This window comes from Castor canadensis, chromosome 18 (assembly GCF_047511655.1).
Source record: "Castor canadensis chromosome 18, mCasCan1.hap1v2, whole genome shotgun sequence".
In the NCBI taxonomy this organism is placed as follows: Eukaryota; Metazoa; Chordata; class Mammalia; order Rodentia; family Castoridae; genus Castor; species Castor canadensis.
In genome coordinates, this window is record NC_133403.1 from 16241945 (window position 1) to 16314033 (window position 72089).

The 72089-nt window shown below is 40.4% G+C and overlaps 1 pseudogene; it reads left to right on the forward strand.

Annotated features, from left to right (window-relative positions):
• The first annotated feature begins 10341 nt into the window (after positions 1–10341).
• LOC109680945 (chromodomain-helicase-DNA-binding protein 1-like) lies at positions 10342–48595 on the forward strand (annotated as a pseudogene).
• Positions 48596–72089: the final 23494 nt, after the last annotated feature.

A 72089-nucleotide genomic window follows, 5' to 3' on the forward strand; every position in this document is an offset into this window, starting at 1 on the left:
ACTGATACCAACCCTCCTTAAACTGTTCCATGAAATAGAAAGGGAAGGAAAACTGCCAAACACATTTTATGAAGCCAGTATTACACTTATCCCAAAACCAGGCAAAGACACCTCCAAAAAGGAGAACTATACGCCAATCTCCTTAATGAACATTGATGCAAAAATCCTCAACAAAATAATGGCAAACCGAATTCAGCAACACATCAAAAAGATTATTCACCACAACCAAGTCTTCATCCCAGGGATGCACGGGTGGTTCAACATATGAAAATCAATAAACGTAATAAACCACATTAACAGAAGCAAAGACAAAAACCACTTGATCATCTCAATAGATGCAGAAAAAGCCTTTGATAAGATCCAACATCATTTCATGATAAAAGCTCTAAGAAAACTAGTAATAGAAGGAAAGTTCCTCAACATTATAAAAGCTATATATGACAAACTTACAGCCAGCATTATACTTAATGTAGAAAAACTAAAACCATTCCCTCTAAAATCAGGAACCAGACAAGGATGCCCACTATCGTCACTCCTATTCAACATAGTACTGGAATTCCTAGCCAGAGCAATTAGGCAAGAAGAAGGAATAAAAGGAATACAAATAGGTAAAGAAACTGTCAAAATATCCCTATTTGCAGACGACATGATCCTATACCTTAAAGACCCAAAAAACTCTACTCAGAAGCTTCTAGACATCATCAATAGCTATAGCAAGGTATCAGGATATAAAATCAACATAGAAAAATCATTAGCATTTCTATACACTAATAATGAGCAAACTGAAAAAGAATGTATGAATCCAATTCCATTTACAATAGCCTCAAAAAAAATCAAATACCTAGGTGTAAACCTAACAAAAGATGTGAGAAACCTCTACAAGGATAAGTATACACTTCTGAAGAAAGAGATTGAGGAAGACTATACAAAGTGGAGAGATCTCCCATGCTCATGGATTGGTAGAATCAACATAGTAAAAATGTCGATACTCCCTAAAGTAATTTACATGTTTAATGCAATTCCCATCAAAATTCCAATGAAATTCATTAAAGAGATTGAAAAATCTACTGTTAAATTTATATGGAAACACAAGAGGCCACGAATAGCCAAGGCAATACTCAGTCAAAAGAACAATGCAGGAGGTATCACAATACCTGACTTCAAACTATATTACAAAGCAATAACAATAAAAACAGCATGGTACTGGCACAAAAACAGACATGAAGACCAGTGGAACAGAATAGAGGATCCAGATATGAAGCCACACTACTATAACCAACTTATCTTTGACAAAGGAGCTAAAAATATACGATGAAGAAATAGCAGCCTCTTCAACAAAAACTGCTGGGACAACTGGTTAGCAGTCTGCAAAAAACTGAAACTAGATCCATGTATATCACCCTATACCAAGATTAACTCAAAATGGATCAAGGATCTTAATATCAGACCCCAAACTCTTAAGTTGATACAAGAAAGAGTAGGAAATACTCTGGAGTTAGTAGATATAGGTAAGAACTTTCTCAACGAAACCCCAGCAGCACAGCAACTAAGAGATAGCGTAGATAAATGGGACCTCATAAAACTAAAAAGCTTCTGTTCATCAAAAGAAATGGTCTCTAAACTGAAGAGAACACCCACAGAGTGGGAGAAAATATTTGCCAACTATACATCAGACAAAGGACTGATAACCAAAATATACAGGGAACTTAAAAAACTAAATTCTCACAAAACTAATGAACCAATAAAGAAATGGGCACGTGAACTAAACAGAACTTTCTCAAAAGAAGAAATTCAAATGGCCAGAAAACACATGAAAAAATGCTCGACATCTTTAGCAATAAAGGAAATGCAAATTAAAACCACGCTAAGATTCCACCTCACCCCTGTTAGAATAGCCATCATCAGCAACACCACCAACAACAGGTGTTGGCGAGGATGCGGGAAAAAGGAACCCTCTTACACTGTTGGTGGGAATGTAGACTAGTACAACCACTCTGGAAAAAAATTTGGAGGCTTCTTAAAAAGCTGGACATCGATCTACCATTTGATCCAGCAATACCACTCTTGGGGATATACCCAAACGACTGTTACTCCAGAGGCACCTGCACATCCATGTTTATTGCGGCACTATTCACAATAGCCAAGTTATGGAAACAGCCAAGATGCCCCACCACTGACGAATGGATTAAGAAAATGTGGTATCTATACACAATGGAATTTTATGCAGCCATGAAGAAGAACGAAATGTTATCATTCGCTGGTAAATGGATGGAATTGGAGAACATCATTCTGAGTGAGGTTAGCCTGGCCCAAAAGACCAAAAATCGTATGTTCTCCCTTATATGTGGACATTAGATCATGGGCAAACACAACAATGGGATTGGACTATGAGCACATGATAAAAGCAAGAGCACACAAGGGAGGTGTGAGGATAGGTAAGACTCCTAAAAAACTAGCTAGCATTTGTTGCCCTTAACGCAGAGAAACTAAAGCAGGTACCTTAAAGCAACTGAGGCCAATAGGAAAAGGGGAACAGGTACTAGAGAAAAGGTTAGATCAAAAAGAATTAACCTAGAAGGTAACACCCACTCACAGGAAATCAATGTGAGTCAATGCCCTGTATAGCTATCCTTATCTCAACCAGCAAAAACCCTTGTTCCTTCCTATTATTGCTTATACTCTCTCTACAACAAAATTAGAAATAAGGGCAAAATAGTTTCTGCTGGGTATTGAGGGGGGGAGAGGGAGGGGGCGGAGTGGGTGGTAAGGGAGGGGGTGGGGGCAGGGGGGAGAAATGAACCAAGCCTTGTATGCACATATGAATAATAAAAGAAAAATGAAAAAAAAAAAAGCTTAGGCAAGAAGTTGAAATTCCCTCTCTAATCCCTCTGACCTGTGTGCACATGAGGACGAGGCTGTGGGTCCATAATCCTAACCGCGTGGTTTCTTGGCCAGGAGAGCAAATGGCTGGCACATGGTTGCTGCCTGTAGTGATGTGGAGATGACATGTTTCCTCTTCTGGTCCTGACATGTCTGTGATTGGAAATTGCCATTATTATTAGACAGATCAGACAAAATAAGAGATTAGAATTAATTGAGAACAATCCAGGAAAGACGTGGCCCCAAACTTTAGTCACATGACATTTAGATTGGTTTCACCCACCTTAGACCACTTTTTACTTTCAGTGTTTCCCATCTTGGTCTACCTGGTTGGTGAGAATGATCAGTAGATGCTCAACTTCACCTCCCTAACTTCCAGGAGGTTTCTTACACACTACCCCAGGCCCTTCATCCATCTCCAATGATTCCCTCACAGGACAATATCCAGTTGGTGGGACTACTTAGAAATAAGCACACCAGTATAAGCCCCAAAGTATGTCACTATGGACTGCCATTAAGCCATATATTATTACCTGGTTATCTACAGAACGGTGGATTGGGCTCCACACTCACCCCATGTCTCAGATACATTTCATTCACTCTCACACAACCTCCAAGATCCTCCTTGACCCCCCAAGTAATACATTGTCAGTCAATTGCATTTCTTACCGTCCTTCATCCGTGCAGAGTTTCTTGATCACTACAGTGCTTGCTAAGGCCCCTTTTCCATGGGTTATCAAGAAATTCAGTCCTGGAATGGATTTCCAGTCCTAGGAGACCACAAGTCACATCTCCCTTCAAGGAAGGGGCTTCTGAGATCCTCTTCTAGATGAGATTATCCTAGATGAGCACCAAAATTGTTAAAAATAAGATCCCTGAAGACCACTGGAATCACAATTGAAGTCACAGAAATGGAGAATTGTCTTGGCAAGAGAATTGTCTTCTTCAGAAGTGTTCAAGGGCACTTGGGCACAGCATGCAAATTGGGGCAGGTCAATCTGTCCCTACTTATATTCCTGATACAACTGACCCTGCCTCTTAACCTGGATTGGGCCAGATTAAAAGTTCACAGTCTTCTCGATTGGCTGAAATTCTATACTAACTTTGGGGAAGGGTTATGATACACAGCATAGAAGTCAATGTTTGCAGGCAAAGGGGGTTAGCAAGAATGTAGAAGGAGAACCCGAAACTACACACAATGCAGGTAATTAAAATCAGGACCCACACTTTGACAGAAAAGACTGCTTTTGCAAAAGCCTCCAGACCACAACTTAGATAATACCTCACTTGCAGACTTGGAGTCTCTCAGCTACCTTTCTTACTTGTATTTTAGATTCTGGACTCAATATACCACCAGTGTCCTTAGCTTTAAGTTAAAAAATATTAAAAACCCTTTTGTTTAAATGACAACAGGTGATTGACACTGTTGTATTAGCTGATATGTTTAACAGATTAGAATCTGGAAGGAACGAAATAAGTCAAACATGGAAACCAGGTGTCCAAAACTCTCACAAGCAGTGAAACAGGGTGGAGGGTTTCTAGAGAAGCCACCAAAGGCTAAATATCTGAGAAAAAGGTTTGAGAAAATACTGAAGTCAGGAACCTGCTACATGAAATCAATGTGGCCTCATCATGTGACACTGTTTTACTTTTGTCTGAGTTTTGATTTTTGCCTGGAGATTATCTCCAGTGAACATGACCAAGGCTTGACACAGAGTAACTGGTTCCACCTGTACTCACAGAATTCACAGAATTACTTAAGACAAAAAACAAGCTTCACAAAGCAATGCCTAGAGTTTTTTGTTTTGTTTCTTAATGAATAAACCAACCTGAGATTACCTCTTTTGTGACTCAGAGTGAATTTATTTCAGTGGGTACTCAGAACGGAGATCATACATGTTTAAAATGGATTTGTGGAAGAGGGAAGCACAGGGTGAGTAAATGAAAATATCAATCTGATGACATCACAAGAGCTAACATAGCTCCTGTTGCGGCTTTACCATTGACTATTCCAAGTGGCAGTAAATAGGACCTATTTATAGGGTTGTTCTGAGTGTTAAATATAACAGTGTACAAAAAAGTCCTCATGGCAGAAACTGCATTTATCTGCAGTTATTTTGTTCTTATGATAATAATTATATTAGTATTATATCACAAATCCATTCAAAGATGATATTAAGTCTGAGTGACCCATAACTTCAATCTGTTATCCATACATAACAGTTATGTATGTTATCCATACATAACTCACAGGAGATACCCACTGCAAAATGACATCTTTGGTGATCTTTATTTACTGCCATTCAGAGGCTTCCCACTTTGACCTAGAGCTAACTGAGAATTAGTAAGGGGATTTTAGGGCCTAAAACTACTTATTCCTAGCATAAACCCAACTGAGCAGTGTTCCTTACAGGCTTGCTGTGTTGGCTGGATGATAGGGACTAGGTTATGAACTTTTTATCCCCCAGAGCCCAGCAGAAATCTGGCACATGAACATCAATAACAAATGACTAGCACACTGCCCATGCCAAATCCTTGGTGAGCATCCAGGCTATCATGCCTTGCACTTGCAGAAGCAGGTTGAGAAGTGTTCCCAGAAGTCTCAGAGGCTTAGACCAGAGGGTGTCTCAACTTCCTGGAGTACCAGCCAAACTAAAACCCACTTGTCTTCCCAAAACAATGGTGAAGAAAAAGCAATGGAGAGGAAAGGAATTTATTCAATATAGGTATATCAGAAAAACAAGAGGGACCAAGTGACCCCAGCCCTGAGTCAAGGGTTCTGACATGAGGTACAGTTTTCACTAGGGGCAGAATTGGATCTGTGGGGAGTCTTGATGTGGTAGATCATGATCTCAGGTATGACTCTGTGAGAACTGGAGAAGTCCTTGTGCCTAGAGGTTAATTCTTCCCTGAGATGAGATGATTGCTCCTAGCATGGGGCAGCCTCAATTTCTGGCAAATTCCTGCTTAGGAGACTGTTCTTTGAATTTTTTTACTCTCTTATTTCTTATCTTGGTGCTTTCAGTCTTGAAGTGTGACAAGAGAGGTTAGGTAAATTTAGGGACACTCAAGCTTCTATTACTGTTTTTTTCCCTTTTTTTTCATAAGTGATTAATGCACATGTGCAGAGCTGCTCAGGATTCAGACACAAAGTTTTAGGGAATAAAAAAGTGTCAAAAGGGAAATGCAGGCAGAGATGCTAAGCTTTTGTTCTGCTGTTAGTTACCCTTGGGGCATCAGCAGCCCCTAGAGGTGATTCCATACTTCCAGCAACAGCAGCCTCTGAGTTCTCTTTACAGAACCACCTGTAGATGAGACAGAGTCCCAACCAGTACCCACAATGAAAACAGACAACACACCCGCATAACTCTCGAGTTCTTGCTGGGTGTAGCAACCAAGCCATGCTTCCCCCTGGATGGCCACACCTGGAAGGGAAAGAATAGCAGGGCTGGGCATGGAAGTGCATGGGACCTGGGGCAGGGCCTCTCTTGGCCACCGAGGACAATGATCCCAGCTTCCTACAGGCCCTGCAGGCTCAGTGCCGGCCTGACGTGGTGAGGGCACAGGTGCAAGTGTAGTACTTAGGGCTTTTGGGACCTGGGGCAGTGCAAAGTTGGCCCAGCTCCTGGGCACCAGCTGAACATGTAACCCTGTGGGACAAATGTGGCGCACATCCCACTGCAGGGCTGGTTGACCTCTGCTTAAACTCTCCAAACTCCCTGCTCAGCCTCTCCTGGCCTCTCTGCATGCATGGTTGCTTGGCAGTGCTGCAGGTGTGCTTTTTCACCCTTCTGTTTCCATGTTTGTTGGCTCATCACTGAGGTGCAGCAGATTGAGCCCTCCTGGCCATCCAAGTACGACGTGCCTGTTGCCAGGTGCTGGAGAGCCACTGTGTCCCTACCTCCCAAACATCCTCCTTCCTCCTCGCTTGCTGAAAGGGAGTGCGCACCTACACAACGCATTGCCTGTGCATCACGCTCTGGATGCAACCTACCTTCATCAGGTTGTTGCTGCAGACAGGATCACAACAAATAGGGACCCAGGGTTTCTAGACCCGAAAAAGAGTGCTTCTGAAGTGTCATGAAGTATTCACAAAGCTCCTGCTGTTTGCCCACAACTTGAGAGCTGGAGGGATTGTTCTTCTGGGAAAGAAATAGCTGCAGATGATGGAAAGGTCACAGACATGTAGGACAAAGAGCGCTCTCCTGAGCCCACCAGACTAAAGCAGCATATGTCCAGTGTAATTGATGGGCCAGCCTTTCTGGGTCAGCAATCTTAAGGAAGTTTATTGATTTACTTGCTTACCTACTTCATTGCAAATAGCAATGGGAATGGTACTTTGAAAACACAAAAAAAGTGTGTGACAGAGCTCATGTTGCATGCACATTGATACCCAGCTGTGGATAATACACCAGAAGAAACCTACATGAGGACGTGTTGTTTTAATGAAGGTGAGGAAGCAAGAGATTGCAAGGTTTCTTGGTTTTTATTTGTACATTTTAAAAAAATTATTTTACCTGTCCACGGACCCAACTCTGAGCACTGAGTTGCTTTCTTTCTAGCACATGACCTCTTTTCTGGTAGTTTTCTCTCCAAAGGACATGTACCTTTCATCATGATGAACATTTTAAGTTAAAATTGCCAATAAAACCCTCAAAATGCAAGTTTATTGAATAAAGTTGAGAAATGCAATATACAGAGGAAAAATGCATCCATCTAAATAAAAACATTCGTGTATTTACAAAACTCAGTGACTTCAGTTTTCACATGCAGAGGTTCTGACAGGAAAATGGTAGCAGTGTTTAGATGAACAGTCACACAAACACATTAAGATTTCATAAGAGTCAATTAATGAGCCTATGCAGTTCCCACCCAGACACACCTTCCACATCTTCTTGTGCCAGTCACTCCCCTTAGGCACTCACAAGTTCTCATGTTCTTTGTAATGGTTCACAGTGAGGATTAATGCCTGGGAATTACAGTATGAGGTTTAAATATCCCTTCATTTACAGAACCACCCATCCCATCTGCAAGTGTAAGAGACCTCACTTTACAGTGTATGGGAGAGAGTAAATACATAAGTATTTAGTGGAGGGAAAGAAAGATATGCAAAATTTTCACACATTTCTCCACATTCTCAGCAACACTGCTATTTTCTGATTTGAGAAATTAGAACTGCTATTTTCTTGTTTACCTTAATGCTTATGTGGCTCCTGGTACAGATGGATATATGTTTGTTCATTTTTGGTGCCTTAGGACATTTTTGGTTTTGGAGTATGCAGATCTGACACTTCAGGCCGTTTGTTTGTTTTTTTTACTACTTGTCAGCTCCCTGAGAGTGGCCAGAGAGTCTGAGTCCTGAGGTTACAAAACAAAAGGTATACTTTCCCATACTCCTTTCCTAGCAGATGACTGTGAAAGACCACAAACAATTAGGGAGAGGTTTGGGTTTTCTGCTCTCCTCTAGGCTACTACTTTGTGGGTCTTGGGTAGGATATGGGGCATCCATTTGCTGGCCTCGATTCCAGTGTGAGCTGACATGTTCTGAGTTCCAATACAGTGGCCTCCTTGGTTCCTGCTTCCTGGCTGTGGAGGTAGATACTTCCTTGGTGGGCCAGTTCTGTGCTGCTGATTCAGCAGAGCTACCTGAAAGTCTTTCAATTATGTGGTGACCTAATTCTCTATATTAAATTCTCTTCTATAGTTTCTACCTTGAGCCATTTCTCTATTTGCAAATGCCTCTTAAGTGTTAAGTACTATTTCTTTGTGAATATATTTTCATATCATTTTTTAAAACTGAAACTTTTTATCTTATAGTATTTATAGACCCCATGCAGTTGTAAAAAATAATATGGAGAGATACTATGTAACCTGCAGCCCATCCTCCACAATAGTAACATTGTGCAAAATGGGATAGCTGAGACACTGATGTTGACACAGTCAAGACTCCAACATTTCTATCACCACAAGGATCCCCAAGCTGTCCTTTGATATTTGTACACACTTTCCTCCATGCCCATTTCCCTAACGCCTGCCAACTGTTAATTTTTCTTTCTTTTTTTGGGAGGTGGCGGGGTGGCATGGCTAGCAAGAGATTGAAACCAAGGTCTTGGACTTAATAGGCAAACATTTTACCATTGAGCTACATCCTCAGCCCAGCAATTTTGTCATTTTGAAAATAATATAGAACTTCTATTACATAGCATGTAATTGTTGGAGATTGGCCATATCCACTCATCATAAGTCTATCAATAGTTTGTTTCCTTTTATTATTGAGTGGAGTTGCACAGTATGGATATCCACTGTTTACCCACAGTATATCTCTGTTGTTTCTAGTTTGGGGCTGTTGCCAAAACCAGACATCATTGTCATCAGAGAACACACTTTGTATGGTATCAGGTCTTTTAAGTTAATTGAGTTTTGTCTTAGGACCCTGGGTCTGTTTTGTGTTTCATGGCACTAGAAAAGAACATATATTTTACTGTTGTTTGGTGTCAGCTTGGTTGCAAACCTTTCCAGATGCACTGAGGGATGATGTATTTCTTTCTTTCCAGAATCCAGACACTGCCCAGGGCCCCTGGCCTCCATCTACAAAGCATCCTCTGTGGTCATTGACTTCTTTAACTAGAGTAGACAATCCAAAATTAGACATTTCAGCAGATAATATTCCCTTCCTCTAATGATGCATGTGATTAGATTGTGTGCACCTGGATAACCCAGGATAGTTCCAGGAATATTTGTGTCTCAAGGCCTCTAACTCAATATCTATAGAGTCCTTTTGCCAGATAAGTTAACACACTCAGTGATTCTGGGTCAGGACTTGGACATTTTTATGAGGCTGATGTTTGGCCTGCCACTCCATCCTTTTACTTTTGACCTACCTAGTTATGTTTCTTGCCACTCTTAAACAACCTTTAAGAAGAGTCACTTCCATTCTGAGTGCTGCTTCTTTGTTGAAGCATAATTTAGAGTAGTTCTGTCTACATTTCCCCCTTTACTGTGGATGGTGCAATTAAGCACAGGTACAATCCATGTGTTGTTTGTTAAGTTGTATTAGTAATGCCTCATTTCCAGGAATGGACACTGGCATGAGACTCAGACAGTACAGAGGCCAAAACCCAACTTTTGTGTAGATTAGGTTAAAATGACAGGCTGTCTTCAGACTTCACGTGGGTGTTTTACAGTGGCTACAACTGCTCCAAAAAGGTTTGGAAATCAGCAATGTTTATACATGTGGAAATTCCCACCCACAAAATGTCAGTAAAGTTTGTAGTTTGGGGATTTAGGCCATGTTCTTCATTCAGTCTTAGAACTTAGCCTGTGTATCTGCTGAAATGTCTACTCTTTGGATTGGCTGTATTTTTTATTTTTAGGGATTCATCTTCGCCCTTATCAACTGGAAGGTTCAACTGGTTAGCCCAATGCTTCCATTGTCAAAATGGCTGTATCCTGGGAGATGAGATGGGCCTGGGTAAGACCTCCCAGGTATGTTACTAGTGATCACCCTTTACCTCACTGAAATACCTCTTCCGAGATCATTACTATCTTTAGCTGCTAGCTACATGTATATGAAATGCCTACACTTTTTAATGTAATCATAACCTTGATTTTTCTAATTATGGGAGTGGGTGGAGTTATGTCACCACTTGTGTCTATGCTAGCTTTTGACATGCATCTGTGAGAAGCCATGCCTAAATTGGGAGTGCAGTTAATGGGCCCAGCCCAGGGCTTTTCTCTGTGTAAATCTTGGTGTTGCTCAGAATACAATATGATCTCTGATGGAGTACACTGGGAGATTTCACTTATACCCCATGGCTTCTCAGGCAGACAAACCTGATTCTAGTATACGAACTGAGAACTAGGAACTAGAACAAAGATCAGTTTCTCTAGAAGTCAAGTGAACAGTCCTTGGAACAGTAACAGGCCTTCCCTATAGCCAGTGTGCCTCAGTTATTGGAATTGTCCTGCTCACTTCATTCAGACCAAACTAATGCCACTTGTTCTTTTCTTTTCCTCCTCTAATTTAACTTCTCTTAAAATATACCAAATTTGTTTTGCTAAAACTTTGTTTTGAATTTTTGTATCTATGTCATGAAGGCTATTGGTGTATAATTTCTTTTCTTTCAATACTTTTTACTGGTTTTATTATTGGGTTAAAGCCAGGCTCATAGAATGAGTTGAGAACTGTTACTTCCTCTTCAGTTTTCTGAAAGAATTCATGTGGAGTTGACATCATTTCTTCCTTAAACATTTGCTAGTGACTTACTAGTGACTCCAGATTTCTTACATAGATATATTTGGCTTATGGTAAAGAAGATAAACTATCCCTAATTGTATTCTCAGAGAAAGCTAAACCGAATGGTTTTCATCCAGTTTAGTCCTAAAGGGTTGCTGGGGGCACAGTTGGGCTAGGAAGCTACTCATAATTTAAAACATATCTCCATTATAAAATTGATACAGTCATATTTTTAAAATTACCTGCTACTCTGTAAGCATAGCACTCTCACTACAGCATGAGTAGCAATGTTTATATTATAAGTTTGAAAATTACAGTTCTCATATACTCCATACACTTCATGTGTTGTTATTCTAACTCTGCCAGGGTAACTTTGCATTTTATTATATTTTTAACAATCAGTTTCTACTGGCTACATTAATCAAAAGAATTTATTGTAATTTACTTAAATGTACAGATGAGGAATGGTGAGTTCCTTTTGTGCTATTTAAATTAATGTTGATGTGAATATCTTGAGGTGTATAGATTTCTCAGAATTTTGAATTATGCTTAGGATTGAATTTTTTCAGAAATAACTCAACATTTGTGGACAGAGGCTCCTCACACATTTCTGTTTACGAAGAAGGTTTTTTTTTTATATATCACACCAACTTCAAATCATAATTGTATATGGGCATCTCCTGCAGAATTCCCATTTGGTTTCAGAAAGACTTTCATTTTATTGCTTCCTTCATCTTGTGAGGATAATGTATCATTCATTTTTCCCACTAGCATGTGCTCTAGGAGGCAAAGGGTTTTGTCTGTTTTGTTTCCTGTTGTATAACTGGAGCTTAGAAAACACCTTACCAATAAAACACACTCTATAAATACACATTGAAGGTAGGAAAACAGTAGGGGAAGGAAGGAGGAAGTTGGGGAGGGAGGCCCACAGGAAGGAAGGAAACATACTCATCTATGAGCCCAGCGAACAGCCAAGAGCCACTTTGTGTGGGTCATGCTCTCTGTTGCTTGGTGCTTCAGGCTTTATGTTTCAGTTTCCTGATCATTTCTATCAGGTGAGTCGCTTTCATTGATTTCCAATTTACATAAATATTGAGCCTTATTGCTTGCTAACTACTAAACTAATTAAATACCATAAATTCCTTTGCCAACTCTACTGAGGCTTACATGAATTCTCCCTGGGAATGAATTACTCTCCTAATGGGTAGAAGACTGTACATCATTTCTTTGTAAAGCAAGTTGAATATGAGAATTTGTTCCCTCTGGTTGTGTGCACCTTGTGGTTACTTCTTATGGGGAGATGTGATCCAAACCGACTTCTTCTGGGTTCCAGACTACTGCTCCCTTCGTTTACTTGGCAGGAAGATTGAATGATGAAGGACCATTTCTGATTCTTTGTCCCTTGTCTGTTCTGAGGAACTGGAAAGAAGAGATGGAGAAGTACATAGTAGATGTAGCTGTAATTTTATTGTTTGTATTGACTAATATAATTTTCTAGATGATGTGTAAAATATAACAGTTCACTTGTCATTATGAATGAGGTTATTTATTCTAGATTGCCCTGAACTTAAGCAAGGTAGGTAGACACTGAGGATCTGATAGTGGAGGTCTGCTGGATGTTATTGTTACTATTTGGCACTTTACTTATGTACTTATTCATTTATTTATTCATTTTGTAGCATAGGAATTGAATCCCACAACCTTGCACTTGCTAGGCAAGTGCTCTACCACTTGGTCATGCCCCCAGCCCTTTTGCTTGTATGTTGTTTTGAAATATGGTTTCAATAACTTTGATTGATCTGGAACTTTTCATCCATCCTCCTGCCACTACCTCCAAGGTAGCTAGGATTACAGATGTTCACCATCATACCTGGCACAGTTTGGTAATATAAAGACCAGTTTAGACTTTCAGTAAATTTTGTTAAACTAAAAGGGAAAACAAGCCAGGTGTGATTATACACGTGTATAATTTCAACTACTCAGGAAGCAGAGGCAGGAGAACGGCAAGTTCCAGGTCATCCTGAGCAAAGCTGGTAAGACCTTATCTCAAAAGGTCTAAGAGGCACTTTGTTTTCCTAGCAAGTACTATGCCTGGTTCAGTCCCCAGTAGTGCAAAATAAAAAAAAGAGAAACTATTGTTTTCACAGTAAAATAGGAAGCAACTACTGTTAAAAAACTGTTTAATTTTTAGAGTCAACACATAACCCTCTTAGATCCCTCCACCTGTTTACATGGTACCTCACCCTGAGATTTAGCTCTAGATGCTTTTGGAGATCAAGATGCTCTGGATGCAAGTCCTCCAGAGGTATGCATGTTGCAACCATTCCATGAAATGTAATTTTCCAGATTCGTATACCATGTCCCATGGCTCTAGTATTTGGCCTCACCTTCCCTTTTCTTGGATCCAGATTTGCTCCAGGTTTTTCCTATGTAATATATGCAGGTAACAAGGAGGAGAGAGCCCACCTTCAGCAAGACCTAAATCAGGTGTCACTTTTTCATGTACTACTGACCACCTATTTGGTATTCCTTCCTTTCTTTCTAGAAAGAATCCCCAACCTGATCCTTTACAATGTGTTGACGCCTCTGAAATTTCATTAAAAGTCTTTTTGAGAGCACATGTTTTTCTGGAAAGAGAGGAGTCTACCTTCACAGTCTCACAGAGGGGCTGTGATCCAAAGAAGGAAAGACTCATGGTGCATCAGGTTAGCAAGGCACTTTTCCTCTGTTTCCTGGTAGATTAACCAGGTGGCTTCTCAGGATAGTGGCCCTTGAGCCACCTCTTGGCTGATGCACATGGAACAGGGATCATGTCCTGAGGGTTCACATCTGCTAACTGTAACAGAGGGATGGAGAACACAGCTCCAGTCTTATTTTAAATTCTTGTTCCTTAAGCTAAGACTGGGTAACTAAGACCTTTCACTCAATCATGTCCCCCTTCCATTTGTAAGATAGTGCTACTGAAACATTTTGATCAGAAGGTTTTTTTACTTTGGAAACAGGTAAGACTTTGATAAATGCTGCAATTTAGTACATTAACAAAAAATTAGATTAATTATGTCAGAATCTATCAACACCACCATTTTTAATTGTCTTCCTTAAATTTTCAGATGTGCTTGAAAGATGTTTCATTTCTGAAATTGTGAGTAGATTGTATTACTTCAGAAACTATGCTGAATTAATTATGAAAGTTGCATCATTCCTTTACACTGGTACTTTGTGTCTTTCCTGGTATGTCTGCTGTGTCTTTTATGAGTCCTGTCTGTGGATCATCAGGTGTGGCAGGAGTCCTGGGTACTAGCCCTCTTCTCTTTATCTGTGTGTCTTTGACTTAGTTATTGAGCCCTGTGAATATCAGTTTCATCTTTACAATTTAGATTATTAAGTGTCTTACCTTGGATGGCTGTTGTGGAAACTGAGATGAAACATACATGGGTGGTAGTTAATAGAGACTAAATTCTTAACACTGTAACTGGCACAGACATCTGCCAAGACTGCAGTTTGGAGATTTTATTCTATGCAGAAGGTGAATTCTGTGAGCTTTTTCCTGGAAATAAGCTAAAGTTACAGTCAGTGTTATAAAATTAACTTTGTAAAAAGGGGGTTTGAGTACACTTCTAATTCCTTAACTTTTGGGCCTCATATTGACTCAACCCCAAGCTCTTAGTACCATCTATTAATAGGAGTGGCATGTTGCAATATGTGATCATGTCAGGATAACAGGTATGATGTAAAGGGTAGTCAGATTTTAGGAGGAGGAATTATGAACATTTGTTGACAGGGTTTCATTCTCCATGACCCATGTATTTATGACATACTTAAGTATGGATTCTGCCTCTTTAATGTTCAAAAATTTTTGTTTTCAAAGTACTTTATCAATATCTTAAGTGTTTTTTTCTCCTCAGCCAAGTTTTTGTGAGTGCATTTCTGCTTTCATCTAATTTAAATACTAAATTCTAGGTCATAGGTTTTATTACTTCTGTACGGTGTTTCATTTCAGAGAGCATATTACCTTGCTTTCCATGAGAAGACTGTATGCTTTTCCTTTCTTTTTCTTTTTACCCATTTATTTATTTAATTAATTTGACACTTCTGGGAGTCAAGTCCAGGGCTTTGCACATGCTAGCAAGTGTCTACCATTGATCTACCCCTCCCAACCCCTCTTTATTCTTTTTTTTGACACATGGCCTTGCATTTCCTAGGCCAATGCTTTACCACTTGTACCTAACCCCAGACCCATTTTTATTCTTAATATCTAATTTAACATTTTTTGGTCTCTCACTAGGAAAGAAAAGTTCTGAGAATTATTGGCAATACCAGGAAAGTAAGTCATGGAGCCCTCTAGGAAGACATAAAAGGCAATACAGGGATAAGAAGCACCAGATACCCACAGAGCAGGGCAGTGAGTGAGAAGTATCAAAAGGCAGTAAGATTAGAACATAAATGTTTTTGAGTACTTTATAAAAATCATCCAATAAATTTCTCAAAAACTGTACTAGGCAGGTATTATCAACTTTACAGCTGAGGAAAATAAGAGAGTAGGCATCCCACCAAGGCTCTGCCATGTAAGCAATGCCTCCAGGCTATTTGCTTTAGTTGTTCTTCAGAAAGCGTTTCCAATTTTTTGCCTGGGGCCAACCTGGACCTTGATCCTCCTACTGATTTGTACCACCACACTCAGGCTCAGTTATTGAGCTATATTCTCACTAACTTTTTTCCTGAGTTAGCCTGGAATCACAATCCTCTGGATCTCCTCCTCCTGAGTAGCTGGCATTAGAGACAAAAGCCACATTAATTTCTTAATTAATGGGAAGGCAGATATACAAACTCAGCACCCAGAGCTATGCAGCCTCTTTTTTAAGATAGCTTCTAAAAGTATCTAAACACACTGGCCTATCATAGTATTCAGCAGAAATACAATCATTTTATTTCAGATAATCTTCTCTGAATGCATTTCTAGGTGTCTTGAAGAACCTGTCACAGATGGGCATTTATATTATTAACTCATAGTTGAAAACACAGCAACATAGATGTATTTTTCAATATGTTTATTAAAGTTATAGTCTACTTCTGTGTTGCATGTTCCAAAAGCAGTAGGGAAGCATAATCTCTGCACTAAAGAGATTTATTATGGATAGTGAAGAATATTATGTTAACAATATAAGAAATTTCAAATCTTTTGGACACTAGATTTGGAAAATCTTTGGACTGCGAGAATTAGAAGTTCTCTTGGACTGTCTGTTATTCACTATTGAAACTCCACCCACCTCTTTCTCTCCAAGGAGAACTCTTTAGATTGTACTTTGATGAATGATTCTACCCACTTCCTTTTATAGAGCTATAATCCATCTTTCTTGAAAAAGGCATTTTTTGGATCTGTGTATGCAAAAATCTTAGTGTCCAGTCCTTCATAAGGGAATAGAATCTAACCTGTTTAGAATAGCTCTGTACTACAGAAACTCACAGCTTATCTTGACCACTGTCCTCCCTCATCTGCATGCTCACTTATGTTGTCCTTATATGCATCCCCTGCACTCTCCAAGGACTTATATTCTCCTTGGACCCCAGTTCTTTGTCTGCACCAGTCTCAGCAGGTGAATGGTAGCAGGATGCACCATTTGCCCTCTGAACTTTCTCCATAACTTCAGAGAAGACAGGCTTCTCTGCACAAGATCTGTCTCTAATTTTTGAGGAATTTTCTTACCATAACCTCTATTTCACTTGTATGTATGTATACTTAGTTTTTAAATGTAAAGATGATATAATGTGATTCCATAATACTTACAAATAAAATTAAAGTTAAAAATCTTATAACTTCTGCTTTGTTATCTTTTGTACAATTGTCACACTTTACAAAAGGATATACACTATATCTTTTAAAATCCCACTTTTTTTTGGCAGTGCTGGAGTTTGAACTCAGGGCCTCATGCTTCCTAGGTAGGCATTCTACCACTTGAGCAAGTCCACTATCTCTGTTTTGTGTTGGGGATTTTTGAGATAAGGTGTCTTGAACTATTTATTCAGACTGGCTTCGAACCATGATCCTCCTGATCCCTGCCTCCCAAGTGGCCAGGATTACAGACTTGAGCCACCATCGCCTGTCAAAATTCCACTTCTTTGACTATCATGGTACCCCTGTGTCTTAATCATGTGTGTTTGAATTCCAGCTCTATCTTTTCGACTTTGACCAAGTCACATAACCTGTCTGAAGTTTAGTCTCCTTGTTAGCTGAAATATGTCTGCATACTATGTAGACACAAGCCCAATGTCAGGCACATAGTACTAGGTCCTTTCTCTTTCTGTCTCCTTCCTTTCTGTGTACATTTTTCCTACCTTGGAAAAATATCCCCTTTTACTACCTTATCCAGATATTATTTTATGCACATAGTTGCCCCTCAGATAGGAAGATGGTTCAGGTGTTTTTTTTAATATGCTGGGTTTACTGTTAGTCAACAATACTTGCAATTCTGCTTGTGAGATACTCATTTGAGTTACACAAAACTGAAAGTTGGCATTTCCTGCACAGCTTCTCATGGAGTGTTCTTGTTGTGGATGAAGTTCACAGATTGGCAAAACTAAAGTTCCCAACTCCATTTGGCAATTTCAGAGGTAAGCTTAGGTTTTATATGACCTCCACCCTTTATAATATACTTTGTTTTTTAGAGCAATTTTAGCTTCACAACAAAATTAAGTGGAAGATACAAAGATTTCCCATATTCCTTTGCCCCCCCCCATACATAACATCCCCCATTACTAACATCCCCTACAAGACCAGTAAGTTATTACTCAGAGTCCCTAATTTATGGGTTCACTTTTCATGTTGTAGATTATGTGGGGTTGGACAACTTTATAATGACATGTATCCACAATTGTAGTATCAGGCATAGCAACTCCCTGCCCTGAAAGTACTCTGTGTCCACCTATTCATCTTCCCTCCTCCCATAGCTCCCTCTATAAAAATACGAGCTGGACAGGGTGGTACACACCTGGAGTCCAAGCATTTCAGAGACTGAGGCAGGAGGATCTCAAGTTCAAGGCCAACCTGAGCTACACAGCAAGACTGTCTCAAAATTTAAAAAAAAATTATAACATATTTTTCAGTCAGATCTCTATAGTTCTAAGTGAACATTCTTCTAGGAGATGGAAGTAGTATTTAATATAGCCTACCTTCTTCTTTTTATGTAGGAGGTAATGTTTACTAAAATCTGGTTATGAAATAAGACCCCTATAAAATGCACTGTAGTTTTAGAAATGTTTCAGCTCTCTTTCAATTATCTTTAATTTGTTTGCCAAAAATCTTACAATTCTTGTCTTCAGTAGAAGATATATTGGACATATTATACCTTTCTCCCAATTTACATATTTGAAAAGTTTACAGTCCAAATGGAGTCATGAAGAGTCCAGTTTCATACCATCAAGTATTACCTTAAATCTCTTGTCCTTGTCATACTTTGGATGTGGTACAATTGCTCTCATTTCCTTCCCTTGCTCCCTTGCCCCACGCTGGCAAAGTAGATGAGAAGTGTCTGCTCTTCTTCCTGAGGAGCTGGTGGAATTGAATTATCCTGATCATTATTGACCTGTTACTGCCCTGTTCACTTGTGAGATCACATCACTTCTGTGATGATGAAGTTTGGTCTTCATTCTGTAACAAATCACTTAACTTTAGAGTGCATTTAGAAGAAAATCTTAAAGCTCAATCCTAAATTTATTGGCCTATAAATGGCAGATTTTAGAGTTCTAGAGCACGTGTGGTCAGTGCCTATATGTCTCAAAGACTGATGTCCCTGTGTAGGGCATCCTGTACTTCAAAGTGTCCTTTGCCTTCTTTTTAGTGTCCCTTCCCTAGGAAGTTGTCATGTTAGTCCATTTGTGCCTAATAATTTATAATGAACAGAAATTTATGTCTTATAGTTATGAAGATTGGGAAGTCCAATATCAAGATGCCAGAATTTGGTATGGGCCTTCTTATATGCCTTTCCTTGGCAGAATGGCAAGAAAGAGCAATCTGGTCCAGTACCTCTTTTTTTTTTCTTTTGGCCATAGTGGATGTTGAACTCAGGGCCTTGTGCATACTAGGCAGGCACTTTACCACTTGAGCCACTCTGCTAAGCCTTTTTGCACTGATTATTTTTGAAGTATGGTCTTGCTTCATGCCTGGGCCAGGCTCGATTGCTGTTCTTCTATTTGTGTCTCCCACAAAGGTGGGATGAAATGTGTGCACCATCACACCTAGCCATTCCTCAATATGGGGTCTCATGAAATTTTTGCCCAGGCTGGCCTTGAACTGTTATCCTCTTATTTCCACCTCCCAAGTAGCTAGGATTGTAGGTTTGAGCCACTGGGCCTGGCTACAATGACTCTTTTAAAAGGGCCTTGATACCATTCACAAGGGAAGAGTCTTTGGGACCTAATCAGTTAGCTCTTATAGACTTGCTTCTTATGACCATCACATTGGCAACACCTGAGTTTTGGAGGCAACACACTCAAACTGTAACTGTTGTCATCTTCCTGGGCTCTGTCCTTGTAAAATTCTGCTTCATAAAACACTAGACCACTTTAGTAATTTGTAATGGGAGAAGAGACACAGGTGTAAAAGAACCAGAATTTGAGGTGGGGATACTGAGTTCTGTTGCAGTCGTCTTCAAAGTCTTTTCTTGTTCAGAGTATGACATGGGGAGATTGTTCTGGTCCTCTCAGATTTCCTTTTTAGGTGAAGTGTGAAGATAGCTAGATGGTTAGAAAAAAATGTTTGTGTATTAGGCTGAGAGGTGGGAAGCTAATTCTTTTTGGTTTTTATTCTTCTTAACATTATTTTCAGCTTGCTTGCACAAGTTGGAATAACCCAAATGTGAAACTGTGTCATTTTGTTATATAGTCTATGCTACATCCTTATAAAGCATTTACAAAGCACGGGTGCCATGAAAAATTTTGTACAACAGTATTTAATCTCATGGAATAAGTTTGCAAAGTATTCTATACACAAAGAACATTTACACAATACTATAGAGTTTGTCTCTGGATCTTTTATACCCAACTATAACTTTTCATGCCAAAATTGACACTACTGTGAATCAACAAATTAATTCATGGTTTAAGACTGTAGTGACTGGTGAAAATGTAAGTTATGATGAGTTATTGGACACATTTTTAAAAAACCAGTTCCCATAGTTGAAATACTTTGAAAATAGTGTCCAATAAGCAGAGCAGGCATGAATTGGTAGACATTAATTAAGCATTTTAAAAAGAAGCTGCCCCTTTAAAACAGGGCAATTGCAAAACCATTTAATCAGCTTTAGTGGATTGTGTCATTTCATTTATCACATTTTCATATTACAAAAGCAGTGTATTCTTATTATCCTCCCAATCAAATAAAGAAAGATAAGAAAAGGAAAACAGAATTAAATCCTCCTCCTACATTAACACTTTGGTACATAGGCATATGCTGCCATATCATATTTTTGAAATAAATATATTATTTTAAATATCAAAACACAGTATGCATGCATGTGTACATGCAGAGGATATGGGTTTCCCACATTGTCTGTTAGTCTAATGGTATAAGTTCCTGTTTATGTCTGTTCAGAGGTTGACCTTTTTGGCCTAATATCTGTTGTTTTTTCTTACCTTTTATTTTATTACCAATTAACTAGCATTTAATTATTAGACACTTGCTCTTGATGTTCTTGTTTCTTTCTCAAAACTTTAAGAAGTTCTTTCCATTCTGTACAATGTCCAGAAACATCCAGAAGATTTCATGTCTTACATCTGAGGCACTGAAAGTATTGAAATTATTACAAAAGGATACACTTCTGTTTTAGATCTTGCTTCTTGCTCATAATGGAGGAGTCTGATGCTGTCATTTTGGCTTCTCACACTCAATGTGTATGTACTCACTGTGCCTCAGATGCTTTGTAAGCTACACTTAGATTGTAACACATACTTTGAATCCCCACATAGATTGAATAGCAGTAACCATACTGAATACCCATGTAGTACTGCAGAGATAATAAATGGCTGTCGCTTCCATCCTTATAGGAATGTCTTCCTCATAGGGTTATTATCCCTACCTTACAGTTGAAACCAATGAGTAATTTTCTACGTCAATCAGACCATGCAACTTGAACCTGAGCCTTCTGATTTCATGTACCTTAGTCATTCCATTAAATCACGCCACTCTATATGAACACAGGTTTTGATGGGTAACTCAATCCTGATTCCCAATGTCAGGGATCTTTACTTTTATTTATCTATTTATTTGGGTTCTCAGTGGTCTTCCTGGTGACTGGGACTCCTATTGAGAACAGCTTCCATGAGCAATTCTCCCTCCTCAGTTTTGTGGAGACTGATCACTTTTCTAAGGGGGAGGTGAAAGATTTTGTTCAACATTACCAGGATATTGAGAGAGTCCAAAGCAATACTTCCTTTAATAGAAAAGTTCCTTTTCTACTATCTCCAGGAGGAGGACTTGGCACAGAAACTACTCTACTTTCTAACATTGCTCCCAGACCAAGAGTTTGAGATGGATGGGAAGTGGAAGTGAAGGAGGAATGAGGGAAGTCTTATTCAATCACATAGGTGACTGCTTTATTTCATACCTTAGCCCCTCTGCCTTGTAGAATTATCTGAGTATTCCAGAATGGTTATTTAAAACAAATGATGGCACACAAACTGGTGATTTTGTAGGCACTGGTTAAATGAGTCGGAGGGCCTCTCACAGCAAGAATATGCACACCAGAGGGTAAAGATGACCTGGGGATCTGCTCTGGTCACTCCTATGTTTACAGTTGTCAGATAAAATATAGAACACCCAGTCAGATATCACATGGGGTATATCTGTATTAAAATGCTGTTTATTGTTAATCTGAAACTCAAATTTAACTGGTTCCTTCTTTGCATTTTTTCCCACTGTATCTGGTAATCCTACATGTGTAATTTTAACTTATGATACTTTTTGAAGTTCATGAAACTTGGTGAAGGAACACAAGGAACTTAAAGTCAAAAGAACAAAATCTGAATGCTGGCAGCATTTATATTCAGCTGTGTGACCTTGGAGAAGATGCTTTGTTTTCTATGAAACTTACTTAACTCTGCTATAAAATGGGGCAACATTTGGGCTATTACCCAAAAGGGAAAATGTCAATGCTGGTGAGGATGTGAAGAAAGGGAGCTCTTATACACTGCTGTGGGAAAACAGGATGGAGGTTTCTCAAATAACTAAAAAAAGCACTATTACACAATCCAGCAATTCCACTACTGGGTATATGGCCAAAAGAAATGAAATCAGTATGTCAAAGATACCTGCATGCCTATATTTATTACAACTCTCTTCATAATAGTCAGGACATGAAACTAACCTAAATGTCAACGAACACATGAGTGAATAAAGAAAATCTGATATGTATATATATATATATATATATAGTGGGAAATTATAAATAGTGGGACACAATTTATATATAGTGGGACATTATAAATAGTGGGACACCATTATATATAGTGGGACATTCTAAAGCTATAAAAAAGCACTGGCTTTTGATCTCTTCCCAGGCTAGCCATATCTGGTAAGAAACTATTTCTTATGAACCTGGGTTTCAGCACTGGGTCACAGCTACCAATTAGCCAGCAATCTTGATTATAAATGACTGATCCTCCACATTGTGCCTGTTGCCAGCATTGTTTTCATGAAGATCTTCATTAAATTAAACAAAATAACTCAGGTTTTCTTTTTCTTTCTGTCAAATAGACTTACTCTTAGATATTTTTACCCAGCTGCAGAGTTAGGCAAACTGTGAGTTTGAAGCACTTTTAAGGTATTGGTATTCACTAGGGTGGCTATATTAAACATATTATCAGCTTAATGACATTTTCAACTTGCAATGGCTATATAAAGCCATAATCCTATTGTAAATCCAGGAGTATCTGTGCTGTGAAATATAATGACCCAAAACATTGCATGAAAATGAGCAACAACACTAAAATATTGCAGTGTGTTCTGCAGTATTTCAGTGGCTTGCCTACTTTTGTCCCACGCTCTTGTGTGTTTTTTCTGCTGAGGCGAGTGGAAGCTGAGGTAGCTACTGAGCTTCCCAAGAAGATAGTAGTGATATATCATGGCATGTCAGCATTGCAGAAAAAATACTACCAGGCCATCTTGATGAAAGATCTCAATAATCAGCAGACATTTGTCTATTTGGAAACTAAATGAGCATGTGATTATCATGCAGGGAAATATTTTATAATCCTACTCTTTTGTATAAGAAGAATGCAGGGTACAGTTTTGTAGTCTGAATGTTACTCAGGTCAGCTTCAGTGAGACTATCTTAAGAGTAGCTTAGACTTGGTTGTTGTAAGCCATGAAATTTTTCTTTCACCCAGTTTGCCTTAATGAAGCAAATGTTTTTAAATGCCCAGTCATGCCTTTGCACTCTCAGATATTTAGCAAATTGCAAAACTCTTTTATTGAATCAAATTCACTGGGAGGAAATGAGAGTGGGAAGTAAGAGGCAGGAGTAGAACAGTCTATTTACTGGAGTTTATTGTTTGTTTGTTTGGTTTGGTTTGGTCTTTTGACTTGAGAACAGTTGAAAATGGGAACTGAGAATTTTGGAAAAAGATAAGACACCACTAAATTCAATATAGACTTCTCAAAACAAAATGATGGCAAAGACAATTTCCTATGGATGTGCTGTTAATTCACAATATAGTTTTGTGCAATTTAAGAAGTTAATACAATTTGACGGGTATATGAGGAAACCAGTAAAATTATTTATGACAATTTTGGGATGTTGGCTTGGTAGTCCACCTTTTTCTCTCCTTTTTAAAAATTTCAGATACATTTGAAAATGAGGTGCAAAGAAAGTTGTCCCAGCTTTGAAAGTGTGTGGGTCACCCATATTTGTTTGATGGTAATCCAGTTCCCTTTCCTGTATTATTTTTTGTGAACAATTCTGTGGTCAAAATCATCGAAAATCTTTTCAAAAGAATTGCCTGTATTTACTCTGTTTATTATTCTCATTTCTTCTTCTTCTTCTTCCTTCTTCCTTCTTTCTTCTTCCTTCTTCCTTCTCCTTCTCCTTCTCCTTCTTCTTCTTCTTCTTCTTCTTCTTTCCTCCTCCTCCTCCTCCTCCTCCTCCTCCTCCTCCTTCTTCTTCTTCTTCTTCTCTTCTCTCTCTCTCTCCCTCCCTCCCTCCCTCCCTCCCTCCCTCCCTCTCTCTCTCTTTTTCAGGGCCTCAAGCTGGCAGGTGAGGACTACTCAAGCCATGCCTTAGTACTTTAGCTATTAGTTTATTGTTCAAATAGGGGCGCATGATTGTGCTCAAGTTGGCCTTAGATTGTAATCCTCCTGTCTCAGTCTCCAAGGTAGTTTGAGATAACAGGCATGCACCACCATCCCTGGCCTTCTTTGACATTAAAAAAAATCTAAGGTCCAATCATAGATTCTGCATTGCCTTTCTCAGGCCTGTTTATTCTCCTAAAATTTAGAAATGTTTTTAAGCTCTTCATTTTGATTTGTTTTTGTCTTCCATGATCTTGAGACTTTTAGAGAATCAAAGCCAGTGACTGATTTTCCAGAATACATCATAATCTGGATTTATCTGAGCATTTCTTCATCAATCAATTTCCCACTGTCTTGGTCACCACTCTGCCAAGTTCTCCAGTACTCTCTGTGTTTCCCAGCCAGTGGCTGTCAATTCATGGGTCAGTTAGCCTCTTCTTAGAAACCCTTTCTGCACTCAGCTTCTGGGGAGCACTTTCTCCTTCTTCTTCTCAGTCTCCTTTGCTTCCTCCCCTTGTCTTACCAACTTCTCTGAGTTTCCTTCTGAGAACTTCTTAGGTCCCACCTACAAATTTGATGTGCAGTGTTTTTGTTTTCACTTAAACTGGGGCTTTATGATTATGCTCTGATGGAAACCTGTGGTACAATTCCAGGACCTCTGACCATTGAACTTCAAGTGTAGAAATAATTAATGTTTATGATCACAGTAGTCATTTCAAGGAAGTCTTTGCCATGTAATGATATGAACTGCGTCTTAAATAGACACACATTTAAGCTTATTTATTCAGTTATTTTTGGCAGTACTGGGGTTTGAACATAGACCTTTGAGCTTCCTAGGCAAGTGCTCTCTCTACCACTTCAGGCACACATCCGGACCTTTTTTCTTTCAGTTTATCTTTCAGATAGGGTCTTGTGCTTTTGTCTGGGTGCCACCATACTCAGATTGTTCCTTTTTTTTAAGATAGCATCTTACTAATCTTTGTCCAGGCTGGCCTCAAACCACAATCTTCTTGTCTTCTTTTCCTGAGTAGTTGGATGACAAGTGTGCACCACCATATCCAGCACTCTTAATTTATTTTCTAAAGTACTAACATCTCCCTGTGCCTCAGTTTCCTGAAGAGTAGGTTTTCCCCTTAGATAAGCATTTGCTAGGCTTTTTGAGTGTGCTAGGTTCTGTGATTGGTGATCAGCAGCCCTGAGATTGTCATATAAGCAATTACAAGTAGATTGTCAACAGAGAGGAACCTGGGGCACATTCCACAGCTGAAGAAGTGTGGATGCTCTTGCTGCACCCTAAATAATGGCTTTTCTTCTTAAGGAGTATATCCCGACTGAGGGACCATTGTTGGGAGTGGATTTTTCTCTTTACCAGGTGTGGAAACAGAGCCTTTTGAAGTTGGAGACCACCTGATTGAGGCTAGTGGGAAACTTCAATTTCTGGATAAGTTGCTGGATCTCCTTTATTCTAGGTAGGCAGCAGGTTCTTGTTTGCTGCTGGGCTAGTGACTATTCAGAACTGAATAATGAGAAACTTGCTGATTTCTTGAGACTAAATCACATTTTCCATTTTTCAGCACCCTGATTAAGGTTCTACCTAATCTGCAACTACACGCCTGCCTCCTGCTCCACAATCACCCTTTCTTCCCTGAATTACTACAGCACTTAGGATCCTAATCCAACACTGGCAATTGTAGACCTCACTCTGCTACCTGGTTGATCGTGCATCTTAACCTCAGGACAGAGACAACATTGAGCATTTCTTTTACAATTGCTTGCTAGCATCTTGCATTGAATCAGCACACCATAAGGGCTTGGTACAAATTCTTTTCTCTTAACCTGTGGGATTTCATATAAACTCAAGGGGAAATTGTGGGATCCCTCCCAGAGATATGAATTGAGCATCAAAGACCATGTTTAGTTAGTGTTTGGTGACCTGTGTACAGCTTAGGCCTGTTCTTCATAGTCATTAGAGGAAAAGTGGAATCTGGAAAAAGCCCAGATTCTCAGGACCTCAAAGTCGTTCCTTTGGAAAAATTTCCCCAGGGGTGGCCCCAGCTAAACTAAAACTTCAAATTAGTCAAAATTTCCCAAACTTTGGAATGTATAAGTTAAATAATTGCATTTCTTTCTGTATTTTATTGACTCTAATATCTATGTATCTACCATGAGTATATCAGAGTTGGAGAAGAGTCAACAAATGCCTTCTTGCCAACTGTTTGATTTCACGGAACCAGAAAATTTATGTGACTTGTTCAAGGTCACATAGCCAGTACATGGCAGAGATGAGATTATCATTGATGTCTTCACCTTCAAGTTCAATTTTTCCATGCATTTACAACTAAAATATTGCAGGAGTTATCCATAACTGTTCTTCTGATATGTTTTTGTACATTGTAGATTGTTAGTTTATTCATGAAAATATTATTTGGACAGCATTGTGCTTTTTAATGCAAAGAACAAAGTAACCGGCTTGACTTCATTCTAGACACAATCCATCAATTTGCCTTCTAGTTTTCTCTTTTCTCTGTCTATTGCCTAGAAGTTTCCCCTTGCCCCTTACTTCTCTAAAATGATGTTTCTCAGGCTTCAGTTCATTTATCTGTAGTGATAGTAACTTACTTCTCAAGTAGGAAGCTGTAGATGGCTGACCACAAATTCATCAGGATCTTTGTTTGTGTGTGTCTATGCATTTGAATTTTGCATTTTACTCTTCACATGTGTATATTTATTTTGCTGTTGAAATGAAAGGTTGTATTTCTTTTGACTGAGTGAATTGGTATACAAGAAAGAGCTCCTGGTTATTGTAGGTCTTCTTATACTCATTGATACATGCACCCAAGAAATCCACACTAGTTATGATCTGCCACTCTGAAGGATATAGGTATGTGCACAGGTAATATTCTTTATGTAAAGAGATTCTGAGAAAGTATTTAAACTATGTAACATTTATATTTCTACATTAGCATTCATTTACTTATAACCTGGTATTTTTGGTATGTTTCATCTGAGGGAATCTTACCTTAAATACTACTAGAGTTGGCAGTTTCTTCTTTTCTTTTTCTTGCCAGCGGTCATTTGGTTTTACTTTTCTCCCACATGACCTTGATGTTGGGTATTCTCCAAGACTATATGTATTATAGAGGTGACTTGCCTTTGCTATTAAGCTACATAAGCCTTTTAGATTTCACAGCCAGACAGGTCCATGAAGAGTAATATGTGGGGTGGGAATATTAGAGAGGAAAGCAGTGCAAGAACACTGTTCAGAAGTGAAAGAAGACAAGAAGTAAAGGAAATGGTGTGTGAAACAGGGGTAGGGACACATGGGTGGGAATGAATGCTATATTTCTGTTGGTTTTGTGACTTAAAATTGTGGTTCACTGGAACAAACATTGCAGAAATATTGAGTGTTTTTGAAAATGCACTGTAAACAGTATCAGTGATGAGAACTTTCAATGTCTTGAAACATTCAACTCCACAGTTGAGCACTTACTCAGGATAAGTAAAAACATGAATATTGCTGGGTGCCAGTAGCTCACACCTGTAAACCTAGCTACTTAGGCTGTTGAGAAGGAGATAATTGTGGTTCAAGGCCAGAGGCATCAAATAGTTTATGAGACCCTCCCCATCTCCAAAATAACCGAATAAATGGATGAAGGTTTGGCTCAAGTGTAAAGTGCCTGCTTTGCAAGCAAAAAGCCCTGAGTTCAAAAAAAAATAACATTGAATTACACAGATACCACAAAGAAAACAGGGAAAAGACTGTGGAGAGTGGATTAAAGCCTAGGAGAAATAAACACAAACCAGGTGAGATATGGCTTACCTGCTTTTCCGAGATTGGCATAGCCCTGGAAGCAGAACAGCTGTTTCTCCTGAATTGTTTGTGTTCAGAGAAGCAGGTACACAGGTTTCTCCTGTTACAATGTCACGCCCCTCTCCAAGAGCTGCTGCTCCACCATGTATATTGCTGTTTGTAAAAGACCTGTGAAGGAGAAAGAAAGACTTTGCTCTTTGCCTTTGGCTTTTACTTTGAGCTTGGCTTGGGCTTTTTGCTTTGGACTTTTTGGTGTGGGAAGCTTTTGGAAAATAAAAGAATTCCTGAAGGGAAAAGAATTGCTAAAGGGAACTTGCTGAAGGGGGGCTGATAGTCTGTACCAAGAACTTTAACATAGGTCTTAGCAAAGCTAAGCTAAAGAAAGAACTTTAACATAGGCTTTAGAAACTAAGGCAAAGCCAAAGAGAACATCGGACAGTTCAAGATAGGGGACCAAGACTTTGCAAGTCTGAGCACTGAGGCATTAAGACAGCTAAAGAGAGAATGCTAAAGAAAAGATAAAAGCCTGGGGGCAAAAGACTTTAAGAACAATTAAGCTAAAGATAAGCTAAGAGAAAACATGGGACAGTGTGAGTCTAAGGAAAGAGGTTTTAGACAAGATTTTGAAGAACTGCAAGGAGTAAGTCCTTAAAGAATAAAGATAGAGAAAAGAAGGAATGAGGGTTGGGCATCTCCACCCAAGTGCCCAACACACCTGACCCAACTTTCTGTCTGTCTATCCTATGTCTTTTCTGAATCTCCAGTAACCCCCAGTTAAGTCCAGTTAGGTTCAATAATATCCAGGAGTGAGAGGAAAAAGCTCACTCTAACAAGGGAGCAAAAAAATAGTGCCCCCTCCAAAAGATAAGATCACTCATTTCTATATAGATAGTAGACAATGTAGGTTATTACCTGAGAATTCTGCATAATATATAACAAATTATATGTAGCATAATGAGAAAAGCTATAATTATGGTTGATTTAAAGCCCAGCAGTGCAAAAGTATCAACTCCAGACTTTATAAGTTTAAAAGTTAGTCCAGAGTAGGTCTCTCAGATCCATTGGATGCTCCCTGGGACAGTGTGTCTATTCCAGTGATTAGCAGCAGGAGAGCCATTGTCACATTGGGGAGTCCCTGATACACAAGCTCACATGAAGTCATGACTCCCCTTTCTGACATGGTGCCTGGTGACAGATGGAGAATGCCCATGCATCATCAACAGGTGTGTGCTGGGCCATCAGGCAGGCCCCCTCACTTCTCCCAAGGGCTCATGCTTGCCTGAATAAGAATTGTTTCCCAGAGATACAAACTGCCATAGAGTGGACAGTCAGGAAGAATCACAGCTAGTACTAATTCCATAAATTCCCAGAGCAATATGGTATGGTCAGTTCCCTTGTAAAATGTCAAAATGCCCCCTAAGTTTAGATCTTTTCCATTAGATTTAAAGTAGCGGTATGCCTGTATATGAAATGGGACAAAATAGGTATTTGGTTTTGGACTGAAATTTTTTTATTCCCAAGAGTGTTTGAAAAGAGTTAAGATGTCTCTGTTTTTTGCCCCTCTATGTAAAGGCTACAGCTATGAGCATGTGGATGGCTCTGTGGGAGGGGAAGAGAAATTCCTGACCATTAGTAAATTTGGACAGCAGCCCATTTTTTATATTTCTTCTGAATTCCTGGGCAGGTAGATCACCTGGGTATGATGGAAACAAACAAATAATAGACAAGATAGGACTTTACATTCCAACCATTAGCACATTTCCCATAATTCCATTAAAGGTGAGGCTATTACCAAGAAGTATAAAAAAGAGGGAATTGACATCATTACCATAGTTTGTCATGGTACTGGACTTCTAGCATGGCAACATTTCTATCCACCCTATCCAAGCTATGATCTCATCAAAGAAGTGAGGCTGAAGTTTGAGGCTGTTGAACATAATGCTAATCTGCTTTATCATTGACCTGGCAATTTTCTGAATGAGTTCTGTGATTTTTGTGAGAAATTTTATCTGCATTCAGTGGAGGCAGCTGTCCTTCCCACTATGAATTTGCTTTGGTGTTGTCTTGTCTCTCTGGGCTTCAGGATTTTTATATTTTTAATTTATTTTACTTTTTGGAAAAGTGCTTTACAGCAAGACTGAGCAAAAGACACCAAAATTTCCCAAATACAGTTATGACACCCACATTCACAGTCACGCCTGTTATCACCACACCGCATCAGAATGGTACATTTGTTACACATGATAGGTTTCAGTTTCTTTTCTTTAAATTGTTGTACAGAAAGTACATTGTGACATTTACAAAAGGTTTTAAAATGTATCACCCCCTCCATCATTTTCCTTTATCCACCTCTTCCCCATTCCTGGAATAGTTTCAACAGTTCTCATTTTTCCTTTGACATGCATGAGTTCATAATATTTCCACCATATTCACACTCCTACATCCTTTCCTTATATCCTACCCCCTTCCACTATTGCCAACCCCTAAGACAGGACCTATTTTGCCTTCCTGGTTTCCATTTTTGAAAAAAAAACTTTTTGTTTATTTAAGATAGTTGTACAGGGTACTTCATTGTGACATTTCCATGTATATATGTGTTGCAAACTGAATTCGTTCATCCCTTCTATTTTTCTCCGTTCTATTCTAGTCCTATTCTCATGGTGATTTCAAAAGGTATAAAAATTCTATATTCATTCTTGTACAGGAAGTATATCAACTATATTCACTGATAGAATAATAATGTCACCATTTTGTGCATCACAAAAATGGCAGCCCCACTCTTTAACAGAAATTCCCCCTCTGTAAGATAGATCCACCCCTGCCAGAGAATACTACACATGTACTAACTTCCTTAACCTCCCACTTCTACAAAAGTCACTCCTCACCCAGGTTCACTGCTGCGCCATCTTTTCCCTGGCCAGCCTGGCAGTTTGGGCCTGCCATTTAACTTTGCTCTATTGACGTGAGACTTTTCTCGTGAGCTTTTTTTGTGAGCAGCTTTATTCCTAACATTTTGTGCCATGACTCAGATGGGGGTGCATTCCCTCACTGACCTTGCTCTCCCGGCCTCCCCCACCCCATCCCTCTTGCTCTCTCTCTCTCAACTCCCATTCCCTTCCTCTGGGATCTTAGCTGCTTTACTGGGACCCCCAATCCTAAAAACAAAACGCCACTCTCTCACTAGTTCACAGGGAAGTTCCTATGCCCCAGCGCACCTCCAACTGCCATCCACCACTGGCCAATCTTCCCTCAAGGTCCTCTCTCTCTCTTGGTGAGTCCTCCTTAAATGCTGAGCTGTGGCCTCTCTCATTTCCTCAAAAACCTAGTGATAGGTCTCAGCTCACTCTCATCCCTAGGAACCAGGTTCCAAATAAGGGACTGTGGATGCCCCATGGTGAAGATGTTCCCTCTGGGTGTACCACACTTCTCTGTCACTCCTGAGGACCTGATATTTTGGGGACACCTGCCATATCTCTCCTCAGGTCAGGCCTCACCATGGGAGTTGGACCATCCCAAATTACTTCAGACTCCCCACTGTGATGTCTCCTGGCAACCTTGGGTCCCTCCACCTAACACCTGATCTTAAGCCACGAAAGCTCATTTTTCTCTGTAATCAGGCCTGGCCCCAATACCCATTAAACAATGCCTCCAAATGGCCACTTAATGACACTTTCAATCCCAATATTTTAAGGGATTTATACAATCTCTGTGAGCGTGCTAGTAAATGGAAGGAACATTCCTATGTCCAATCCTTTCCCTGTTTATGCATCAAACCCTCCCTCTGTACTTTGTTCCCTGTGCAGATTCTATTAGCCTGTAAACCAGTTTCTAAATCAACAAATTCCTCTCCCAAACCTCCTCCTTCCCCATGTAAGCAGACTTCTTGCACTGCTTACCATAACTGTCTCCTCCTATCTTCCTGAAAAACTCCCTGTCATGGAGTTAACCAAGCCACTCCTTGCCAACTCTGGCCTCAAGGCGACTCCAGCTCTGGGAGAGCTCATGCTCCCCTCCTGTGGGCTGAGACCAAGCCCCGGATTTATTCAGGTACACCTCATGCTACGTTGGTGAAGTCCTGTTTGATTATGTCATCTGGTGACTGCTTCTCCCCCACCCCAACTAATGTCCCTTTTTCCTGAGACAGCAACCAGAGAGTGGAGGTTTTGTTTTGCTGAAAGTGTTCCAGTATCAGTCAATGGGAGCAACCTAGAGACGCAAGTGATGGCTAATCCCTCAGGCATATGTTGTGGCTCCAGGCTCTGCCTTCCCCTCCCTTACCTAAGATATAAGGACACATTTTCTGCTTCCTCCATGGTCTCACAGCATGTCCTTTGTCTCTCTCTGCCTTCTCCTCCTTGGGCTTACTGGGACCCTGCCTCCCATGAAAAACCTGTAGCATAGTACCTTATGACTTAAGTTATTCGGGCTAATTTGCCAGGCCTCTCAACTGAAGTAACTTTAAATCAGCTGCTTTACAAAAGCATTTACAAAAAAATATGGCTGCCACTCTCATGCCGTAACTCCACCCCCATAAGGGGAGGAAGGAAAGCAAACATGCGCTCTCATGCTGAGGGATGCTGGCTTCTGGACACAGCAAAAATGCCTGCTATATCTAAGAAAATACATAGAGAGGACCCAGCACATCCTGGACCACCAGCCACACATGGCAATGGCTGTGGCTCCACCGCCAATTCCCCTAGAATAAATGCGGGCAGAGTACAAAGGAAGGGGGGAAGGTTGACAGGCCATAGCATCAGGCCTAGGCAGTCAGGGTCATTTGTCCCAGGTGTGTGTGTAGGGAGTGGTAGCTTGTACAAGCCCTGCTCCTAGCCCCACCTCACACCTCAGGGCATCAGACCTAGCCCTTGTAAGCCAATTGTTAGCTCAAGTTTATAGTTCCAGAAATAGCAAAATGGATGTTACTATGGTCTCTAAACTTCTCATTTAAAATTTTCTATTTCTTTGGCCTCAGCATAAATTTTTCCCTCCAAATATTATCACTAGTTGTCCCATATGGTACTATTGTTGGCCCAAAATGCCCTCTAAATGCCCTTCTCTAACTTTACACATGATTTATTCCTTTATTAAAAAGGTAGACTTTATTAAAGAAGCTGCCTGCTGTTAACTCAAAGACAGGATCCTAACGTTTTGTTCTTTCTAGATAGAATCTGCACCTTCTAGTCTTCTGGCTTGTAGACGTTAAAAGCTTTGTACTGAGGCCTGGCCTCAATATGCCTTGGGTGACCAAGAGAAGTGGCCTTCACAGGGTTCCTTAAGTTACAATACCATACTCCAATTAGACCTTTGCTATAAAAGGAAAAATATATTTATTTGGGGATAAAGATGTAGCTCAATGGGAAAATGTCTACCCAGCATGTGCAAAGCCCTGGGTTCAATTCCCCAACATTAATAAATAAAAAAAAGATGAAGAGGATAAATGCTGTTAATGCCACTGCAGCCATCTCTTAGTGGAAGAATGTAGTTAAACCTAGACCAGGTCCTTCATTCTTCAAATGAGGAAACTGAGGCCCAGAACAGTTCAGAGACCTGATCTCCAGAGTTTCAGGTGTCAACATAAAATAACAACTTTGCTTTACAGCAACTCCTTAAAGAAAATCCCCTTACATTTCTACAACATCTTAAGGATGCTATCAGAAAACATACCATGATGGACCCAGAGTCACAGGTGAGAGATGTTCTCCTTAAAGATAAATTTCTAACCATCAGCCCCACATATTTGTAGAAAACTCAGTCTGTGGTTTAAGGAGAAAAGTCATTGGATCAACTAATAGAACTAGCCATGTCTGTATGTTATAACCAGGACATTACTAACAAAGAGAAAGATAAAAGACATGACCTCATTGCTGCCCCCACTCATCTGAGGTCTACATCTCGAGTTTGTACCATGGTGGACAGGAGGGACATTTCTGCAGAGAATGCTTAAGGGGGACAGCCAGGGAGACAGCCCTGCCCCCAACAAGGACCCTGCCCTCTCTGCAAAAGTAACCACTGGAGGTCTAAGTGCCCCATCTCTGGATGGAAGGCAAGATGCCACCTCCTATGGATTGATGGGTCCCAGCCCCCTGTCCACAGTCTACTTCCTGGCATTGATGTTGAGGAGCCTCATGGTAGCCATTATGACAAAAAAACCCAAAAGCTCATTTTCCAGCTAGACAGTGGAGCTTATTTCTCTGTTTTACCTTTATCCCCAGGTCCCTGGTCCAATGACAAAAGTTATTGTTCAGGGCAAATCTGGCTAGCCCTTAGAGCACTACTTTATCCAGCCTCTGGCCTGCTCTTGGGGAGACCTCCTCTTCTGTCACTCTTTCCTCATAGTACCTAAAATTCCAATGTCCCTGCTGGGACAAGATTTACTATCACAACTAAAACTCAAATTCTTCTCTCCCCAGGCAGCTATTTCTGCTGCCTCTTCCTTCAGGTACAAATAGATTCCACAATGTGGACTGATGAGATGAGTGCAGGGTGAGACTGGACAGCTCTCCCTATTCAAATAAAACTCAAAAACCCCTCACAGTTTCCACACCCAAAACAATATCCCCTCAAGCCTGAGGGACGACAAGGCCTTATGCCTATCATAAATTCCTTAAAACAAGGGCTACTAATTAGTTACTCCAATCTACATAATAAATTTAAAATTTTTATAAAAGTTAATTTTAAAATACATGTTGTAAAGTAAACAACTGGAAAGGATATAGATAGGAATTGAATGTATTTTTTGAGAAATTAAAGGAAAAAATGTTTTTAGATGAGAAAGGATTTTGTAACAAAGAATTTATCCTAAAGATTGTTTCAAATAGGAGGGATAAAGACAAGCCATCAAAGGGTTTAGTATGTTATATAAAGGACTGAGTAAGTTTTAAAAGTGTATAATAAAAAGCTTCTATGTGTGATAAAGTTAAAGTTGAATATAATCTAAGAGTTGCCTAAAAGATTTTTAGGGTCATGTCAAACTAAAATCACATTCTCTATGTCTACAAAATAACAAGGTTATCTTAATATTGTTCTGCTCTGAGTAACATCTACAAAAAACAGTTACAGAAAAAGATTTTATCAAAGAAGTTATTTGTGTTTTCTGTTGATCTTGTCAGACTTCAAGTACTACTAAACCAGAGTTCATTTATGTATTTGCTCATGCAAGGTCCTCTTAAATGACCACCTTATAACTGTGTTCAGGGTCTAGACTTTATCTAAATATGGTACAAACATTTATAGCGTTAAAAGTGTCAGTTTATGTGAAATGATGAGCTAAATTTCTCTTTTATCCAAAAGTGTTACATTTAACCTGCATCCTTATACTCAGCTTCTATTTGCCTTTAAAGGTTCCACAAACACTTCACAACAACTACCCAAGAGAGTTTTGCCACAAGAATTTAAAGACACCCTTTGTCTTTGTGGACAGGCCCTAACCAGAGATGCAGGAGCCTGAGAATCCAACCCCATACAATGCTCCCTCCCAGGAGGAAGTAGCTAAAGAGACTGATGCTTCACCCCAATTCCTGATCCTCAGTTCTTACCCTCATCATTGTTAAAGAAAACACTGGGGAATGAGGGAGTAATAATTTTTCCATTTTGTTAATCAGCCAAAATGGCAGCCCCCCCTCTTAAGAGAAATTCCCACACTGTAAGACAGCCCCACCCCTGCCAGAGAGTACTGCGCATGAGCTAATTTCCTTAACCTTCCCCTTCTAAAAAAGCCACTCCTCACCCAGGTTCACTGCTGTGCCATTCTTTTCCCCAGCCAGCCAGAAAGTTTGGGCCTGCCATTAAACTTTGCTCTATGAACGTGAGATTTTTCTCGTGAGCTTTCTTTGTGATCGGCATTTTCCCTAACATTCAGCTTCTTAATTTCCTTCGTTTACCCTCCCTCTCTCGTTAGTGACCCCCCTTTAGTGTGACCTGTTTTTCATATCTCTTGTATTTGTATTGGGTCTGTATTCCACATATGAGAGAAAATGTGCGGCTGTTGGCTTTCTGAATGGGACTAGCTTCAGTTAAGATGATCTTCTTCAGTTCCATCCACTTATTTGCAAACAATGAAATTTCATTCTTTATGGCTGAATAAAATTTCATTGTACATAAATGCCACATTTTCTGAATCCACTAATCAGTAGTGGGGCATCTTAGCTGTTTCCATACCTTAGTGATTGCTAATAGTGCTGCAATAAACATGGGTGTGCAGGTGTCTTTATTGTAAGCTGACTTACATTCCTTTGAGTTTATCCCTAGCAGTGAATTGCTTCCACCATGAATTCGGTAAATTTGAAGGCCTCTTTGCTACTTGCTCTTCCTCCAGAAGTGCCCTAGGAATAGTGTTTTACAAGCTTAACAGATACCTTGTTATTTAAAATGTGATTGCAAGGAAAATTCCAGCTATTTAGAATTATTTATGACTGTGTCTCTATGCAACTTAAATCATAAATACTATACATGAAATTTGTGGTGCTGTATGTAATAGGAACGGAGTACTTTATGTACTATCAAATAATTTGAAATCAATTTTGGGAAATGAAATTTTTCTTACATCCTGGATTGAGTAGAGAGCCTAAATTAAGTTTTGAACTCATAATTTTAGTTTCATTATCTTCATTTTGCCTAAATCTTGGTGGAATAGACAAGGAACAGAAAAGGAATGTGTGTTGCATATTAAAGAGTGATCAATATCTCAATGAAAAGAGAGTTCAGTCTTATTTAAGAAGCATTTATTCAGTGCTCAGAACTGTAAGAGTGTATGAAAGAAGTTTTAGATATAATCCTTAACCATAAGATCATCAGTGTTTGTCTTACCTTTCTAAAAAAATAATAATGTAAGTTAACAGATTCATTTGGCCTCATTCTCTTCTAAGGTCACAGATGACACCCTGCATCTCAGCCACCATTCATGTGATCTGCTGTCTCAAGGGAGTATTAAGGATCAGGGAAACTGCATTATAGCATTGTGTAATCATTTCATTTTGTGCTTTAAAAGAGTTCTGCCTGGAGAACAGTATTATGTTCAAAGTGTTTGAAGTTGTGAAGAAAGAAGTCTCTGCTTTTCAGTTAATATGTGTGGGGACTTAGTGTAGATCCTATAAGATCTGAAACAGTCCTAGATATTAACTTTTTACACAACACTGCCATGTTTGCTATCATGTTTTTGCTACAGTTTTGCAGCACTTTTGTATTTAACAGGTTTCCTTCCAACTTTCAAATACTTCTGTGATTGAGTCATATTGCCACAAGGTGGCAATGAGAGCTCATGAATCCCTTACAAACAAAACACCCAAGGGCTGGAGGTATAGCTCAGTGATAGAATGTTTGCATAGTGTGTGCAAGGCCCTGGGTTCAACCCCCAGCACCAAAAATAGTAATAATTTTTTAAAAAATCACCTGTAATGATGAAGGGCCGGACTTTTTTGCATTCCTGGCATTTGAATTCAGGGCCTCACACTGGCTAGGCAGGTGTTCTACTACTTAAAAAACACCTCCATTACTTTTTGTTTTAGATATTTTTCAGGTAGAGTCTCATGTTTTTTCCCTGGGCTGGCCTCAGAACATGATTCTCCTACCTGTGTTCTTCTGCATACTGGAAATAACAGCCACCATGTCTGGCTTATAAATTGATATTGGATATCACAAACTTTTTGTTCAAGATAGCCTCAAACTGCAGTCTTCATGATCTCTGACTCCCAAGTACCTGGAATTATAGACATGAGACATTGTGCCCAGCAGAAGATAATTTTTATGGAGGATATTTTTAAGTGAAATAAGTGCCTGGGAAGTATTAGAGTATAACAGATGAAAACACTGGTTATGGAGCCAGGTGTGGTATATGACCTGTAGTTCCAGATAGTTTGAGCCCAAGAGTTTGAGGTCAACCTGGTCAACATATTAAGGAGACCTGAATTCAATAAATAAATGAAAGAAAGAAAGAATGAATGAATAGGAGCCAGCTCTTGGGGGACTGAGTCCTAGCTCTTTCATCTTCTAGCTGTGCAACTTCACGTAAATCCCTTGATCTCTTTTTCCATTTCAATATATACAAAATGGTGCAAGGACTCAGGGCTGTGTGAGGTGTAGAAGAGTTAATACATGCAAAGTGTCACTACAGCAGTTGGCACACAGTAAACAAAGCATGTGTGTAGCTATCTTTGTTGGTTATAACATCATTTCAGTACTCAGCCATTATTATCTCTTCATTCCGACTTTACTATTAGGAGAAGTCTTTAATTAGAATGTTCTTGCATAACTTATCTTGAAATCCAGCTGTGAGTAGTCTTCAAAGTTAGTCCTTAATTCAGGGCCTTGGAACAAGCCCTTGTAGGCTCTCTGGTTTTAACAATGTGTTTTAATGACCCTGGCAAGAGTGAGTCCATTTTGTACTGGTTTTCACATTAGTCAAAGAGAAGGTTGTAATTTGCCTTTGTGGCTCTCTTAATTCCTGCAACCAGTCACTCCTCAGTCTTTGTCCTGCAGTTCAGAAGAAAGACCAGAGGTTTTTTCATGGCCTGTTTTTGTCTTGAGTTGGTATGTTGTATTGACTTTGATTAATGTAGACATGAGTACAGAAATAGTTTCTAGGTTTTCTCCAATCAGAGGGAGGTTGTTTCCCACTCTGCTAGAGAATGTGTCATCCCCTATGCTTGTTAGCTCATAAGTGTAATCAAATGCTCTTCTCTTACTAATGCCCACAGCAGGCCTCTCATGTGTAGAGCTGTTTTCTGAAAGAGCATTTTGGAAGACTATTCTAAGCAAAATTCAATGAGGTTTTTAAGCAGAGAGATTTAAAGTAACTTCACTGCACTAACTTAGGCATCCTCTTTTGCTATTATCCCCCAATCTCTTCATTCTTTTATACTCAGTAATTAGATGTTCCCCACTCAGGCAATGTGAAGTCAGGGACCACTGGACTCTGGAGTTGGTGATGAGGTGTTGGTTTGAAAGATGAAGCCAGTCTGTTAGTCTGTTTGGCCAATTTCAGTTTACTAGCCTAGCCTTGAGTCTGTTTCCCAGTTCCTCATCTCTGTACTGCTGCTCACACTCCATTTTGCCTTGGTTTAATTGGAGTTGGCATGAACATAATGGCAACAGATACCATTATTTTTTCTAAGAGTGATTTTAATCCTCAGAATTACTTGCAAGGAGTTGCCAGGGCTCACCAGATTGGAAGAACAAGTGAGAATCATTTTCTTTCATCCTTGGCTTGCCTAGGCTGGGGTCCTGGTGACAGCACCAAACAGGGAGTTGAGAGACCAAGAGGTCTTGTCCCAGCTTTGCTGCTGACTCCTGGAGTTGTGTTGGGTGGGTCATGTTATTATTCCCAACTTACGTTATTAGATAAAGATCAAATTATAAATGGATTTAACTTATTTAAAAAGATGCTTCTTGAGTTAGGGATTAACTCAATTAAAAAGTGGGCTAAAAGTGGTCTGGAACTTCACCAAAAGATGAGTGTTTTCGACCTGAAGACAATATGTATCTGCTAGGGATTTTCCTTAGCCAGGGATGAGGTATCCCACTTATTGTCATCTCCTCATCCTCTCCTTGACTTTTTGGAGAATTCAGAGAGAATTTGAGACCAGTTCCCTATAGCAAATGCTCAGGTCTAAATGACACAATGTCTTTCTTTTGGTGTTGAAGATGAAACCCAGGGCATTACATGTGTTATCTACTACTGAGTTACAGCCCTAGTCTAAAGATATCCTTTTAATTGTACCATGTGTGTGTGTGTGTGTGTGTGATACTTAGTTTGGCTTCCTGTTAGGTGTACCTACCTGGTACACTTTTCCCCAGCTTTGCAGATGCTTATCACAACTGCTATCATTTGTCTTATGTTCAGGTCTGTTAAAGTTATTCAACTAATTGGCTGAGACACCATGGAAGAAATCATCTATAGGAAAGCACCTCCCAACTGCAGCTCACCAACATGATCATAGAAGCCAGCCATTTTACTCTGGGACCCAAGAAACCTTCAACTGATGCTGACCTCCATGTAGAATACACAGTTGTACTTAGGAAAGCCTTGCTTTGAGGCCAGTGCTCTCTGAGTGAGGATGTAAGTGGAATGTGTCAGCATTAACCACCCACTCTCCTCAACTACACATTCATTCCCTGACCTAACTCATACCCACCATAGCACTGACACATGGAAGGTGTGGGAGGAGCTAAAATGAGAGTGGTACATGAAGGCAGTAGATTATAGAATAAAGAGAACCAGCTTTGAGACATCTAGCTTGGATTCAAATCTAAGCCTCATCACTCATTGACTGTGTGATCTAAAGTAGATACTTTTTTGTCAGCACTAGGAATTGAACCCAGGACCTGGTGCATGTTCGGCTAGCAGTCTTCCACTTGAGCCATGCCTCAGCCCTTTTGTTTTTATTTATTAAAGTTTTTTGTGGTTCTGGGTATTGAACTTAGGGCTTAACACATGCTAGGCAAGCACAATACCACTGAACTGCATCACCCAGCCCTTTATTTTGTTTCTGAGGTAGCGTGTTACTAACTTTGTCCCGGCTGGCCCCAAACTCATGATCCTGCCTCCACCTCCCAAATAGCACAAGTTACGGAAGTGAATTACCACACCTGGCTTTCCAGAAGATATCTTAATCTTATAGACTTACTTTCTTTTTTACTTTTGTAAAAATGAGGATGCCACTTTTTACCTTATGAGGCAATTAAGAGAACTAAATTTAAAAACAGAACTTGACATAATCAGTGGCACTTAATTCCATATCTCTTTCTTAATCCCAGGTCCTTTGATCAGTTATTTATGCCACTCACATCATACTCAAAGCAGGCAAACAAGATCAGTAATTCAAAACTGGGCTATTGGAAAAAGAGATGAAATAATGACAGTTAATTGCTTGAGGAAGAGAAACTTAGATGGGAGCCAAATGATGTCTTGGATAATTCTAGAGAGAGGTCCTTTTTGGAAGAGGCTTACAGTTATTATATATGAGCCATTGAGTTAAAATTAGAACCTGTGGTATAATATATCCAGGTCCTTTTGAAAGCCTTGGTGCAGAGAGATAAACTACAAGGATTCTGGAAAGTTCCTGGCATGAAGTAAGTAATAAATGTCTGGCAAGTGCAGTAGCATGAAAATGTCTGCTGTAAGGAACATTACAGAGAAGAACTGACAGGAACTGGCTACTGTTTTGAAGTGGGCAAATGGGCGGCTAGACCCTCCAACACAGCTATGAGCCTTTAAGTCTATGTGGTGAGAATAGAATTAGGAAGAGAGGAGGTGTAGGAGGAAGGGTAGAGTTAGGATAGTGAGTATAATGTTGGCTTTAGTAAATATAGTTTGTAGTAAGAATACAACATGAAAGGGGTGTGGCTTGGGTAGAGCATTTGTCTAGCATATAGACCAAAAAAAGAAAAAGAAAAGAAAGAAAAATGCAATAGAAACACAAATAATCGTTTGGGAAAGAGTCACAGAAAAAGTGAAAGGCTTTCATTTAGAAAAGTTTGCAAGGAAAACCATGCTTTAAAAGGACTAACTTATCAAATATACATATAGGAAAGGGAAGCATTACACAGTGCTACAGGTAGTTGAGTTACCAAGTTTACAATTACTCCTAATAACCAGCAGTTTTCTCACACATATCCAAAGGCTAATGGTGGTTTTACACTTTGGCATTGAACAGATGTAAACCATGCTGTTTTGTTTGTTTGTCGTCCATCTTAGAGGTATAGGTGTGGAATTTTTTTTTTCTTTTTCCATTTCTGTTGCTACCAACAGTGATATTCTGTGCTTGTTCATCCATTATGATGGCAAGGCAGGCTGTGTTTTTTGTTTTCACATGATTATTTACTGAGTGAGCACTTACAGCATGCCTACTATATGCTCCATATTTTCTGAAGTGCTCTTTTCCAGTTGTTTCAGTGAATAATAACAGAATGAGGTAGCACTATCTTTTTCTTCATCTTAAGTAGTTAGCCCAAGCTCATTCAGATGTAGGATTCCAAATCTAAGCACTCTTTAAACTCCAGCCACATGCTCTTGTTGCTATAATATACTGCTTCTCATTGTATGTGAGCATTGTATGTGAGCAATACAACACATTGTATGTGAGCAAGAATAAATATAAGATACAAATATAAGGAAGCTGAAGAGAGGGTAGTGGTAGGGACTAATCTTTACCTAAATAGTTATAAATAGTTCACTCTCCACTATTTTTGTAACCAAATACCAAAGAAAGCCAGTTGCCTTGGTTATGTATAGCAAAAGTGTAGACATATCCAGGTATGCTTATGCTTATGTGAGCTAACCTCACATAACCTTTCCAAGTTATAAAATAAATAATCTTGAGATGGTTAATCCAGTCTGAAAGGGTAAGGTACAGATGAGGACCCACAATGTGAATTCAACTTGGCTCAGAATTTCAGAGATTGTGCTGAGGGAAGCATAAAGTTGGAAGCTGCAAATGAAAGGCAGGAAATGCTATTGAGGCTTTCTGAGTGGTTCTGATAGCCATAGGGGAACAGGTTGAGGGAGTTGTAGGGAGGAATAAGGGGAGAGAGCAGGATGATGAGTACTAGGAGTGTCAAGAAAATTCAGACTAAGAAATAGCCTTTGGGTCTGGTGACCAGGAATTATCTCTTGTCTTAGCCATGGTGATTTCCATAGAGCATCATGATAGGAAGCAAATTGCCAAAGGAAAAGAGTCAGCATATGATGAGTCACAGTACTTAGCAGAATCTTCTCTTTCTAAGAGATTTGGCTGTGGAAAAGTTAGAAAGCAGCTAATGGGGTCTCTGATTTCACTTGTAGCTGCTGGGAATACCTGTGAGAAAAAGTTAGTGAGAAGTGCTAATGGAAATGATGAAAATTACTGTTATTCTTACCAGCAAATGGAGGCTTACAAATTTTTCTGTTGTTATGGAGAACTGTCGAAGTCAAGAGCTCTGTTCATCATTTATCCTCTTTTCTTACCCATCATCTTTAAACTGCCTGGTAAGTGTCATTTGGTGGAGAAGAAAGGCTGTCAGGGAAGGAATGTACCTGGAGTCTCTTAGCCATTTAACAAATCACCCACACCCTGATGTTTACTTTCATAAAAACTAACTGGACTTTTTTGTTCTTTCCATTCAAGCTAAGCAGATTCTCCAATTTGGCTTGGATAGACTGCTCTACTCTGAGGGCAGCACCATCCTGGGGGAAACCACAGAATTCAGTGGGAGCAGAGAGCAAGAGGAAGGAAGTGAGTTGGGTGCCCAGGTAGAGCACATGGCATAGTCACCCCAAGCTAGGGCATAAGTGATATGTGTCTCATGGAGAGACTGTGCCCAGGACCTCTTTCCCACCCAGTCCTAATGCTATCTTGGGCATACTGTTATAGATTTGCTTGGTCCAAGAACTCTTCCTGGACCAACTGGAAAAGATCTAACTGTTCCTTTGTAGCTGAACTTTGAACCAAAATCATTATATTAATGCTTATGTTCATCTGAACCTCAAAGAGTACCTTTGTGCCATTCCAAGTATCTTCTCAGGCCTGTGTCTTTACAAGGATGCTCTACACATAGTGATGTTCTTTTTGGGCAGAATGACTTACTTTGTCAGTTGAGGTCTCACTGTGTGCTCACTCACAGTGCAAGCTGTGTCATGTGCCATTTACCTCCACAGGACTTCTTGTGTGAAGAAGGTGATTTTCTCTTTTCCTTACTCTGAATTTGGTCAACATTTTGCTTTCTTGTCCTTTTCTATTCTGAATATTTGAATTTTGCATTTGAAATGGTTTTTTGTTTTATTGAAGTAACTGTGTATGGAACTGTTTCTTAGTGTCTCCCGGTTATTTTCAAGTGACTGATTTCCTGTGCCAGCAGGAGCAGGAAGTCATATGGACTAGGGTAAGGAGTATAGAATTTTACTGGGCTTCTTAATTCAAGCATTCTTTGTCCTGCCCATGCAGAAAAGAACTCTGCCTTTGCTAGATGGAGCTTTCTTTCTGTGGTGGGAGTGGGCTGGATGTGAGTTCTCTTGTTTCTCTAGGAATTTCCATGATGTGCTTTCTTTTCTCCCTTTGCCAAAAAAATGTTAAAGGATGTCTCCTCGTTCTAAGTTGTCTCTCCCCCAGCCCCCAAAAGCAGTGTTATCCCTAATTTCTGATTGCATCTATTTTTAGTTCTTTCCTTTTAATTTCTCAGTAGCCAATGCTGTCATCCAGCAGGTGAAACCCTCCTTTGATGGGGTGAATTTCATCTGTCTGACACTATTACAACCCCACTGCTTTTCCTCCTATTCAGTCTTTACCTGACTCACCATTCTACTGTTGCCTTCCCAACTGGTTCAGCTGGTTTGGGGTGTTTATTTCTCTACTTACCTGCCAATGGAAATTTATAGTATTTCCTAACACCTAATTTTGCTGTAGGCCTGGATTGGTGTGGTTTTGTCAACATTGTTGATGTGTGTGGTTTTTATGGGATATCTGGAGACAATGGGATTTAGGCTGTTGGCATTGTTCTGCATGACACTGCTCTTTGACTTCTATCATGTTTTATATTTAAGTTCTTTATAATAAAATCCCATTTACATTCTTCATAAATACATTCCTGTTCTTTGCTTTTCTTAATTGTATCCTGCTCTTATTTTGAGGGCCTAATATTCTCCCTGAATCTTCCCCAAGGACCTTTATTATAGTTTCTTAAAAAATGATTCTTCTGTCCACTGCATTGTCTTTTCCCCTCCAATTTCAACTTGCTCTTTTTAAAAAATTTGTTTTGAAATCTCTTGTTCTTTTTGGTAGCTTTTCTGAACTGTCTGATATCCTTGGGCTGCATGACTGTAAGTGCTCATAAAGTGCCATGTAGTTGATGACAGCTCTGCTGTGAGCAGGTAAATGGGCCCTGGTGTTTGGTGCGAGCATGGCTGGTTGGTGAGGCAGCATTCCCAGATACCTGTATTTGAAGCCTTTTTACTGGGAAACTCGTTTTTTTCCAGAGATGAATATTCTCATATCTTCCATGGAAGAGGTGGGAGTTGGAGTAAACCAGTTTGTTTACACTGACTCCATGGGGCAAGTCTGGCTGGGCTGTCCCATTGCTTTGTGTACTGATTTCTCAGCTCCCCTACCTCATGGTGCCCTGTACTTGTGAATCCTAAGGTTTTGGAGGCTTGGGAGGCTCTCTGTTTCCATAGTCAGCCAAGGATTAGGTTGTATTACTTCCACAACTCTTCTTAATCTAATATCCCCCCAGCCACTTTCCACTTTGCAAACAGCTATTGAACTTTCTCATCTAACCACTATCTCATTCACCTTTTTAAACATCCTTTTACTGTAATTTAGAGGTTTCATGTAAGGGAAGTAATAGATGTATGTGGTCCTATTTTTAAGTTATAGTTGATTTTCTTAAATACCAAAGCTTACATCCATTTCTGCATGCACCTTAATTAATTCCAGCCTATTTTCCTAACATTTCCTAGAACAAAATAAAATTGCAATGTTTTCAGAAACAGGATTATATTTCTTAGCTAATCCAACTGCTTGAAAACATCATATATTTTGTCAGATAGTCCAACTGTCAGAAAGGAGTCCCTTGTTGCATTAAAATTGGGTCTATTGTCTTGTTATGAATGGGTCTAGGCTTCCTGTGTAGTAGATGGTCCACTGAGAGGATGTAGAGACAGCTTAGATCTGCAAGCACTGACCTTCTCTTGGTTACAGAATTAAGATGGGGAGAGCAAATAAAAACAGTGTAAAAGAATGAGACACTGGAAATTAAAGCAGCAATAATACATAAAGCAGGGTTGCTTTATCTTGAATACCACATTTTTTAAAAGCAGGTGTGCATTATAAGTTGAGAACTTTATGCAGTATGAAGCTATGTATGTTGATCTTATTTGACACTTCTGAGATCTTTTCCTTCCTCACTTGTTGATAGAGTGCCTCACTGGAAGCCCCCTGCTGATTTAATTAGCAAATGCCAATTAGAATTACAGCAGGTTAGACTTGAACACAAGTGTGAAAAAATTGATCTCTTGAGAATGAAAATGTTTTGCTTTCATATTCTCTAGAGAAAACATACTTATAGCTGATTTCATAATGCTGTGAAAATACATTATTTGGTAACATATGCAATTAAATACTCTTCACTGTCAAATCATTATCTTACCTGTCTGTGATTGTTGGTCTTGGATGATTATCCCTTGCTTCATGATCAAGGCAAATCACTCATCCTCATTGAGTCCTTGTGTCCTCATCTGTAAAATGATGCTACTAATGTCTGCTTTACCCTCTTACACAGTTGCAAAAATCAAACGTGCTGATAAGTGTGAAAGTGCTCTGATAGCAGAAAGTGCTACTGAAGATTACACTATTGTACTTATTCTTATTACCATAATTATTTTTTCCTAGCTTGCTTCAATTTTGCTTTTCTGTGGACAGTAATGTAATGAAAACAGCACTCAGTCATTGGAATCAGAAAGTCCTGCCTTTTCCATTTATTAACAGTGAAAGTTGAGGCATCCCTTAATTACTGTGTGAGCCTCATTTTCCCTTTTTCACACATGAGGTTAGTTACCCAGGATTGAGGTGAGGATTATGAAGGTACATCAAGAAATCTGTAAAGAATATTGCAAATCCTAGAGATTGTGTTTGTGATTTTTCGTTTTCTCATAGATTTATCACTTGTTCTTTTTAGTATTGTAAAAAGGGGAAAAAGGTTGAGTATTAAAAGTATATATGGAATATATACTTAAAATCAGTGAGATTTGTGCTGAGGAATAGCTGTGGAATGAATGAGAAATTTGAGTCAGCAGAGATCCACAAATTATTTACATGGACTAAAACAGTTTTAAGGCATGTTTTGTCCTTTTAAAAGTGAATGTATGGGACCTACATGTGGAACCCAAGCCCACTTGTGTGAAATGAAATCCCTTTGTCACAAGCAGGTCTTAGTATATTTAGAGTGCGGCTGCTCTCTTGTTCACCCCAGTTATTGCTTTGATTAACAGTAATCTATTTTTCAATGTCTAATATTTCTCTTTGTGTTTTATGTTCTTAGAAAACCACATGTACCTATTTGAAGGCAAAAATAATTCTAAAGAGCACAGTATGGAAGATAGAAAAATATTTGAACAACTGGTGAGACTTCAGAAAACTTTTGGAGAAACAAAATGAAGAGAGCTATTCACTCTAAAAGAAAGGAAGTGCAAGAACTGTTAATTTATGTAAAAGCATAAATTCTTTCAAACTTTCTTCTTAAGAGAATGAAAAAAATGTTGCTAAGATTAAGTAAGTACATGTTTGTTGTATGTAATAAATTAACTGAAATATAATATAAAATTGTAAAATATTGTCATAAAAACATGAACATGGTGAATGTATCATGTGATTTGATGCAGATAAAAGTTTCCTTCTTCCTCTAATCCATCCTGAAGAGACCATCAAATCCTGCTGCTGAGAATGGAGACCCTAAGCCATTAACAGAAGATAGCTCATAAATGATACATGTAATGTTCACAGAGTTTGATGCCTTTGTGTGCTCACTAAATGCAAGATATCATTACAATGATATTGAACTATTCCATTTGCAAAGAAATTATGTAATCCATTTTTAGAAAGATTGGAATTAAAATAGGCTAAACTAAAAATGGATTTGTGCATGTATTCAATCATGGAACAAATGTTCTATTTTACAGTACCTTGTTCCTAATGAAATTAATCAAAACAACTCTAACAACCATGTCAGAACTTTGGCTGAGTTTAGCACAGAATGGCCATCTTGCCTATGAGATGTATCACCTGAATAGCAAATTGAAATGTCTTACCAATATTCCCCACCACACAAGGTGGCTTGGAGATGCATGGTTTTTGCAATACTCAGTATATTGCTTCTGTACAGAGTGCTTAGCAATCAATGAGATTCACAGAAGAACAGGTGGTTTCTGACCTTCTGGTTCTGGGTGTTTTTCCCTAAGATTCTTACTACAGGCCTTGTGGAGGGGCTTATCAAAAGGAAGCACACACTGAGCCCAGAAGAACTGGAGGATGGATGGAAGAAAAGACAAGAAGCAGCAACCATGAGAAAGAACCTAATAGAGGAGAGGAAGAGGGAAAAAGAAGTGGAACATAAGAAAAAGGATGTCTGCATTATTAACTACACCCAGGATCAGAGTTGAGATTTTTATTTGTTGTTTTTTTTGCTTTTTGTTTTTTTTTTGGTTTGAACTGGGGTTGAACTCAGGGAATTTTGTTTGTTACAATGGAATCCCCTAATTCTGATGTGCTCAGGTCACCCATGCACTCCTGCAATACCTGCCTCATCACCTAGATGCCAATTAAAAGAGAAGTCTTCCACATAAGACAGGAACACCTACCTCCAGCTTCTTCCTGTTTGGCTGGCTGGGCTGCCATAGCAACAGGCTTGGCAGGAGCTGCCTCAGGACTCTCCAAGTTCCAGGGGCAGTGAGCCCACTATGACATTACAGCCAAGTCTTTCCTGATTGGTCACACCACGTAATCACTTCCTCTATGACCCCTCCCCTTCCAGTCTCCAGCCACTTGTGGCAGTTTCCTGTCAAGAACTTCTGATTGCGTTTCTCCTCTATGTTCCCTCATCAGTCATTCAAGGTTGAACTGGCATGACATTTCTGTTCTGTTTCAAAGACCTCCCATCTGAAACCCACAGTTTGGAGGACACGAAGAATTTCTTGTGGTGAGTACAAAAATACCTCCAGCCCTTTGCAGTTAAAGCAGCCAGGAAGACTCCCTTAACGTTGGATGAGTCAACTTCCTTCCCTCTGAGAACTGCATCTCCCATCATGTGGGAGGGTATTCCCTTATGTGGACACAAAACATCCCATAGTGGGAACTAGGGGTTGTTATTCCAGGCTTCTGTGTTCCTAACTTCAACAAAACACGCAAACACACACACTGGCTGGCAAGAGCCTCAAAGTGACCACATGAATTCACTTCCTGTCAACAAAGAAATTACATTAATTTGATCTGAGAAATACACAGGCACACACAGGCTATAGCCAAGGAATGCTTAATATTCCCTAGTCAGTGAAATTGTTACCAGCTCTCGAAGAATGACAGGTTTCAGGAACACCAGAAACTATGGAATCGCATGAACCACTCGGGAAAGACATTCATTTCTGCAAAGGTTTTCAGAGGGACAAAACAGTACACCTTTCATTCATGGAACTGAAGACAAAAAGTCAGAGCTACACAAGGCTGATCCTCAAGTGACTTCAGGAATGAACCTAATTCCTACAAATCACTGATGGAAAATTGAACAACAAATTTCACACACACACAGACACACACACACGAATTGGTGAGATTCTAATTGGTACCTTGTAAATGAACTTCGTACTTTCTATCTACTGAATAGCAACGTTTAGCAAGGCCAGAAGTCATTGAACACCAGACACCCTGGTGCATTCCATCTATTTCTACAGCCTTAATGACAGATTTTGGCTCAAGGAGTCTTCTGAATGCCTAAGCAGCAGATATTCTCAAAGAGTGTGAAATAGTCTGTAGTATGAGAATGTATTGGAAGGAGCAAAGAAAGTAATACATAATGACATTAGGAATATTACACATGCACACACACACACACACACACACAAAGACCAAAGACACCCCCCCACACACACACAGAGGAACCCTGCCTATCTTCAATGCATGTGGAATGTTATCCACAATAGCTGAAATCCTGGCCTTAACTTACTGAGGGAACACTTAGCACTTTTAAAAGGATCAAACTTAGAAAAACACATGAAGTAACATTGGTTCCACCAATGTTCTTGGAAGGAAGACATACTACCAACTTAATGCCAATGAAGAACTAAAGTCTAATCCACCAAAGACTGTGCATGAAGCAATCACTTGAACTGAAATCATATCTAGCAGGAAAATGATGCAAGTAGACACATGCATCATGATAGCCGGACATACACTGGGCATATTCAATGCTAAATATTTCCTCCTCAGATAATTGATTAGAGTTGATCTATGGAATAGCAACGTAGAGCAAAACCCAAAATTACTGACTTCCAAGAAGCATTCCTGACTGTCATCATTTGGAACAGAGTATCTAAAAGACACTGATCCAGGAAATATTTTACAACCACACATGTGCCTGCACACACAAACACACACACAGAGTGGCCGTATCCCATGAATATTAACTATTTTGGAGTAAGTGAATTTCTGGGCTTTCATATTAGAAAAATATCTTTCAGCAGTACCAATACTTAATGAATATCTGGAAACACTGGTGAATGATGTTAATTTCTTCGAACTTTCATTGCTTGTGGTTAAATGGGCACTGCAGGCCAGAGAAGAAATGATGTCAGATCAACAGGTGCCTGTGCCTGTGCCTCCATGTAACCTCATTCCTTCTTTTCCAGTCTGCTAGTACCACACCCTGAGATCAGGAAGTCAGGATGAGAAGCAGAAATCAAGGCAGCCTGTGCACCAACAGTGAGGTCCAGGGCATACTGTTCTGCTTGGTGAGTTCCACACCAAAATGGTACAAATGCCTGTAGACACTAAAATCCGTGTGGCCTGGTACTATAGGCTAGCCTTGAAGAAAGGAATCTCCAAATCCTCATGTGCTCAGGTCACCCATGTGATCCAGATCTAACTGCCCAATTTCCCTAGGCCCCACATAACTTCCCACACAAGGCAGGGGCACCTTCCTCCAGCTTCTTCTTGCTTGGATGTCTGGGTGGCCATAGAAACATACAAGGCAGGAGCTGCCTCAGGACTCTTCAAGTTCCTGGGGTGGTGAGCCCACTGTGACATCACAGCCAAGTCTTTGCACATTGGTCAGACCACATTAGCACACCATCTAAGGCTCCTCCTCCTCAAGTCTCCAGCCACTTGTGTGGTAGTTTCCTAGCATGATATTCTGATCTTGGGATTGGTTTTCTTCTCCATGTTCCCTCCTAAGTCGTTCAAGGTTGAACTGGCATGACATTTCTGTCTTGTTCCAAAGAACTCCCCATCAGGAACTCACAGTTTGGAGGACATGAAGACTTTTTCGAGGTGAGTACAAAAACACCTAAAGCCCTTTGCTGTTAAATCACCCAGAAAAACTCCCTTATCCTCAGATGAGACAACATCCCCCTCAGAACTACATCTCCCATCATGTGGGAGGGTATTCACTTATGTGGATGCAAAATGTCACACAGTGGGAACCAGGGGTTGTTATTCCAGGCTTCTGTGTTCCTAACTTCAACAAAACATACAAACGCACACACTGCTGGCCTGAGACTCAAAGTGACCTCATGAATTCACTTCCCATCAACAAAGAATTTACTTCACTTTGATTTGAGAAATACACAGGCACACACAGGCTATAGCCAAGGAAAGCTTAGTATTCCCTAGTCAGTGAAATTGTTACCAACTCTCAAGAGAATGGCAGGTTTCAGGAACACCAGAAACTATGGAATAGAATGAAACACTCGAGAAGGAAATTCATTTCTGCAAAGGTTCTCGGAGGGACAAGACAGTACACTTTTCATTCATGGAACTGAAGACAAAAAGTCAGAGTGACACAAAGCTCTTCTTGAAGTGACTTTGGGAATGAACCTAATTTCTACAAATCAGTGATGGCAAATTGAACAATAAATTTTACACACATACACATACACAATTGGTGATACTCCAATTGTTATCTTGTAAGTGAATTTCTTATCTTCTATCTACTGAATATCAACATTGTGCAAGACCAGAAGTCATTGAACACCAGACACCTGGGTGCATTCTATCTCTTTCCACAGTGATAAAGACAGATTTTGATTCAAGGAGTCCTCTGCATGCCTAAGCAGCAGATATACTCAATGAGTATGAAATAATTTGTAGTATGAGAAGGTATTAGGAAGAGCAAAGAAATTAATACATGATGACACTATGAATATTATGCACGCATGCACTCACACACAAATACTGACGTACACACATAAAGACAGACACACACACACAGAGAAAACCTTCTTATATTCACTACATGTGGAATGTTATCCACAATAGCTGAAATCCTGGCATTAACCTAATGAGTGGACAATTTCAGCATGTAAAAAAGGATCAAACTTAGAAAAACACGAGAAGTGACATCGGTTCCATCAATGTTCATGGAAGGAGGACATACTACCACCTTTATGCCAATGAACAACTAAAGCCTAATCCACCAGAGTCTGTGCCTGAAGTGATCACTTGAATTGAAATCATATCAAGCAGGCCAATGATGAACGTAAATTCGTGCATCATGATAGCTGGACATACACTGGGCATATTCAATGAATGCTGAATATTTCCTCCTCAGACAATTGATTACTGTTGACCAATGGAATAGCAAACTGAGCAAAACCCACAATTACTGCCTTCCAGAAAGCATTTCTGACTGGGATCATTTGGAGCAGAGTATCTAACCAACACTAATCCAGGAAATATTTTACAACCACCCACACACCCTCACACACAAACACACCCGTAGAGTGGCTGTGTTCCATGAATATTAACTCTTTTGGAGTAACTGAATTTCTGGGCTTTCACTTAAGAAAAGTACCTTTCAGCAGTACCAATACTTAATGAATAACTAGAAACACTGGTGAATGAGGTTAATTTCTTCAAACCTTCGTTGCCCATGGTTTAATGTACCCTGTGGGCCAGAGAAGTGATGTTAGATCAACAGTTGCCTGGGCCTCTGAGTAAACTCCTTCCTCCCTTGCCTGTCTGCTAGCAGCACACTGTCAGATCAGGTGTTCAGGATGAGCCCCTGAAATCAACGCTGCCTGTGTACCACAGTGAGATCCTGGGCAGCCTGTCTGCCCAGGGAGATCCAGGCGCAAAGGGCACAAACCCCTGTGGACACTCCAAACCGTGGGGCATGGTAGCTTAGGCTAGCAGGTGAAGAATTGATTCCTCCAAGCCTGATGTGCTAAAGTCAACTGTGTGTTCCTGCTGTACCTGCTGGCCCAACTTAATGGAGAAGTCTTCCACAGAAGACAGGGACACCTTCCTCCAGGTTCTTCCTGCTTCACTGACCAGGCTGCCATAGCAACAGGCCAGTCAGGAGCTGCCTCCTGACTGACAGGGACAGTGAGCCCACAGTGACATCACAACCAAGTCTTTCTTGATTGGTCAGACTGGGTAAGCAGTCCACACCCTATAAGGCCCCACACTCTCCCAGGTCCAGCCACTTGTGTGGCAGTTTTCTGGCAAGATCTTCTGATCTGAGGATCACTTTTCTCCTCCAGGTTCCTTCATCAGCTTGTTCAAGGTTCAAGTGCGATGACATTTCTGTCCTGTTCCAAAGATCTCCCAAGCTGGAACCCGCATTTTGGAGGACAGGAAGTGTTTATGGCCAAGAGTGCAAAGACACCTCAGGGCCTTTGCAGGTCCATCAGTTGGGAAAACTCCCTTTTCATTGATTGAGGCAATTTCAATCCCAGAACTACATCTCCCTTCATATAGGAGGATGTTCCCTTATGTAATGCAAAATAGAGCACACTGGGAACCAGGGGGTTGTGTTTCCAGGCTTCTGTCTTCCTAACTTCATTAAAACACACAAATGCACACACTGGCTGGCAAGAGCCTCAAAGTGACTACACGAATTCACTTCATGTCTAGAAAGAAATTCATTCACTTTGATCCGAGAAATACACTGGCACACATGATGTTGTCAAGGAATGCTTAGAATTCCCTAGTTAGTGAAGTTGTTACCATCTCTCCAGAGAACAGCACCTTTTAGGAACACCAGAAACTATGGAATATCGTGAAGCACTTGGGAAGGAAATTCATTTCTGCAAAGATTCTCTCAGGGACAAAAAAGTACACCTTTCATTCATGGAACTGAACACAGAAAGTCAGAGCAACTCAAGGCTCTTCCTCAAAGTGACTTTGGGAGTTAACCTAATTTCTACAAATCAGTGACAGAAAATTGAACAACAGATATCACACACACACACACATACACACACAAAGTGATGATATTTTAATTGTTGTCTACTAAATTAATTTCTTATCTTCGATCCACTGAATAAGTTGATCAAGACCAGAAGTCACTGAATACCAGGACACCCTGGAGCACTCCATCCATTCCCACAGTGTTAAAGAGAGATTTTGATTCAAGGAGTCTTTTGCATGCCTAAACAGTGGATGTACTCAATGAGTGTGAAATAGTCTGTTCTATGAGAATTTATTAGAAAGAGGAAAGAAATTAATACCCTATGACGCTATGAGTATTGTACACACACACAAACATGAAACCTGCCTCTATTCATTGTATGTGGAAAATTACCCCAACAAGAGCTGCAATCCTGGCATTACCCTACTGTGTGGACACTTTCATGGCTTCAAAAAGCATCAAACTTAGAAAAACACGTGAAGTGACATCATTTCCACCTATGTTCTTGGAAAGAAGTCACACTACCACCTTTATGCCGGTAAGGAAGGAAACCCTAATCCAAGAGAATCTATGCCTGAAGTGATCACTGGAATTGAAATCATTTCTAGCAAGCCAAGGATGCACATGGACACATGTATCATGATACCTGGACATACACTGGGCATATTCAATGAATGTTGAATATTTCCTCCTCAGACAATAGATTACAGTTGATCTTTGGAATAGCAATGTTGAGCCAAACCCGAAATTAGTGTCTTCCAGGAAGCATTGCTGCCTTGCATTATTTGAAACACAGTACCTAACAGACACTGATACAGGAAATACTTTATGACCACCAAGCACTCACACACACACAACTACACCCACAGTGTGGCTATGTCCCATGAATATTAAGCATTCTGGTGTAAGTGATTTTCTGGGCTTTCATCTAAGTAAAGTACCTTTTAGCAGCACCCAAACTTCATGAATACCAGGAAACACTGGTGAATCAAGGTAATTTTTTCGAACATTCATGGCCAAGGTGTAATGAACCCTGTAGGCCTGAGAGATCAACAGCTGCCTGGGCCTCCATGTAGCCTCCTTCCTCCCTTGCCAGTTCACTAGCAGCACACTGTGAGATCGTGTGTTCAGCGTGAGCCCCTGAAATCAAGGCCACCTGTGTACCACAGTGAGATCCAGGACGGCCTGTTCTGCTCAGTGAGATCCAGGCACAAAAGGCACAAAGGCCTGTGGACACTCCAAACCATGGGGTATTCCAAAGGGCTTCTTCTCCATGGATGAGATAGATGATCAGTTTTCTTACCAATTGCACAGTGCTTTCATAGGGCATGGAGCTGCTGTGAGTAGGAGTGAAGCAGACCCCAAATTCTCCAATGAGGCTGGGATGGGGTTCAATCAACACATAAAGCCATGTAAGAACCTTCTAATGTCATTGAGATTCCTCACATACTCTTTTCGTGTATTTTTATAAAGTTCGTATTTCCATAGGTTGGGAATGTTTAGGCTTCTGGTTCTATTTTTCTCACCGTAATATTGCATTTTTCACATAAAGTTTGTGAATAAGTCTACAATGACTAAGCTATAGTAGAAACAGTACTTTAGTAAAAATTTCAAACTATTACATACTATGTGCACAAGTATTTCCCAAGAAAGTAAATTTTTAAATACAAATATTCAGTCATCACCCTATTCATGCATTTGTCCTGCCCCAAAAACCCTCATTTTGGGTTGAGATGATCTTTGAATCTCACCTTGCTTGTCTGAGTCCTTTCTTCTTCGTGAGAGGGAGAATTGAGTTGGTCCCTTGATTTACTGGAGATTCTGGGCTTGTTTTGTGGAGACAGTGAAGAAAGCTGACAGTAGGAAGATGCGGAAGGTCATGGGGTTGCAGCTCAGCCTGTCCATCAAGAGACACCAGAAAACAGTTCATGTTTGTTCCTGGCAGAGCCAGATGGGTCCACAAAGAGTTGGTTACTGATGTCCCCACTGCTGAAATCAGAGGCATAGCTAAGTTGGTTATAGGACTTGGAGAGTGAGGTAATGCTGCTTCTGAGCTCCATCTTGGGGGCCTTGTGTCTGGATAGAGAGGACAACTTACTTGAGGGAAATCCACATGGATATACCCACCCCTTTTTCCCCAGTGTACTCTGGGCCTTATGTACCATTCTTGGTTCATGATCATCTATCCATACTTCATTCTCCCACATCATGTGAGGGATTTCTCCATTTAACAGAGTAGGAAATTGAGGTCTCTCAGCTTAGTTACAAGGCTGGTTTAGATGGGGTGGGATTACTTGACCATTTCCCCCAGCCTACAGTCCAGAAACTTCTCTGTCGCCTGCCAACCAATCCAAAGGCACTTAATTGATCCAGTGCTTCCCTAAGCCTCTGTGCTTGTTGGGGACCTTGTTGGTTAAGTGCAATAGGGGCTACAGCTCACATGGTAGTTGATAGCTAAAGAAAGGAACAGCTGTGAAGATATCAGGAGGCAAACTCTCCCTCCATCTCCTTGTTTGCCTCGAAGTAGAAGCCCAGGTACGCAGCATTCACCAGGGACCAGCATGTCAGTGAATCTGGATGCAGAACAGTCTCTTGGGAGCTAACCAAATTTACTCTCACTGCACACAATGCCTTCCCCACATTTTCTATGAGCCTCACTGAGCCTCTACAGGCATCAAAGTGCTAGAAGGGGTCAAAATCATAGATGATACAGGCCAACTGCAGCACCTTGATCTCAGAAATCACATCATATTCATGGGCCAGGGAAAGATCAAGACAGTGATAGCCTGAGAAGGTGCCAAGTGAGGCAGGGACAAATCTCTAGTTATTTCCTCTGGGTCTCCCCTTAACTCAGTCCCACTCAGGCTCCTGTTCAACAACACAGCTGTGTTCAAACAGCCACTCTTGCCAAGTTGTCTAGACCCCAGCTCAGATACCCAATATTCTGTGGAGAGTGTACCTTTCTGCACCAAATGACCACATAGATCAAAAGTGGCAGGCAGAGCTGATTGTACTAACCATAAAATTACCACTACCCCCCACCATGAGCAAGGGGAGAATCTGCTCACCTTCATCATCTTCTCAAAGATGGTAGCTCAACCCTAGAAGGTTGATAGTCAATGAAGTTACAAAGTGGTCTGTCCACCATTACATCACCAATCTCAGCACTGCACTACTATAAGAAACCAACAGAGGTCAAGAAGCACCCAAGACTGGTCTAGGGTTTTATTCCAGGACATGGGAATCTGGGGACACAGATCAGGAATATTTTTGCCTGGTACTCTATGAGAATATTTCAGAGACTGATGAGAAGGCACTGTGTGTTCTATGAATTGCCTTACTTGGAGGACCTGGCTTCACTCTCCTGCCAAACCTGACTGCAGGAAAGGTGTGAAGATCTCTGGTCTGTTATTACCTGGTGGGATGGATTTAAAATTGAGAACAGTGTGTGGGAGCACTAGAAGTCAGGGATCACACAAATGATATCTACCCACAGAAAAACTCCCCTACCCCAAGCCCAGGCTCATTTGCATACAGATAGTCCTCCATGGAAGTGTCCAGATCTCCAGGTGAGTGAGGGAGGTGCCAAGGTATGGGATGGTTCCCTTGATGACACCTGAGACATCATGTGGGGAGTGATCAGCAAGTCCCAGCATTCCTCCTCTGAATGTTTCTCAGCCTGACCCCACTCCCACCAAGAATAACCTCCCACTTAGAATACCCTGGAGACCTTTGGTGACCTCTCTCTAGAAACCCCCTTATGGCAGCTGTGAGTACATATTGCCTGTTAGCCCTTAAACGTGTATTTTGCAGATCCCTGAGGTATAAGACCCATGCCCACTGTCCTCCTGGTAGACTCTACCAGGTTCTACATGTGGTTACTGAAACTCCTCATTAAAAAACATCACCTGGTCAGGACACAGACCTAACAGAGCACAGGGTCCAGGTGTGATGGTCATTTCAGGCAGTAGGGCAACAGGGAATAAGAGGGACTGTGGAAACCCCTCCACTCATTGCTTCCAGGAGTCACTCTTTGTTTTCAGACCCAGTCACTTACTACTTCCTCATGCCTGTGGGATCTTGAATTTCTTCCCTAAAACTCCATATTTTGAAGTCTTTCCCTTGTAGGATTAAGGATGGAATTAATGAATCATTTCTTCTTTCTGCCTATGACTTTGTCTATGTCTATGTATCTCTCTTTCTCTCTCTCTCTCTCTCTCTCTCTCTCTCTGTTTCTCTCTGATGGTACTGGACTTTAAACTCTGGGTCTCATGATTCCTAGCCAGGTGCTTTTCCATTTCTCTCTTGATCTTAGCCTCATGCATTGGTAATGTTCCTTTCCATTCTCATCCCCTGCTGATTCATTCTAAACTTGGGCCTGGAGGACCATTCCTTGCTTGTGCTGATGTTTCTACCAACGGGTATATTAAATCTAGATCAGGCCCCTACTCAAGTACTAATCCTTGGGGACCACATGCTGTGGCATGACATCACTCTTCTTGTTTCATAATTTGCAAATTGCACATGAGAATACTCATGTCTCATGAGGACAAGGGGCACTCAATGTCTCTTTCCTGTCATTCGTGTTGTCCTGGCTCAAGTCTGTGGCCATGTCCTGCACAGAGCTCCTGCACATGCACTTTTTCCCTTGGAACTCATTGCTTCCAGTGTGGTTAGGATGTATGTTCTAACTACATTACCTAATGACAGGCTCACAGAGGAGTGGCAACATGTGCAGGGCCCTAAAAATGCTTAAGAGGAGCAGGTTGCAGCCCCAATTAGGCCACTGATCAGGCTTCTGTCCTCAGGCCACTCAGTGTAGGTTATTGTTGAGCTGAGTAACAAAGGGAGAGGGACAAGGTGTCTCATACCCCTGCATGCTCCAGCCTACACTAGGTCTCTGTCCCCAAGTGGGTCTGTTGCTTTCCCAAAGATTTTGGTGTCCATAGAGACAACTGGTCTTATCCTTCGCAAAAAAGTCTGACTTAGCCCACTAGGGTCTGAGAAGACTCCAGGAGCCATTATCTGATCAGGAAGCCAGAGATCCCCATATTCTCCTGGCTCATCCACCTTCTGGGTCAAACCACTGCTTCTACCATATCCCATTACCAGGACTCTTTTTCCTCATACTGGCCCTGATCAGACCTGTGGTCAATACATCTCTCTTAAACTCCTCCATGAAGACAAGATTAGACATTTTCAAAAGCCCTTTCAGTGTGGAACTAACATCACCTCTGTCTTCCTCCTGTCTGCCCCCAAACTCTCACCTACCTTGCTGATCAGCTTTTCCTTAACAGAATGAATATGCACATGACAGAGAGTCTTTGTAAGCTTCTTGAATTTCTAGACACTCTTGAATTTTTACGTATAGGAAGGGCAGAGAATTGCCACAACAGAAGGCCAGGAAATGTCCTGTGATGGTCTTGGCACCATGTCTGGCTGGAGATATTCAGCTTATGAGGAAGCCAACTCAGGACTGGACGGGTTTAGAAGCAGCACTGGACCTGATAGAGTTATTGGACACAAGACCCCTATATGACTGCCTTGCACTGAGGCTTTCCAAGGCAGAGATTTTCTCAGCTTTCCTAAAAACCCAGTGTCGGTCTCTAGAAAAGGACAATTTCTGAGACTCAGGTCAACACTCACTGGAGTCCCAGGATTGTCTAACTCATGGCATACTCTTAGGTTCTCCTCTGGACAAGGTCCAGTAATGACCATTACTCACATGCTTTATGTTCATAGCCTTGGGATCCTAACCATATTGCTCTGCATCACTAGGCTCCAAGTGATCCCACTGGGCCAGAAGAAGGTGATCATGCCTGTTCAATTCCAAGTCTGCATGTTAACCTGCAAGTAAGCCATCAACAACTTGAGGCAGAGAAATTCAAGAGGCTGACAAAAATCATTTGAATACTGATCCAGCCAAGTGTCAATGATGGAGGAGATAGCCCTGGAGGCAGTTACATGTGTATCAGAATCAGAGACATGGCCTTACCTTTCCCTGCCATGCCACAGTTGAATTATGGGCCCTGGGTTCCTTGTGAATGCCCCTGTCAGTCCACAGGACAGGACACCCCAGACAGAGACATTTGTCTGTCCAGACAGTGTCAGGCAAGGTAAACTGGGAACCTCTCTGAGAGGGAGCCCAGAAAAATGTTATGTGCACATCTGCCCTGCTCAGGGACTCTACACATTGTGCCCTGTATCTCTCTGGGAGCCTTTCCCCCAGAAATGTCAATTCAACTAGAGCATGTCCTCTTGCCTGGAAGCCACCTGAACCTGGTGGCCCTCAAATTGTGGATGATCTTCCTAAATATTGTTCTCCAGAGGAGCACAGAGTACTTCCTGAGCATACACTGAGACACCTGGGAACTAGTTGAGTGTCCATCAGCAAAATAGGTTCCCTCATACATTCTGTGTGTCCCTGATAGGCAACAAGTTGGGAAAGCTTGGCTGTGATGGGTTGAGGTGAAGATGATGAATTTGCAAAGGGCCTGGCTCTGATCCTCTATGCTGCCCTGTGGTCTACAGGTGCTGAGACCAAATGCACAGCACTTGTCTTCTTTCTCTAGTGGCATATCCCTCAACATTAGTACTCGAGTGGGAATCAGAAGATGTTTGGGACGCAGAATTTGACCATCCCCCTCCCCACGACCATGTCCCACCAATTTCTCCTCTATGCCAACAGGTGCCTTCCAGATGACCAGAAGTTAACTCAGTTTTCGAGCTGGGCCTCTGACCAACAATCCTCACTGGAGTAGGAGAGAATCCAGCTATATCCAGGGGAACTGTGAGGATGTCACATCTACTGTACCTGCTTATGATGTCTATTATTAATGATTGGCTTCCTGCTAGAAATGGAGCTGAGGATGGAAGGGATATAACTGCTCTTTTGGAGTGAGCTGTTTCTCTTCCTCCCTTGTTAGAGTGACCTTTCTCTCACTCCTACTTATTAATGAACCTAATTGGGGCTAACTGGGGGCAACTGGGGATTCAGAAATGACACAGGGTAGACAGACAGGAAGTGAGTTCAGGTTTTTTGGGCACTCTGGTGGAGATGCACAACTCTCACTGTTTCTTTTCTTTATCCTTATTCTTTAAGGCCTTACTTTGTTACAGTTCTTTAAAACCTCACTTAAAACCTCTTTTCTTAGATTTGCTCTGTCCCATGTTTTCTCTTAGCTGTTCTTTAGCATAATCTCTCAAATTCTTTGCCCCCAGACTTGCAGTGACTCTATAGCTTTCTTAAAGTCTCAGCCCTCAGACTTGCTAGCAATTCCCCTTTAGCAATTCTCCTTCAGCAATTCTTTTCCTTCCTGCAATTCTTTTCTCTTCCAAAAATCTCCCACATCAAAAAGTCTTACCCATCAGAAAGCCAATAACAAAAAGCGTCAATCCAAAGACAAAAGCCTCAAGGCAAAAGTCTCAAAACAAAAGTCTCTTTTCCTCCTTCAGGGAGTCTTTTATGCCCAGTGGTAAACAGGAGGGAGCAGTAGTTCTTAGGGAGGGGCATGACATTGTAACAGGAGAAACCTGTGTTCCTACTTCTCTGAATATAAACAATTTAGCAGAAGCAGCTGTTCTGCTCTCAGGCTGTTCCAATATCAGCCTACAGATGAAAGCAGTTGAGCTGCAACTTATCTTGCTTACATCCAGTTCTCATAGGCTTCTCATATTCTGCTCTCCACACTCTTTTACCAACTTATGGTAAGTGCCTGGAATTCTACTGGCACACATTTTGTGCCTCATATATTTCAGAACAACCAGTTCTATCCTACATACTTGAGTGGGTCTAATAGGGATGCCATCACACCCCAGATAAATCTGACCTGTATGCAGCTAGGTCAGGGAAATGTCCATAAACTGAAGGAGATCCATTCAAATGGGAAATTGGTTTGTGAGGGGCCTCAGATAAGTGAGTACAAAGGATCTGAGATTCTTCAAGCTGAGTTGTGAGTCAGGCAGAACAGATCATAGTCTTGGAAAGCAGATTCCCTGGACAGGTACAGGGCAAGCACTCCCAGGGCTCATCCTACATAGTCCTCCCAATACCCTATAAGTGTGGACCTGTAAGCACTCCAACTTCCACAAACACAGGGCATTCCATAGCCACAGCAAGGAGGTGAGGGAATCCTCTGGACTTGGAAGTGATGCTCACCTTGTGAAGAGCAGGTCCTGAATCTGCTGGGTGGTAGCATAATGTCTGTAGATGCACAGGAAGATAGAGATGAAAAGGGGGTCCACACACATAAGGGAGGATACCAGGTGGCCTAGCAGCTTCTCCAATATGCCTGCCTTGAAGGTCTCTACCATTCTGGGCACCACCAGGATGGGGCCTGACTCATTTTCACCCTTGGTTGGAACAAAGAAAGGTCATGAAACATGAAAATTGAAACAACCTGGTAATGTACTCATTGGCCTACAGTTAAGTGAAGACAGCTTGAAAAAATTTAACTACACACACACACACTGGTGTTATTTGTGGGGGATGAGTGGTTGAGGTGACCTACCATTGCCTGCCCTGGCCTGTTCTGTGTCCTTTTTGAGTTCCTTTGGTAAAGTTTCCAGAAGCATATTAGTTGAGGGTTGACCCAGTGTCTCTTTTCATTGTCTATGTCTGCACTCTGGGCTCTCTTGCAGCCTGAACCTACACACCATGGGAGATAGCAAATGATTGTTCTTTTATTTCCAGAGAAATGATCTGGCTACAATTGGTTTGGAATGTGGGCATCTGCTCATCAGGGTTCAACATTGTATGGTCCATCATCCAGAAAGTGAGGGCATCTCTGGTGGCACTCGCAACTGAAAATCTTCCTCAGACAAGCCCTCCCCAAAGTCTAGTAGGATGCTCCGCCCAAGCACCCCAGTCGAGGTCATAGATAGGTTGACATAGTCTGACTCACACAGCCCACTCCAGTTGTCTGGGTACAGTCACTGTTCCAATATTGAGGACACAGAGCTGGGGTTGGAGATGGCCCCTACATTAATTAAACCAGGTATGTGACCCTGAGCAGAGCATTAGGGATCTCAGGACCTTCCCAGTCTTCCTGATTGCTTCCTGGGGGATCATCCTAGCATCCAATTCCCAGGAAGTCATCAGTTTTTCATGGTGTCTAGTACCTGTATTTCCTGTGACACTTTCAGGCAGTTGATTCATGTAGGTAATGCACTAAATGAGTGCTGGAAAATTTAGAAGAAGGGAAGCAATAAGAATGACATATAGGTTGGGTGTCGTATTGCACATCTATAATTTCAAAACTAAGGAGGATGAGGCTGGGAGTATCAAAGTTCATATCCAGGCTGAGTTAGATAGCCATACATGGGCTCTAAACAAAACCAGAGAGCCCCAAGTTAACAGAGACTTGAGTTCCATGGCTTTATCTAGAGAAAATCAAAAGTGTGAACATAGAGACAAATACATACAGACACACAATGGCTTATATGAACAAAAATTCATGTGCACCCAGATGCTTACACACATGCAAACAGATGCAGATAAGAATAAATGTTGTCCTATAAGTTCATGTGCACATGTGTAATTATACCCACACATAAACGCACACTGAGGCAAAAACACATGCACACACATTCATCCTAATCCCAGGGACTCTCAAAGGTGACCAAAGCTTCTGTTTTCCCTCTCAAAGAGGTACCCAGTTGGTAGTCATACACTTAGCCTCCATTCCTGGAATTCCAACACCCATTGCTAACCTGTCTACAGAAAAACTTGGTGTGGATCCTCCTTGTTGCACTCATAAAAGGACAGTGTGCAGCCATCTCATGACTCACCTTTGATTCTGAGATCCTAGCAAAGGTGACAAATGAGGTAATCTATGTCTTGGTCCTAGGCACCAAGGAAAGGCAGGAGCTGATGACAAGGCTGCTGTGGGGCTCATGTGTTCAAGGCCTCTGTGTCTAGGGACAGGGATAACACTAACTGAAAACTGCTTCTGGAGACCAATTCACCTTCAGAGAATGGAAGCAGTGAGTGAACCCTGCAGTTACTGTTCATCCACTGAGCACTGGATTAATTGTACATGTTTGTGTAACAAAAATGCTTGTGACAAAGATGTGTCATATGTTTGTAACTGGTCAATCCCTACTTCTGTCCACAGTGTAATTCAAACAGAAGTGCTGCTCAAAAATGTTGTGCTCTACCACTGCCTGGACTGCATCTGGACTCAGTGGGACATGAAGTGCAAGACCTACCTAGAACCCATCATCCACACTACCATCAATCAGTTTGAAACCGTGGTTTCCTCTGTCATCACAACCTCCCTGGGAGACCAGAGCATGAAGGACTCAGATCAAGCCTGGGTGGTGGAACACTGGATTGAGGTGGCCAGGGTATTCTGCAAGAGGCCTAGCCAAGAAGGCTACCACAATAAGGTCTGCACAATCCCTCATGAGTCTCCAAAAGATTAAAAATCTCTCAGATTGCTGGTAGGTAGGACTCATTTCATGACAATTTCTCACACGTGGCTCTCAAAGTCAGATTTATACTTAATATTCAAATCAACTCTATTCAATAGTCTAGGGTTTACCTTAGTGCTGAGCAGGCCAACACACACAAGAAAAAAAATTAAGGAGAGGACATGATACATGGTGTATTATTTAGCATTAAAAAAATAACACTACATTCCTATAGTTACTTTTGGATACATATTTCTAAATGCATGGATGTTATTTTACTTTGTCTGCCAATCTTTGAAGTAGAATCACCCAGAGTAGTTAGTTGTGCATTTCTCTTCAGGTGACCCTAAATCAGTACTATCATATTAAAAACAAAAGTAAAACAAAAACACTTAACAGCATGACCTATTTTCTGAAAACACAAAACATTTGCATTGGAAAATAACTAGAAAACAAAGAAATGCAAACAACAAAAAACCCCAACATGTTCCTTATTTCACATTCTATTTTTAATACTTTGTGTACTTCTGCTTCATTTTCTATATAAACATATACATTTTAAAATGTAATCTGTGTGGGATGGTTCAAGTCACAGAGTGTCTGCCTAGCAAGTGCAAGGACCAAAGTTCAAACCTCAGTCCTGTAAAAAGACAAAAAAAAAAAACCCCACAATTTAGACAACTCTATAGGTATAATTGGATATCTTTTTCCTGCTCATCATTACACTTTTTGAGAACATCACTTGACTGCTGTACTAAACATTCCATAGATCTATAATTTATTTATAGTCCTCCACTGCACTGTAAGTGAACAAGTAGCACAGAATTAAGCAGGAAGCCTTTCTCCTTATTTTTGCTCCCACACCAGTGCCCTGCTCCAGCAGCCACCTTGGGGCTCTTTCCTGGCAGATGGACCATAAGCTCCCCTGGGATACTCATTTTTGTGTGGTGCTGGATCACACTCAAGGTCTCATGTATGCTGGGCAAGCACTTTACCACTGAGCTACATCCCTAACCCTTTCATCTATACATTCCTAAATGTTTCCCATTTTTAAAGTTTCCAAAGTAATCGTTTCCCCTTGAAAAATTAACTTGAGAATTTTAAAAGCTCTAATGCAGTGGTACATGCTTATAATCCCAGCTACTGTGGATGAATAGATGGAAGATTTGTGTTTTGAGGTCAGCCCCAGCAAAAGTTAGTGAGACTCTATATCTAAAAACAAGTCAGGTGTGGTGGGGCAATCCTACAATCCCAAATACTTGGGATCATCACCATCTGAGGCCAGTCTAGGCTGAAAGAAAGGAGAGGGAGGGAGAGGGAGAGAGAGAGAGGGAGAGGGGGAGAGAGAGAGAGAGAGAGAGAATAAGTGCAAGACCCCATCTCAAAAACAACATAAAAACAAAAGTACCAGTGGTGTTGCTCAAGTGAAGTGGTAGCATGCTTGCCTAGTTAGCATATGGCTCTGAGTACCAACAACAAAATAAGAACAAAATAACCAGACAAAAGCTGTGATGTTCTTATACTGTCTTGTTCTAAATTCTCATGCATAATTATTCTTATAATTCTCATGCATAATTATTCTTATGCCTCTCCTATGGATATCTTTCCTTTATGTCTTGGAATGACACCAGCATTAACAGTTAAAATCGGTATTAGCAAGTCAGAAGCATCTATTAAATATAAATGCATATGACTCCACTTTTTGCCACAAACCAGGGGGAAACACTTGAACATCTCTAAGAGACATTCTCAAGATTGTTTCATCTACAATCATGAAAAGCTGGAACAGTCATCAGTAGGACAAGTCCATTTTTGGAAATCATAACAACAGTCATGACAAAGGAGGGGAAAGTCTACATGACCATAGAAGTTTGTGTCAAAGAGAAAATAAACATATTTTACTAGCTTAAACTACACACATGCAAATGCACCGGATTCTTTTTCTATGAGATCTGAGGTTAAACAGAGTCACATTTGAGAAGGGATTCAGCTGTACTTGCAATGTGTGAACTTGCTAATAGCACATTACTTGATAATTTCAAATAATTAAGTGAATATATAAAATGGTTAACAATGTAAAGAAATACTGATAAAATCCATGCAGGTCAAACCTTACATGTGCAAAACGTTCTCTTCTGCTAGTTGAATTTGTAGTATTCCACCCTTCCATTTCATTTAAAAATATTAAATAAAAATATTAAGAAATATTTTTGCAGCTCACACGTTTTCTAAATATTTAGCAACAGTAGAAATAGACTTGTTTATCACAAAGAGACATCTAAAAAGTAGAAGGGCCAGCTCTGGTGATCCATTCCTGTAATCACAGCTACTCAGGAGGGGACAGCAAGAAATACAGTGGCTTATTGCACACGCAGGAAATCACGTTGCTTTGGAGAAGGATGATGTCTTTGGAGGACATGCAGAAAGACCAGTGAGGTGGAGTTCTCAAGAGATGAGTCCCTGTGCTCCTGGAGCTGTGCCATGGTGCAGGCCCAGGGCCAGCTAAGGCTCCATGTTCTCCTCCACCTCATAGTGGTACTGGGCACCAGGGGTGACCAGGGTCTAAGTCTTGGAGTCTCAGTCTGTTGCCAGCATCCCTGGAACAGGCAGGAGCATAAAGTACACTAGTGAACGGGATGAGTAAACACTGAACTTTGTTCACTCCAGAGCAACTGCAGCATGCCGGCTGGCAGGGGACCATTAAAGTGCATCTTGGAGAGGTGCTTATACCAGAAGCAAGAGAAGGGCGGGGCCTGAGCACCACCTCCATGCCCACTCACAGTTCTTGGAACATTGTTTCTGCACCATCCCCAGGCGGCTCTTGCCCCACAAGCCAGCAGACTGAGAAGGTGGGGAAGGAGGTCAGCATTGAGCAGTGGCCCTCTAGATTCCCTGCAGCATGTCACCTGAGCAGAAGCAGTGCTTGGGCCTCCTGGGCTTGGCGGCAGTATGTCCCTGCTACTATCTACAGCACATCTTCCTAGCCAGGGTGGTACATAGGGCGGCAGGAGTCAGGTGTGCATGCATCAGGCAGTAGGGGGTGAGGGTCAAGTGGGTGATGTGTTAGGTCACGGAGATGGGGTCACTGGGTTCAGGCCCCAGGTCCCAGAGTAAGTACAGCCATTGATGACCTTGCAACAGCATGTGCAGAGAGCTGGTGGTCGTGGTGTAGAGGAAGACCCAGAGCTCTGCCTTGAAGCTCATGGCCTCTGTGCTGTGGGGCAGGAAAATGTGGAAGGTGTCACCTTGGTGCCCTTGGCGGTTGACATGGGGGCAAATAGTCATATGGTCTCCTCTTACACTGAGCTGCTACCTCTTCCTGCCAAGCTGGTCTAAGTCTCAATGCACTTTGGCTCGTCTCCCATTGCTCTGCTGTCCTGGAGAGCAGCTCTGAGACCAGGGCCACTGTGGGAGCCTCTAGATGATATTTTGAGACCAGGGTTGTCACTGTGTTGCCCAGGGCTACAAATACAGTACTATGATTTTTGTGGGTTTTGTTGAAAGTAGAAATTGTGATGTAAGTCATATTGGTTTTCAGAAAATTCTTAGGTTGAATGTGAAGAGATTATGAGGAACAAAATGAGAATGTTTTCAGGATAATTGTGTATTATCTGAAATAATTGTTAGTAGTTGAAATAGCTTTCTAATACTTGCTCGTTTAGGGAATCATTTTAGAAAATCTGCAGATGATATTCTATGGGATGGATTCTTCTGAAGACCTGAGAAGTCAGAGTGGACATTTAAACCCAGAACTGTCATTTCTAAGTATGCTGACTGTCTTCAATGTGACAAATTCCTCTAGGAAGACAAGGAATACTGAGCTCTGAGAGGACAGAAAAGAGTGAGCATTATTTCAGTCTAGAAGAAGTTTTGGATCTCACCTTATTATTCACAGGAACTTGTTTGTCACATGTTGATTTAAGATTCTGCAAGTTCACTGTCATGGTGTACATCTTTTGAACATCACATATGCTCAATATATTTGTTTGTGGCACTAGGATGTCAGTGTCCTTAAGAACCTCCCCACTAAAGTAAGTGATATGGGATTTTTGATATTTACCGCAACTCTATTTATTCTTTTAAGTATTGGGAATTGAATCTAGGGCCTCATGCATGCTAGGCAAGTGCTCTAACACTTCAGCCATGCTGCCAGCTTATTTTTGGTTTTTTGAGACATAGTCTTGATATGTAGCCCAGGCTGGCCTCCTACTTCAGCTGCACAACTGCTGAATTATAGGTATGTGCCATTAAACCCAGGTTTTAATTAATAAACCTTATGATTTGTTGCTCACTCACATGAAAACTGCCTCACTGTAATGCACAACTTCTAACTATCATTGCCTATAGTCAATAAATGTTCAGCTGGTGAAGTTTTTGCCAGAAGGAAGATATCTGGTCTTAAGGAGTAAGTTCTATTGCCAAATATCTATGGTACTCTGACATGTAAGAGGCAGCTAATTTAACCTTGCAACTGGATAACAATTTATTAGGAACTTCGGTTGGACAAAATTACAATCTTTGAGCAGAAATCATTTTTCAAAGTGGTTTCTAATTTTTCTACTGAAGTAACTCTTGGGAGAGGGTGAGACAGCTCAGAAGGTCTTAGGCAGCTCACTGCAGGGGTATTTTGAATTATTTATAGAAATGGAGTAATGTAATTTAAAGACCTTAATTACTGGAAAGAAAGAGATGGATGCAGAAAGTACAGAGAATATAGGCTGGTGGAGTGGGTCAAGCAGTTAGAGTTCCTGACTACCATGTGTAAGGTCCTGAGTTCAAATTTCATTACCAGTGCAAAAAGAAATAGACAGAGTAAGGCTAGCCAGATATAAAACTTTAGGGTCTTAAAAAATAACTTCTGTAGCTAGAAAGGAGATTTCAGACAAAGATATTACAAGAGATGAAATACTTTTCTTCTCCATGAGTAATATGTACTTATTTTAGCAAACTTAGAAAAGAATAAATATTATAATAAAGAATATATATACACACTCACTTTTTTCCCTTCTGTGCTGAGGAGAAAAAAGACTGAACTACAAAATTATGTTGAAAGGCTTACTGAAACTGTACTGCAGTTGTGCCTGTTTTTTGTTGTTGTTTGGTTTGTTTTTTTGGGTTTTTTCCCCTTTGATGAGACAACAACAGAACTACTTCTGAGACACCATCTCCAGGTTTGGAGGCTGAGGGACTAATACCAAAATTCTGAAGACTGAAACTTTATTGCATTTGAATGTGGGGATTTTTTTATCCTCTTCCTGTCTCTCTAATGCCTGTTTAGCTTATCATTGATTAGTACACATGTCTCCCTGTTCATACATTCCACACTGATTTTTTGTTTGTTTGTTTTGCTTTTTTACTTGTTTGTTTGTTTGTCCCTTTTTCTTTACTGTCTTTGCTTTCCCTCTCGTTTCACTATTCATTCTAGATAGCATCATTTTTATTATTACAAGATAGAAAATACTTAATTGCACACAGTACAGGGACAGTAACAAGGGCAATGATGGGAAGATGGAAAAAAGAGGGAAACCAGTTCCCCCCAGTAATAAGTTAGTACAGGAATGAAAGGCAAATGAAGAAAACAGATACTCAGATCCAGACTCCAACAACACAAAGATAAACTATGCCAAAGAACCCAATGAAGCACACAAGAACAATCTGAAAGAAGAAATCATGCAAGTAATCAGGGAGAATTTTAATGAGATGATACTGGATATGGTCAACCAAAATGTACAGGAGACTCTCAAGAAATTCCAAGAATACAAAAATAGAGAATTTGAGAAAGCACAAGAATAAATAAAAGAAACCACAGAAGTACTGTATGAACACAAAAGTGAAACAAAGAACACGATTAATAAAGAGATAAGTGACTTAGGACAAAAATAGAAAACATTAAAGAGGAAGAGAGTCAGGATATGGAAAACCTCAGAAAACAGAATGAAAGAGAAATGCAAAACAAAATGGAAGGCCAATCCACCAGAATAGAACAAGCAGAAGACAGAAACTTGGAACTCGAAGATGAAATGGTAATTAAAGGAAACCCCAAAGAACGATTAGTTAAACAACTCAAGACCTGTGGAAAAAAATGCAAGAACTCACTGACTCCATCAAAAGACCAAACCTGAGAATCATAGGCATTGAAGAAGAAGAAGAGGTGCAAGCAAAGGTAATGTGTAATATATTCAACAAAATAATTACAGAAAGTTTCCCAAATCTAGAGAAACTTATACTCATACAGATGCAAGAGCTCTCCAGAAAACCAAACAGACATAACCAAAATAGAACTACCCCATGGCATATTATCATTAAAACAACAAGTACAAAGACTCAAGAAAAAATATTGATGGCAGTAAGAGAGAAAAAACAAACAACATTCAAGGGTAAACCCATCAAATTTAGAGCAGACTTCTCAACAGAAACATTAAAAGCAAGAAGAGCTTGGGGTGAGATCTTCTGGGCACTGAATGAAAATAATTTAAACCCTAGAATACTCTACCCAGCAAAACTATCTTTCAAAATAGATGGAGCAATAAAAGTCTTCCATGATAAGGAGGAGCTAAAACAATAAGTGACCACAAAACCACAACTACAAAAGATTCTAAAGGGATTCTGCACACAGAAAGTGAAACCCAACATAACCATGAAAGGGCAGGCAGCACCAAACTACAGGAAAGGAAAAAGCAAGAAAGTAGAGAGTAACATCGATTTAGGTACACATAATCAAACCTTCAAAAAACTAAGGCAACTAAATGACAGGAATCACTACATACCTATCAATAGTAACACTTAATATTAATGGACTTAATTTCCCCATCAAAAGGCATCATTTGAACGGGATTAAAAAGGAAGATCCAACAGTTTGTTGCTTACAGGAGACCCATCTCACCAATAGAAATAAGCATAAGCTTAGGATGAAAGGCTGGAAGAAATTTTACCAAGCCGATGGCACCTGAAAATAGGCAGAAGTATCAGTACTTATCTCTGACAAAGCAGATTTCAAACCTACATTATTCAAACGCGATAATGAAGGACATTCCATACAAACAAAAGGGGAAATAGACCAAAAGGATAAAGTGATTATCAACCTATATGCACCCAATGTCAACACAATCAATTTCATCAAACATACCCTGAAGGAACGAAAAGCATATATTAACTCCAACACACTGGTTGTGGGAGACTTTAATACCCCGTTATCATCAATAGATAGGTCATACAAACAGAAAATCAATAAAGAAATCCAAGATCTAAAATATACCATAGATCAAATGGACCTAGTTGATGTCTACAGAACATTTCATCCAACTTCTACACAATATACACTCTTCTCAGCAGCCCAGCATACCATCGTCAAAATAGATCATATCCTAAGGTGCAAAGCAAGCCTCAGCGAATATAAGAAAATAGAAATTATACCATGCATTCTATCTGATCATAATGCAATAATACTAGAACTCAACAACAAAAATAAAGAGAAAAATATTCAAACAGGTGGAAACTGAATAACTCATTGCTTAATGAAAAATGGATCATTGATGAAATAAAAGAGAAAATTAAAAAGTTCCTGGAATTCAATGAAAATGAAAACACAACCTACTGGAACCTATGGG